Source organism: Electrona antarctica (genome assembly GCF_951216825.1).
Source record: "Electrona antarctica genome assembly, chromosome: 19".
In the NCBI taxonomy this organism is placed as follows: Eukaryota; Metazoa; Chordata; class Actinopteri; order Myctophiformes; family Myctophidae; genus Electrona; species Electrona antarctica.
The window spans coordinates 36,871,129-36,943,217 of record NC_136800.1 but is presented as its reverse complement, the minus strand read 5'-3'; the positions used below and the strand labels follow the sequence as shown (position 1 = coordinate 36,943,217).

General features: G+C 43.0%; 1 protein-coding gene across 3 annotated transcripts; it reads right to left on the bottom strand.

Moving 5' to 3' along the window:
- Window positions 1-30,480: 30,480 nt before the first annotated feature.
- zmynd11 (zinc finger, MYND-type containing 11) lies at window positions 30,481-67,464 on the bottom strand. Of its 3 annotated transcripts, none has more exons than XM_079488682.1 (18): window positions 67,213-67,464; window positions 59,689-59,824; window positions 55,900-56,059; window positions 54,583-54,606; window positions 50,178-50,192; window positions 48,468-48,629; window positions 46,146-46,202; window positions 45,760-45,837; window positions 43,469-43,561; window positions 42,829-42,916; window positions 42,233-42,288; window positions 41,530-41,607; window positions 41,110-41,228; window positions 40,303-40,690; window positions 38,127-38,210; window positions 37,419-37,700; window positions 36,084-36,269; window positions 30,481-33,474 (listed from the first exon to the last, which is right to left on the bottom strand). In XM_079488682.1, exons 2-18 carry the CDS (start codon window positions 59,817-59,819, stop codon window positions 33,352-33,354), a joined length of 2,124 nt encoding a protein of 707 aa, XP_079344808.1. In that variant the 5' UTR covers window positions 59,820-59,824; window positions 67,213-67,464; the 3' UTR covers window positions 30,481-33,351. The 3 variants fall into 3 exon arrangements, with proteins under 3 accessions (XP_079344808.1, XP_079344809.1, XP_079344807.1); XM_079488683.1 differs by having other exon boundaries at window positions 67,300-67,464; XM_079488681.1 differs by lacking the exon at window positions 67,213-67,464 and adding an exon at window positions 62,118-62,181.
- Between the last annotated feature and the right edge of the window lie 4,625 nt (window positions 67,465-72,089).

Below are 72,089 nucleotides of genomic sequence, written 5' to 3'. Positions count from 1 at the left end.
GGAGGCACCGCAGTTACTGCTGGGCGTTGAACCCAGCTTTCTGCTGCAGTGGTGGGAGTACTTTACCTCTTACCGCACCCAGACGCCCCATAGACAGACAGACATGCTAAGCACTCAGGCGCAAGACGCAACCTAGAGCCTGGCCCTGCAAGACGCCAAGGCCAGTGACCATCAGTGTTCAAGGGCACCTCAAGCTAGCCCGCCAGACGAGAGGACAAATGTCAACAACCACCCCTTAACCTTAACTGACTTATCAATATCACAACATTTTTTTGTTTAGTTCGATCAAGTCAACAGTGCAACATCAATCACCACACTAAACATTACATCCACTATTTCTCACAGTTGATCGAAAAGGCATAGGCCGAAGGTCATTTTTTTCACTAACATGCTCATTGTTCGTTAAAAACAAACACTCAACATTATTCAGTATTTACCTTCAAAGATTCATTCTTCAAGCACAGTATTTGTAGCGACCCTCGATTTATGAAAGAATACGAAATTGGATGGTCTCAACGGGTGTCGTTTATTTTTCTTCAGGCATAGATGAAGGTCATTTGAACACAGGGAAAATTATAAAATAGAATAAATAAATAAATAAATAAATACTTTTAGAATCATAAACATTTCATAGTTTCACTCACTCAACAATAAATCAGTGCATTAGATTAATCACTACAGTATACAATCAAATGTGTTAATTTAAGGTCAATTACTTGTATTCTCTGTGGAGAATACAAGCGGTTCAGTCCACTGAAGCTACAAACATCTTGATAGTTCAAGATGACCAAATCAACAGTCTACAAGCATAAGCATGAACATTGCAAACAAACTTCTCATACCACATCGCACTGCTGCGTTCAAACACGCTGTCTCCCCCCCCCCCTCCGTCACTCTAGCTGTGTGTAGGTGAGTGAAGCTAACATGCTTCAGCTGCACTCTAACAGGACGTTTCACAATAAGGTACTGCAAACATACAGGAAGTGTCAAAATAAAATTCAGAAAGTAACAAAATAAGGCAAACAAAATAATCAAAGAAAATAACAAACTTTAAACTAAAGAAAATATTTAAGTTAAAAGAACCAAGTGTCACCGACACTCACAGTATTATTTACCTACATATAACATTACAAACAATCAGAGCAGCGTGAAGACTAATAAACATCAAATCAAATGCATTTATTTGAAATCTATTTGGAGAATACAGTAATTCCGTTGAGATGCATCATCTTGTTTTTGAGGGGGTCGTCAAATCAATTGAATCTTGAGTGTTCCCTCCAGCATCTACTCCAGTCCCGGCACCTCCTGCCCCTCCTGTCCTTCAGGTGGTGACAGCCCGTTTCCAGATACCCCCTGCTCCTCCACTTCTAAGTGGGTTTCCTCCATCTCTGAATGGGTGTTTCAACACCCCAGGTCTGTCTGAGTTACAGTCTTAGATGCATCTTGCTTCTAGGAGTGCCTCTGTCGATGTTCCCATCGGAATCGGTCTTCCTCTTCAGAGAAGGGGAAGGCTCCCCGTCACTAAAGACGAAACGCCTCCGTACCTCCTCTCCGGGGAAGCTACAGAACACAGACAGCTGCATCTGTCCGTCTGTCCTGTAGACAGTCACCCTCCACTGGCGTGGGACCACCCGTCCCCCCAGCTCCCATGTGGCGGAGACACCGGAGATGACTCTGGCCAGCTGCTGGCCGTTTACCTCCACAAGGTCATACTGGTTGGCGTTGCGGGCATTCCCGCACCTGAAGGGTGGTGTTAGGGTGTCAGGGTGGGGCATAGTCACCAGAGACCCGGAGAATTCCTGGAAGAGAACATTGTTTTGGGTGGTCACCACCGCCGGTGGCGGCGTAGGAGGCCGCACTGGCACCCACGTCTTAGTACGGGGGACGTAGCGAACACAGACACACTGCGGGATCCTCGGTATGAACGCTGGCCTCCACTGCTTAGTACGGCGATCATAGCGTGCGTACACCGGCCTCCACTCCTTTGTACGGTGGTCATAGTAACATGCACAGGGTCTCTCCTCAACAACGGGTGTGACGTCCTTTGGAGGTCTGAGGAGCTCCTTGCCGACCAGTACGAGTGAGGAAAGGTCACTCATCTTATCGATCCGGCGGTACAGCTCGGGAACGCACGCTGTGATGGTGGCCATGTCGTCATCAGTCAGGGGGCGGTTCCTCAGGTTGTCCATGTGAACGTTGATCTGCCTTCTGGAACGTGCACGTCCAGAAGTAGACGGCTCCTTGATCAACTTGATGTGATACTGCTCCATTCAGAGAGAGAGTTGTGCAAGGCAAGCTCTGATACACCTGTGAAAGAGAGATATACATTTATACAGTTAGTTTATTTATCAGCACAGCATTTGTACATACAGAATAATGGTTCCCATATTATACAGTTGACCGAAAAGGTATATACATCAGTTTATACAGCAGTCAGTTGTGGTACTAACTGTATGTAGCCCAAGTAAAATGTAAATACTAGGGCATCTCCATTTTTGAGGGGAGCCTACTAGCTTCTAAACTGTTAGACATTTAACTCACGCTACAAACAAACACACAGAGTTTTAAACTGCATAGGCTAACATAGCATTGAAATGACCGTTCTCCGGCTTACCAGTTGAAGAGGAAAAGTTAGTTGAAAAGCAACAAATATCAGCACTGCTGCAAGTTAAATGCTTGTTCCTCTCGTGGTTGTCGATGTATCCTCTCTGTTGGAAGTCTCAATGCGGTCTGAAGGTAAAACGGTGCGAGCGACTTTTATATCTTCAGCTCCTACGCGAGCTGTGGCCCGCCCCTCGTCGTTGATTATTCGGCTGTGGGCTGTCCCTGGTCGTTGATTGGTCGGTTTCAATGTCAAGTAATTTTTCAAAACTTCAAAGTTCAAATGCTAGTATTTGAACTTTGTCTACTGTCTTAACGTAAAAAAATTGGTTTTGTGTGTTTATTTTTGCGTTTTGCAATTGTTATTTTTTTTTAATTAAAGTGACACATACGTTACGTTTATTAACGTAATTAACTCCTGAAAGACAAGCCAATTAGGAACCGTTCTGTAACTTCTTTATCTACCTCCTATGACGATTTCCTGTTTTTGGCTATATAGAAAAGTATATTTGTACTCTCTAATTGTTATGATGAATTGAACATGGTGGGCCCTATTGTAAACAAGTGTAATACTTTATGGTGTCGTCCACATAACAGTTTTGTATTGAGTTGTGCTTGAAATGTACTGTAATTCTCCAATCTGTTAATACATTCATCAATCAATCAATCAATATGTCATGTGGGCTACATTTACATAATTAACCGAATGCCCCATTAATTAAATGTAGCCATGTGGGTGTGCTACATCTGTCATGTGGGCTACATTTACATAATGAATGGGGGGGATTCGGTTAATGATGTAAATAGTAATTAGTTAGTTTACTATCAATAGAGTACTGAGTATAGAGTACTGAGTACTCTATTGATAGTAAACTAACTAATCTATTCAATACACATAAACACCCCTGTTGTGTGAAGTTAAGGCCTTCGGTCTTGAACTTGACAGGGAACCTGAGGGGGGTTCAGGGGAGACCCTGCAACATGTGTTTACTAATGCTATAGCATCAAAATCAGTAGGCTACTTTAACTACTTAACCCTACTCACATCATCTATTTTAAAATAACTGATCAACGAGTTCACAGGATGGGTAAAATGCAGTGGACGAATTTCACCAATATATGGTAAATGGTGTATTTATATAGCGCCTTTATCCAAGGCGCTTTACATAGATTGTGCATTATTCACACATTCACACACACATTCATACACTGATGGCGGAGGAAAGCATGCAAGGAACCAACCTGCTCATCGGGAGCAATTCTCCAATCTGTTAATAAATTCATCAATCAATCAATCAATCTGTCATGTGGGCTACATTTACATAATTAACCGAATGCCCCATTAATTAAATGTAGCCCACATGACAGTACTGAGTACTGTCATCTGAGTACTGTCATGTGGGTGTGCTACATCTGTCATGTGGGCTACATTTACATAATGAATGGGGGGATTCGGTTAATGATGTAAATAGTAATTAGTTAGTTTACTATCAATAGAGTACTGAGTATAGACTACTGAGTACTCTATTGATAGTAAACTAACTAATCTATTCAATACACAGAAACACCCCTGTTGTGTGAAGTTAAGGCCTTCGGTCTTGAACTTGACAGGGAACCTGAGGGGGGTTCAGGGGAGACCCTGCAACATGTGTTTACTAATGCTATAGCATCAAAATCAGTAGGCTACTTTAACTACTTAACCCTACTCACATCATCTATTTTAAAATAACTGATCAACGAGTTCACAGGATGGGTAAAATGCAGTGGACGAATTTCACCAATATATGGTAAATGGTGTATTTATATAGCGCCTTTATCCAAGGCGCTTTACATAGATTGTGCATTATTCACACATTCACACACACATTCATACACTGATGGCGGAGGAAAGCATGCAAGGAACCAACCTGCTCATCGGGAGCAATTCTCCAATCTGTTAATAAATTCATCAATCAATCAATCAATCTGTCATGTGGGCTACATTTACATAATTAACCGAATGCCCTATTAATTAAATGTAGCCCACATGACAGTACTGAGTACTGTCATCTGAGTACTGTCATGTGGGTGTGCTACATCTGTCATGTGGGCTACATTTACATAATGAATGGGGGGATTCGGTTAATGATGTAAATAGTAATTAGTTAGTTTACTATCAATAGAGTACTGAGTATAGACTACTGAGTACTCTATTGATAGTAAACGAACTAATCTATTCAATACACATAAACACCCCTGTTGTGTGAAGTTAAGGCCTTCGGTCTTGAACTTGACAGGGAACCTGAGGGGGGTTCAGGGGAGACCCTGCAACATGTGTTTACTAATGCTATAGCATCAAAATCATTAGGCTACTTTAACTACTTAACCCTACTCACATCATCTATTTTAAAATAACTGATCAACGAGTTCACAGGATGGGTAAAATGCAGTGGACGAATTTCACCAATATATGGTAAATGGTGTATTTATATAGCGCCTTTATCCAAGGCGCTTTACATAGATTGTGCATTATTCACACATTCACACACACATTCATACACTGATGGCGGAGGAAAGCATGCAAGGAACCAACCTGCTCATCGGGAGCAATTAGGGGTTCAGAGTCTTGCTCAAGGACACTTCGGCACTAAAGTGCATTATTGGCTATTGCACACTGGACGCGTTTTCTGATTTTTAGCTGCGTTTTTCCATCGGTTTTACGAAAAACGCGTCCAGTGTGCAATAGCCAATAATGCACTTTTGCACAAAATAACACCTGGACCTCTTTGGTGGGGACGTAAGAACTACAATTAAAGTAAGAAAGCCTTCTAGCATGGAATTCTCCTTTAACTCTGGGGGGATCCCGGGATCGAACTGGGAACCTTCTTCTGGTTCCCAACCCCTAATATACCCCACAGTATACACGCACGTGCACACACACACACACACACACACACACACACACACACACACACACACAGTACCTCCTCCCTAGTGAAGGTCATTGTCATGGATGTCTCCGAACACGGTGGGCTGGATGAAGTACGGTACCCAGGCTCTGTCTAAGGGGTATATTAGGGGTTGGGAACCAGAAGAAGGTTCCCAGTTCGATCCCGGGATCCCCCCAGAGTTAGAAGGCTTTCTTACTTTAATTGTAGTTCTTACGTCCCCACCAAAGAGGTCCAGGTGTTATTTTGTGCAAAAGTGCATTATTGGCTATTGCACACTGGACGCGTTTTTCGGAAAACCGATGGAAAAACGCCGCTAAAAATCAGAAAACGCGTCCAGTGTGCAATAGCCAATAATGCACTTTAGTGCCGAAGTGTCCTTGAGCAAGACTCTGAACCCCTAATTGCTCCCGATGAGCAGGTTGGTTCCTTGCATGCTTTCCTCTGCCATCAGTGTATGAATGTGTGTGTGAATGTGTGAATAATGCACAATCTATGTAAAGCGCCTTGGATAAAGGCGCTATATAAATACACCATTTACCATATATTGGTGAAATTCGTCCACTGCAATTTTACCCATCCTGTGAACTCGTTGATCTGTTATTTTAAAATAGATGATGTGAGTAGGGTTAAGTAGTTAAAGTAGCCTAATGATTTTGATGCTATAGCATTAGTAAACACATGTTGCAGGGTCTCCCCTGAACCCCCCTCAGGTTCCCTGTCAAGTTCAAGACCGAAGGCCTTAACTTCACACAACAGGGGTGTTTATGTGTATTGAATAGATTAGTTAGTTTACTATCAATAGAGTACTCAGTAGTCTATACTCAGTACTCTATTGATAGTAAACTAACTAATTACTATTTACATCATTAACCGAATCCCCCCATTCATTATGTAAATGTAGCCCACATGACAGATGTAGCACACCCACATGACAGTACTCAGATGACAGTACTCAGTACTGTCATGTGGGCTACATTTAATTAATGGGGCATTCGGTTAATTATGTAAATGTAGCCCACATGACAGATTGATTGATTGATTGATGAATTTATTAACAGATTGGAGAATTGCTCCCGATGAGCAGGTTGGTTCCTTGCATGCTTTCCTCCGCCATCAGTGTATGAATGTGTGTGTGAATGTGTGAATAATGCACAATCTATGTAAAGCGCCTTGGATAAAGGCGCTATATAAATACACCATTTACCATATATTGGTGAAATTCGTCCACTGCATTTTACCCATCCTGTGAACTCGTTGATCAGTTATTTTAAAATAGATGATGTGAGTAGGGTTAAGTAGTTAAAGTAGCCTACTGATTTTGATGCTATAGCATTAGTAAACACATGTTGCAGGGTCTCCCCTGAACCCCCCTCAGGTTCCCTGTCAAGTTCAAGACCGAAGGCCTTAACTTCACACAACAGGGGTGTTTCTGTGTATTGAATAGATTAGTTAGTTTACTATCAATAGAGTACTCAGTACTCTATACTCAGTACTCTATTGATAGTAAACTAACTAATTACTATTTACATCATTAACCGAATCCCCCCATTCATTATGTAAATGTAGCCCACATGACAGATGTAGCACACCCACATGACAGTACTCAAATGACAGTACTCAGTACTGTCATGTGGGCTACATTTAATGAATGGGGCATTCGGTTAATTATGTAAATGTAGCCCACATGACATATTGATTGATTGATGATTGTATTAACAGATTGGAGAATTACAGTACATTTCAAGCACAACTCAATACAAAACTGTTATGTGGACGACACCATAAAGTATTACACTTGTTTACAATAGGGCCCACCATGTTCAATTCATCACAACAATTAGAGAGTACAAATATACTTTTCTATATAGCCAAAAACAGGAAATCGTCATAGGAGGTAGATAAAGAAGTTACAGAACGGTTCCTAATTGGCTTGTCTTTCAGGAGTTAATTACGTTAATAAACGTAACGTATGTGTCACTTTAATTAAAAAAAAATAACAATTGCAAAACGCAAAAATAAACACACAAAACCAATTTTTTTACGTTAAGACAGTAGACAAAGTTCAAATACTAGCATTTGAACTTTGAAGTTTTGAAAAATTACTTGACATTGAAACCGACCAATCAACGACCAGGGACAGCCCACAGCCGAATAATCAACGACGAGGGGCGGGCCACAGCTCGCGTAGGAGCTGAAGATATAAAAGTCGCTCGCACCGTTTTACCTTCAGACCGCATTGAGACTTCCAACAGAGAGGATACATCGACAACCACGAGAGGAACCAGCGTTTAACTTGCAGCAGTGCTGATATTTGTTGCTTTTCAACTAACTTTTCCTCTTCAACTGGTAAGCCGGAGAACGGTCATTTCAATGCTATGTTAGCCTATGCAGTTTAAAACTCTGTGTGTTTGTTTGTAGCGTGAGTTAAATGTCTAACAGTTTAGAAGCTAGTAGGCTCCCCTCAAAAATGGAGATGCCCTAGTATTTACATTTTACTTGGGCTACATACAGTTAGTACCACAACTGACTGCTGTATAAACTGATGTCTATACCTTTTCGGTCAACTGTATAATATGGGAACCATTATTCTGTATGTACAAATGCTGTGCTGATAAATAAACTAACTGTATAAATGTATATCTCTCTTTCACAGGTGTATCAGAGCTTGCCTTGCACAACTCTCTCTCTGAATGGAGCAGTATCACATCAAGTTGATCAAGGAGCCGTCTACTTCTGGACGTGCACGTTCCAGAAGGCAGATCAACGTTCACATGGACAACCTGAGGAACCGCCCCCTGACTGATGACGACATGGCCACCATCACAGCGTGCGTTCCCGAGCTGTACCGCCGGATCGATAAGATGAGTGACCTTTCCTCACTCGTACTGGTCGGCAAGGAGCTCCTCAGACCTCCAAAGGACGTCACACCCGTTGTTGAGGAGAGACCCTGTGCATGTTACTATGACCACCGTACAAAGGAGTGGAGGCCGGTGTACGCACGCTATGATCGCCGTACTAAGCAGTGGAGGCCAGCGTTCATACCTAGGATCCCGCAGTGTGTCTGTGTTCGCTACGTCTCCCATACTAAGACGTGGGGGCCAGTGCGGCCTCCTACGCCGCCACCGGCGGTGGTGACCACCCAAAACAATGTTCTCTTCCAGGAATTCTCCGGGTCTCTGGTGACTATGCCCCACCCTGACACCCTAACACCACCCTTCAGGTGCGGGAATGCCCGCAACGGCAACCAGTATGACCTTGTGGAGGTAAACGGCCAGCAGCTGGCCAGAGTCATCTCCGGTGTCTCCGCCACATGGGAGCTGGGGGGACGGGTGGTCCCGCGCCAGTGGAGGGTGACTGTCTACAGGACAGACGGACAGATGCAGCTGTCTGTGTTCTGTAGCTTCCCCGGAGAGGAGGTACGGAGGCGTTTCGTCTTTAGTGACGGGGAGCCTTCCCCTTCTCTGAAGAGGAAGACCGATTCCGATGGGAACATCGACAGAGGCACTCCTAGAAGCAAGATGCATCTAAGACTGTAACTCAGACAGACCTGGGGTGTTGAAACACCCATTCAGAGATGGAGGAAACCCACTTAGAAGTGGAGGAGCAGGGGGTATCTGGAAACGGGCTGTCACCACCTGAAGGACAGGAGGGGCAGGAGGTGCCGGGACTGGAGTAGATGCTGGAGGGAACACTCAAGATTCAATTGATTTGACGACCCCCTCAAAAACAAGATGATGCATCTCAACGGAATTATTCTCCAAATAGATTTCAAATAAATGCATTTGATTTGATGTTTATTAGTCTTCACGCTGCTCTGATTGTTTGTAATGTTATATGTAGGTAAATAATACTGTGAGTGTCGGTGACACTTGGTTCTTTTAACTTCAATCTTTTCTTTAGTTTAAAGTTTGTTATTTTCTTTGATTATTTTGTTTGCCTTATTTTGTTACTTTCTGAATTTTATTTTGACACTTCCTGTATGTTTGCAGTACCTTATTGTGAAACGTCCTGGTAGAGTGCAGCTGAAGCATGTTAGCTTCACTCACCTACACACAGCTAGAGTGACGGAGGGGGGGAGACAGCGTGTTTGAACGCAGCAGTGCGATGTGGTATGAGAAGTTTGTTTGCAATGTTCATGCTTATGCTTGTAGACTGTTGTTTTGGTCATCTTGAACTATCAAGATGTTTGTAGCTTCAGTGGACTGAACCGCTTGTATTCTCCACAGAGAATACAAGTAATTGACCTTAAATTAACAATTTGTATTGATTGTATACTGTAGTGATTAATCTAATGCACTGATTTATTGTTGAGTGAGTGAAACTATGAAATGTTTATGATTCTAAAAGTATTTATTTATTTATTTATTCTATTTTATAGTTTTCCCTGTGTTCAAATGACCTTTATCTATGCCTGAAGAAAAATAAACGACACCCGTTGAGATCATCCAATTTCGTATTCTTTCATAAATCGAGGGTCGCTACAAATACTGTGCTTGGAGGTATAAGAATGAATCTTTGAAGGTAAATACTGAATAATGTTGAGTGTTTGTTTTTAACGAACAATGGGCATGTTATGTTTCAGCCGGAAGTGGATCTGGGAGGTATTCCATGTTCCTCCGCATGCGCTAGGCCTCCCAGAGAAACTTGACACTGTCTCACTACTCTATAGAGCGTCGCAGTCCCGCCCCCTACCATGGACCAGGAAATGAATCCCAATGCATTTTTCTCATAGACATTTCAGAAAGTATTTATTTAAAGACGTTTACGCCGCGGACAAAGCCAACTCGAGTCGTGACAAATCATGACAACAAACACAATTTTTTGGGCCGAACAAATAATTAGAAAGAAGAAAAAAACGGCAGGTTACAACACTTTTTTTTGTTGTTTTTCTTCTTTGTAATTATTTGTTTGGTCCAAAATATTGTTTGTGTTGTCATGAGTTGTCACGACTCGAGTTGGCTTTGTCCGCGGCGTAACCGTCTTTAAATAAATACTTTAAGAAATGTCTATGGGAAAAATGCATTGGGATTCATTTCCTGGTCCATGGTAGGGGGCGGGACTGCGACGCTCTATAGGGTTTAACTTTTATGTCTATCTTTTCTTCAGTATGTTCACAGGTTTCTACAGACTGAGTCTTGCGTGTTGCTGCTCGGTGTTGTTGTGTATTAATCATGCATAGTTGCTGTTGTTGGCTAATTGTGTAAGTATAGTCTCTGTTCCTTTAAGTGCTGGGCTGGGGGGGGTGTGTCCAAATCCAGTGTTACTCTCCACTCAGTATGTTTTGAGGTCTGTTTGGTGATGTTGACAGTTGAACAGTAAAGACAAACTTACCCTACTACTGGCCTGGTTATTTGGTCCTCTCAGATATTATAGGTGTCATCTTCACCAGTCAGTTGTCCTCTCGTCTGGCGGGCTAGCTTGAGGTGCCCTTGAACACTGATGGTCACTGGCCTTGGCGTCTTGCGGGGCCAGGCTCTAGGTTGCGTCTTGCCACTGAGTGCTTAGCATGTCTGTCTGTCTATGGGGCGTCTGGGTGTGGTAAGAGGTAAAGTACTCCCACCACTGCAGCAGAAAGCTGGGTTCAACGCCCAGCAGTAACTGCTTGGCCTGGCGCTCCATCAAACACAATTGGCCGTGTTTACGGTCAAGTGACCGTCCCTTTTGCTGCACTGCAGAAACTACTTGCAAGTGTGTATGGGAGGATGCACACAGTAGTTTATACCTCCCCAGCTGTGGGGGTAGTGTTGCCAGCAACAGGGACTCAAGGACACTTGGGTGTCTAAATTGGGTTGTCACCTTGACGTTGGTGAGCTTGCGTATTTCATACCCAGAGAGCAGGTCTTGGCAGGTTCCACCATGCCGGACAGCTCAAAGGGTAAGGGATCAGAAATCATCACAAGGATCCAAAGCACTCCAGGCAGACGTCCAAGGAGATAAAGATAAAGAAAAGATAAAGAAAACTTTATTGTCCATTAAATTGACATGAAATGGAAATTCGTCTTTGGCACACCGGCAGTCAGTTACAACAATAAAACATTACAAAAAATACACAGGTGCATTATAATACTATATAAAATGCATTCACATTAACACAACAGTGATCATGAGCAGTGGCGATTAGACTATTTAAACATTTTCTTATTTAAAATGTCCACAGCAGTTGGCACAAACGAAGTTTTGTAACCCTTCTTTTTAGCTAATTTTGCCCTAAGCCTCCTGCCCGATGGCAACAAGTCAATGAGAAGATAAAGCCGCTGCCTTGCTTTTTTGTAGATGTTATCTGCATTGGTCTGAAAGGTGAGTTTATTGTCTATGGTCGTTCCCAGATATTTAAAGTCACTGACCTGCTCCACTTCCTCCCCACTCATAGTCAGAGGCGGATTTAACGTTGGGCTAGGGTGGGCTGAAGCCCGGCGGCCCCCGACTAGGGGGGCCCCAAAAAAAAGATATATATATATATATATATATATTCTTTTTTGAATTATAAAATTGTAAAGTGAAATCCAATTCAAGTGAAATGTGTGTATTGTTATTGTATTTAGTTGTATTATGGTTAAACCATTGAGAGCTTCTGCCTGCCTGCCTCTCTTTTTAGGGGCCTGGGTACCCCAAAATGAAAACAAAATAGCCCAAAAAAATGTCGGCCTCGCGGCTGCACCGCTCGGCCAAATCGCGGGACGCGTGGCCTTGCCGCGCGCCCCAAGGGGGGCCCTCAAATTTGCTCCAGCCCGGGGGCCCTCAGCAAGGTAAATTCGGCTCTGCTTATAGTAACAGGCCTAAAGATGGACCCTGAGCCCTCTGCTCTTGACCCCCCTCCCAAGCACAGCTCCTTGGTCTTAGTGACATTAAGGTCAAGGAAGCTGCTGTCAAACCAGGTGGCAATATGGTCGATGTGCTGGGAGTAAGAGGGACTGGAAACGTCCTGCAGGCAGGCAACCAGGGCCATGTCGTCAGCGTACTTTCTGAGAGAGGAGTCTTTGTTGTTGTATTTCAACTCATTTGTGTATAGGGAGAATAACAGAGGGGATAATCGCACCCCTGTGGCACGCCAGTGTTTAGGACAAGGCAGTCAGACAGAGTGTTATTAATACAGACTCGCTGGGGTCTCTCTCTCAGGAACGCCCTAATCCACAAAATGAGATTGCTACTGACGTTCAGGTCACACAGGCGTTTTAGGAGAAGATGGGGTTGGACCGTATTAAAAGCAGAGGAGAAGTCCATAAAAAGGACACGGACGTATGTTTTGGGTTTGTCTAAATGACTATGTATTTTGTCCAATAAAGTTAGAGTGGCATCCTCTACAGTCTACACCTCGACTGGCTCTATAAGCAAACTGATACCACTGTGGAGCATGCTATGAGGTGCGTAAGACCCCTACAACATGCACACTGAGCAGTGACCCCAGGTAAAACACACACACACACACACACACACACACACACACATTGGATATCAGCAGATATACAAGCTCATATCTGCCATTTGTGAACATTTTAGAAAAATCTTGAAGTGTTTCACATGGTGGTCTGCGGCCAAATGCATATCAATTTGAGAACTACTGATTTAGAAGGGATTTGTAGAATCGGCCTTGGGTCCTATTGGGGTAACACTAAATTAGTTAAATTAAAAATGTCAGTGTAGATTGGGATCTCATCAATAAAGGTTGAATAAAATGGGGGTCCGTGGCTGAATGTCAGAGGTCGAACTACTAGTATTGATTATGCACTGATGATTTGAGGCATGACGATGGTGAAATGTAAAGAGCCAGTATATGAACACAACCTGTTCTGTGCAGGTGGATGAGGAGCAATTTAAGAAGATCTTGGGCTACATCAGCAGTGGGAAGAAGGAGGGAGCCAGGCTGATGTGTGGAGGAGGCGTGTCCTTAGACAGAGCCTGGGTACCGTACTTCATCCAGCCCACCGTGTTCGGAGACATCCATGACAATGACCATCACTAGGGAGGAGGTACTGTGTGTGTGTGTGTGTGTGTGTGTGTGTGTGTGTGACACACACACCCACATAAATAGGCCTTATGCAGCCGACACTTCCACGTTCAGCTTGGGCCGCCGGAACGCTTCCGGTCGGGAGAAACTCATTCACTGTGAACTACGGTCGTGACTTTGTAGGAATAAAGTTCAGTACTTTATACAACACTATTTCATTTGATAATGTGATGCCATAGTTTTTCATAGTTTGTATTATTTGTGTTGCGACGTTGACATGATGACATGAGTTAGAAACGTCTTAAATCTCCTGTTAAAAACGAGAGCTCTTCATGTATTTCTCCGTTGTTGCCATGTCCGCTTGTTATAAGCGACTTGGGGATTGGCTTCTTTTCATAGACCTGGTTGCCTGGGGCGCGTGGCCTTGCCGCGCGCCCCAAGGGGGGCCCTCAAATTTGCTCCAGCCCGGGGGCCCTCAGCAAGGTAAATCCGGCTCTGCTTATAGTAACAGGCCTAAAGATGGACCCTGAGCCCTCTGCTCTTGACCCCCCTCCCAAGCACAGCTCCTTGGTCTTAGTGACATTAAGGTCAAGGAAGCTGCTGTCAAACCAGGTGGCAATATGGTCGATGTGCTGGGAGTAAGAGGGACTGGAAACGTCCTGCAGGCAGGCAACCAGGGCCATGTCGTCAGCGTACTTTCTGAGAGAGGAGTCTTTGTTGTTGTATTTCAACTCATTTGTGTATAGGGAGAATAACAGAGGGGATAATCGCACCCCTGTGGCACGCCAGTGTTTAGGACAAGGCAGTCAGACAGAGTGTTATTAATACAGACTCGCTGGGGTCTCTCTCTCAGGAACGCCCTAATCCACAAAATGAGATTGCTACTGACGTTCAGGTCACACAGGCGTTTTAGGAGAAGATGGGGTTGGACCGTATTAAAAGCAGAGGAGAAGTCCATAAAAAGGACACGGACGTATGTTTTGGGTTTGTCTAAATGACTATGTATTTTGTCCAATAAAGTTAGAGTGGCATCCTCTACAGTCTACACCTCGACTGGCTCTATAAGCAAACTGATACCACTGTGGAGCATGCTATGAGGTGCGTAAGACCCCTACAACATGCACACTGAGCAGTGACCCCAGGTAAAACACACACACACACACACACACACACACACACACACATTGGATATCAGCAGATATACAAGCTCATATCTGCCATTTGTGAACATTTTAGAAAAATCTTGAAGTGTTTCACATGGTGGTCTGCGGCCAAATGCATATCAATTTGAGAACTACTGATTTAGAAGGGATTTGTAGAATCGGCCTTGGGTCCTATTGGGGTAACACTAAATTAGTTAAATTAAAAATGTCAGTGTAGATTGGGATCTCATCAATAAAGGTTGAATAAAATGGGGGTCCGTGGCTGAATGTCAGAGGTCGAACTACTAGTATTGATTATGCACTGATGATTTGAGGCATGACGATGGTGAAATGTAAAGAGCCAGTATATGAACACAACCTGTTCTGTGCAGGTGGATGAGGAGCAATTTAAGAAGATCTTGGGCTACATCAGCAGTGGGAAGAAGGAGGGAGCCAGGCTGATGTGTGGAGGAGGCGTGTCCTTAGACAGAGCCTGGGTACCGTACTTCATCCAGCCCACCGTGTTCGGAGACATCCATGACAATGACCATCACTAGGGAGGAGGTACTGTGTGTGTGTGTGTGTGTGTGTGTGTGTGTGTGTGTGTGTGACACACACACCCACATAAATAGGCCTTATGCAGCCGACACTTCCACGTTCAGCTTGGGCCGCCGGAACGCTTCACTGTGAACTACGGTCGTGACTTTGTAGGAATAAAGTTCAGTACTTTATACAACACTATTTCATTTGATAATGTGATGCCATAGTTTTTCATAGTTTGTATTATTTGTGTTGCGACGTTGACATGATGACATGAGTTAGAAACGTCTTAAATCTCCTGTTAAAAACGAGAGCTCTTCATGTATTTCTCCGTTGTTGCCATGTCCGCTTGTTATAAGCGACTTGGGGCTTGGCTTCTTTTCATAGACCTGGTTGCTTATTTCTCTCACACAATCTGGCAACACCGGTTGTTTACACTGCTGTGTATAACAGCTGGAGACAGAGGTAGGTGTCGCCAAATTGTGTGAGAGAAATAAGCAATCAGGTCTATGAAAAGAAGCCAAGCCCCAATAGAGCACCGAAGTCCTGACGTCACTGCCCTCTACTACCAGTAGAGGGCAGTGAGCGCCATGGTTCATGTATGTTTTTATAAGCATTGTACTCTCCATAGGGGGATTTTAGATCGCCTCATATAAGAACTGTGTTTGAAAAATAAACCGATCACCCCGGCCTTTTCACTCATATGGATATGAAGCATCGACTGAAGGTGGAAATGTACAAATATACCCAAAGAGTAACAAAATAAGCGTTAGAAACGAGCCAAACAACCCAGAGACTACATTTCCGGGTAGGCTGCTTCTGCCCGCAGCCCGTCGCACAACAGAAACTGAACGTTAATTACGTTTATTTTTATTTTATTGATATATAATGTATCGTGGTTAGTACGAGTCGAGTCACCACCAGCTGAGCTTACGTCAACGAGGAATCTCAGGAACGCAATATGTTGACAGCTGGGCGTGACGTATATGCTCAGCGACATTGCATTCATATGTAGTTTCAAGGCTTTTGCGGTCACATTAATTCCATTTTCTCTAGAAACTGGCTGTATCAAATATGAATGGACATCATTAACGACGCACAGCCACTCCCCTGACAGAAACGCCGAGGTAGTCGGTTTATTTTTCAAACACAGTTCTTATATGAAGCGACCTAAAATCGCCGTTTGGGGATCTCAATGCAAATAAACAAATACATGAACCTGGAGATTGACGACCTCTACTGAAAGTGACGTCAGACTTCGGAGCTCTATTCGCTTATAACAAGCGGACATGGCAACAACGGAGAAATACATGAAGAGCTCTCGTTTTTAACAGGAGATTTAAGACGTTTCTAACTCATGTCATCATGTCAACGTCGCAACACAAATATTACAAACTATGAAAAACTATGGCATCACATTATCAAATGAAATAGTGTTGTATAAAGTACTGAACTTTATTCCTTCAAAATCACGACCGTACGTTCACAGTGAATGAGTTTCTCCCGACCGGAAGCGTTCCGGCGGCCCAAGCTGAACGCGGAAGTGTCGGCTGCATAAGGCCTATTGCTCCTCATCCACCTTCACAGAACAGGTTGTGTTCATATACTGGCTCTTTACATTTCACCGTCGTCATGCCTCAAATCATCAGTGCATAATCAATACTAGTAGTTCGACCTCTGACATTCAGCCACGGACCCCCATTTTATACAACCTTTATTGATGAGATCCCAATCTACACTGACATTTTTAATTTAACTAATTTAATGTTACCCCAATAGGACCCAAGGCCGATTCTACAAATCCCTTCTAAATCAGTAGTTCTCAAATTGATATGCATTTGGCCGCAGACCACCATGTGAAACACTTCAAGATTTTTCTAAAATGTTCACAAATGGCAGATATGAGCTTGTATATCTGCTGATATCCAATGTGTGTGTGTGTGTGTGTGTGTGTGTGTGTGTGTGTGTGTGTTTTACCTGGGGTCACTGCTCAGTGTGCATGTTGTAGGGGTCTTACGCACCTCATAGCATGCTCCACAGTGGTATCAGTTTGCTTATAGAGCCAGTCGAGGTGTAGACTGTAGAGGATGCCACTCTAACTTTATTGGACAAAATACATAGTCATTTAGACAAACCCAAAACATACGTCCGTGTCCTTTTTATGGACTTCTCCTCTGCTTTTAATACGGTCCAACCCCATCTTCTCCTAAAACGCCTGTGTGACCTGAACGTCAGTAGCAATCTCATTTTGTGGATTAGGGAGTTCCTGAGAGAGAGACCCCAGCGAGTCTGTATTAATAACACTCTGTCTGACTGCCTTGTCCTAAACACTGGCGTGCCACAGGGGTGCGTTTTATCCCCTCTGTTATTCTCCCTATACACAAATGAGTTGAAATACAACAACAAAGACTTCTCTCTCAGAAAGTACGCTGACGACATGGCCCTGGTTGCCTGCCTGCAGGACGTTTCCAGTCCCTCTTACTCCCAGCACATCGACCATATTGCCCCCTGGTTTGACAGCAGCTTCCTTGACCTTAATGTCACTAAGACCAAGGAGCTGTGCTTGGGAGGGGGGTCAAGAGCAGAGGGCTCAGGGTCCATCTTTAGGCCTGTTACTATGAGTGGGGAGGAAGTGGAGCAGGTCAGTGACTTTAAATATCTGGGAACGACCATAGACAATAAACTCACCTTTCAGACCAATGCAGATAACATCTACAAAAAGGCAAGGCAGCGGCTTTATCTTCTCAGGAAACTGAGAAGTTTTAATGCCAGTAAACACACCCTGACCATGGTCTATAGATCACTCACTGAGAGTGTTCTCACTTTTAACATCGTGTCCTGGTTTGGGAATCTCTCAGTTAGAGATAAAAACAAGCTCACCCAGGTAGTCAACCAGGCAAGTAAGATCATTGGAGACAAACAATTGCAACTTCAGGACATATACAAACCGCTCCATAACCAAAAAAGCAATTCAGATTTACAATGATTCTACCCATCCTTTTCACTCTGAATTTGACTTGTTGCCATCGGGCAGGAGGCTTAGGGCAAAATTAGCTAAAAAGAAGGGTTACAAAACTTCATTTGTGCCAACTGCTGTGGACATTTTAAATAAGAAAATGTTTAAATAGTCTAATCGCCACTGCTCATGATCACTGTTGTGTTAATGTGAATGCATTTTATATAGTATTTGAATGCACCCGTGTATTTTTTGTAATGTTGTATTGTTGTAACTGACTGCCGGTGTGCCAAAGACGAATTTCCATTTTATGTCAATTTAATGGACAATAAAGTTTTCTTTATCTTTATCTCCTTGGACGTCTGCCTGGAGTGCTTTGGATCCTTGTGATGATTTCTGTAACAGGTTTGTTTTATCTATGGATTGTCCTTAGTCTGATCCCTTACCCTTTGAGCTGTCCGGCATGGTGGAACCTGCCAAGACCTGCTCTCTGGGTAAGAAATACGCAAGCTCACCAACGTCAAGGTGACAACCCAATTTAGTCATGGCCAATTGCCCCAAGTGTCCTTGAGTCCCTGTTGCTGGGACCACTACCCCCACAGCTGGGGAGGTATAAACTACTGTGTGCATCCTCCCATACACACTTGCAAGTAGCTTCTGCAGTGCAGCAAAAGGGACGGTCACTTGATCCGTCGCCAGCTTAAGTTCCCACCCGTAAACACGGCCAATTGTGTTTGATGGAGCGCCAGGCCAAGCTGGAGGCACCGCAGTTACTGCTGGGTGTTGAACCCAGCTTTCTGCTGCAGTGGTGGGAGTACTTTACCTCTTACCACACCCAGACGCCCCATAGACAGACAGACATGCTAAGCACGATAACGGATGATTTCGCCGTTCCAATGGAGAGATAACGGTCGAATCCGCTGAAGCACTCAGGCGCAAGACGCAACCTAGAGCCTGGCCCCGCAAGACGCCAAGGCCAGTGACCATCAGTGTTCAAGGGCACCTCAAGCTAGCCCGCCAGACGTGAGGACAACTGACTGGTGAAGATGACACCTATAATATCTGAGAGGACCAAATAACCAGGCCAGTAGTAGGGTAAGTTTGTCTTTACTGTTCAACTGTCAACATCACCAAACGGACCTCAAAACATACTGAGTGGAGAGTAACACTGGATTTGGACACACACCCCCAGCCCAGCACTTAAAGGAACAGAGACTATACTTACACACATTAGCCAACAACAGCAACTATGCATGATTAATACACAACACGCAAGACTCAGTCTGTAGAAACCACCCCTTAACCTTAACTGACTTATCAATATCACAACATTTTTTAGTTTAGTTCGATCAAGTCAACAGTGCAACATCAATCACCACACTAAACATTACATCCACTATTTCTCACAGAAAAGGCATAGGCCGAAGCTCAAAGCTTATTAATGCCTATCCTTTGTACCGGTCATTTTTTTCACTAACATGCTCATTGTTCGTTAAAAACAAACACTCAACATTATTCAGTATTTACCTTCAAAGATTCATTCTTATACCTCCAAGCACAGTATTTGTAGCGACCCTCGATTTATGAAAGAATACGAAATTGGATGGTCTCAACGGGTGTCGTTTATTTTTCTTCAGGCATAGATGAAGGTCATTTGAACACAGGGAAAACTATAAAATAGAATAAATAAATAAATAAATAAATACTTTTAGAATCATAAACATTTCATAGTTTCACTCACTCAACAATAAATCAGTGCATTAGATTAATCACTACAGTATACAATCAAGACAAATTGTTAATTTAAGGTCAATTACAATGCAGTGACACAATAACTAAATTAATTTCAATGCAAGACAAATACCAAGGCAAATGTTCTCATACCACATCGCACTGCTGCGTTCAAACAGCTGTCTCCCCCCTCCGTCACTCTAGCTGTGTGTAGGTGAGTGAAGCTAACATGCTTCAGCTGCACTCTAACAGGACGTTTCACAATAAGGTACTGCAAACATACAGGAAGTGTCAAAATAAAATACAGAAAGTAACAAAATAAGGCAAACAAAAAGAAAAGATTGAAGTTAAAAGTCACCGACACTCATAGTATTATTTACCTACATATAACATTACAAACAATCAGAGCAGTGGTGTACCTCGTGAAGACTAATAAACATCAAATCAAATGCATTTATTTGAAATCTATTTGGAGAATAATTCCGTTGAGATGCATAATTTCGTTTTTGAGGGGGTCGTCAAATCAATTGAATCTTGAGTGTTCCCTCCAGCATCTACTCCAGTCCCGGCACCCCCTGCTCCTCCACTTCTAAGTGGGTTTCCTCCATCTCTGAATGGGTGTTTCAACACCCCAGGTCTGTCTGAGTTACAGTCTTAGATGCGTCTTGCTTCTAGGAGTGCCTCTGTCGATGTTCCTATCGGAATCGGTCTTCCTCTTCATTAAAGGGGAAGGCACCCCGTCACTAAAGACAAAACGCCTCCGTACCTCCTCTCCGGGGAAGCTACAGAACACAGACAGCTGCATCTGTCCGTCTGTCCTGTAGACAGTCACCCTCCACTGGCGCGGGACCACCCGTCCCCCCAGCTCCCATGTGGCGGAGACACCGGAGATGACTCTGGCCAGCTGCTGACCGTTTACCTCCACAAGGTCATACTGGTTGCCGTTGCGGGCATTCCCGCACCTGAAGGGTGGTGTTAAGGTGTCAGGGTGGGGCATAGTCACCAGAGACCCGGAGAATTCCTGGAAGAGAACATTGTTTTGGGTGGTCACCACCGCCGGTGGCGGCGTAGGAGGCCGCACTGGCACACACGTCTTAGTAAGGGGGACGTAGCGAACACAGACACACTGCGGGATGCTAGGTATGAACGCCGGCCTCCACTGCTTAGTACGGCGGTCATAGCGTGCGTGCACCGGCCTCCACTCCTTAGTACGGTGGTCATAGTAACATGCACAGGGTCTCTCCTCAACAACGGGTGTGACGTCCTTTGGAGGTCTGAGGAGCTCCTTGCCGACCAGTACGAGTGAGGAAAGGTCACTCATCTTATCGATCCGGCGGTACAGCTCGGGAACGCACGCTGTGACGGCGGCCATGTCGTCATCAGTCAGGGGGCGGTTCCTCAGGTTGTACATGTGAACGTTGATCTGCCTTCTGGAACGTTCACGTCCAGAAGTAGACGGCTCCTTGATCAACTTGATGTGATACTGCTCCATTCAGAGAGAGAGGGGGGTGCTCTGTGGAGAGAGGGGGGGGGGGGGTGCTCTGAGAGAGAGAGAGAGAGGAGAGTTGTGCAAGGCAAGCTCTGATACACCTGTGAAAGAGAGATATACATTTATACAGTTAGTTTATTTATCAGCACAGCATTTGTATACAGAATAATGGTTCCCATATTATACAGTTGACCGAAAAGGTATATACATCAGTTTATACAGCAGTCAGTTGTGGTACTAACTGTAGCCCAAGTAAAATGTAAATACTAGCTTACTAGCTTCTAAACTTTTAGACATTTAACTCACGCTACAAACAAACACACAGAGTTTTAAACTGCATACATAGGCTAACATAGCATTTAAATGACCGTTCTCCGGCTTACCAGTTGAAGAGGAAAAGTTAGTTGAAAAGCAACAAATATCAGCACTGCTGCAAGTTAAGCGCTGGTTCCTCTCGTGGTTGTCGATGTATCCTCTCTGTTGGAAGTCTCAATGCAGTCTGAAGGTAAAATGGTGCGAGCGACTTTTATATCTTCAGCTCCTACACGAGCTGTGGCCCGCCCCTCGTCGTTGATTATTCGGCTGTGGGCTGTCCCTGGTCGTTGATTGGTCGGTTTCAATGTCACGTAATTTTTCAAAAGTTCAAAGTTCAAATGCTAGTATTGCTTGTCTCTTAACGTAACAAATTGGTTTTGTGTGTTTATTTTTGTGTTTTGCAATTGTTATTTTGTTTTAATTAAAGTGACACATACGTTACGTTTATTAACGTAATTAACTCCTGAAATTATTATTTCCATCAGCTGTGTGTGTGTGTGTGTATGTGTGTGTGTGTGTGTGTGTGTGTGTGTGTGTGTGTGTGTGTGTGTGTGTGTGTGTGTGTGTGTGTGTGTGTGTGCGCGTGTGTGTGTGTGTGTGTGTTATGTGTACTGTACACGACAACCACGGACGTGGATTGACAGTTTACATCACGTCAGAGCACGTTCAAGACAAGCCAATTAGCAACCGTTCTGTAACTTCTTTATCTACCTCCTATGACGATTTCCTATTTTTGGCTATATAGAAAAGTATATTTGTACTCTCTAATTGTTATGATGAATTGAACATGGTGGGCCCTATTGTAAACAAGTGTAATACTTTATGGCGTCGTCCACATAACAGTTTTGTATTGAGTTGTGCTTGAAATGTACTGTAATTCTCCAATCTGTTAATAAATTCATCAATCAATCAATCTGTCATGTGGGCTACATTTACATAATTAACCGAATGCCCCATTAATTAAATGTAGCCCACATGACAGTACTGAGTACTGTCATCTGAGTACTGTCATGTGGGTGTGCTACATCTGTCATGTGGGCTACATTTACATAATGAATGGGGGGATTCGGTTAATGATGTCAATAGTAATTAGTTCGTTTACTATCAATAGAGTACTGAGTATAGAGTACTGAGTACTCTATTGATAGTAAACTAACTAATCTATTCAATACACAGAAACACCCCTGTCGTTGTGTGAAGTTAAGGCCTTCGGTCTTGAACTTGACAGGGAACCTGAGGGGGGTTCAGGGGAGGCCCTGCAACATGTGTTTACTAATGCTATAGCATCAAAATCAGTAGGCTACTTTAACTACTTAACCCTACTCACATCATCTATTTTAAAATAACAGATCAACGAGTTCACAGGATGGGTAAAATGCAGTGGACGAATTTCACCAATATATGGTAAATGGTGTATTTATATAGCGCCTTTATCCAAGGCGCTTTACATAGATACATTCACACACACGCGTTTTCTGATTTTTAGCTGCGTTTTTCCATCGGTTTTCCGAAAAACGCGTCCAGTGTGCAATAGCCAATAACGCACTTTTGCACAAAATAACACCTGGACCTCTTTGGTGGGGACGTAACAACTACAAATAAGGTAAGAAAGCCTTCTAGCATGGAATTCTCTTTTAACTCTGGGGGGAGCCCGGGATCGAACTGGGAACCTTCTTCTGGTTCCCAACCCCTAATATACCCCCCCACCACACACACACACACACACACACACACACACACACACACACACACACACACACACACACACACACACACACACACACACACACACACACACACACACACACACACACACACACACACACACACACACACACACACACACACACACACACACACACAGTACCTCCTCCCTAGTGAAGGTCATTGTCATGGATGTCTCCGAACACGGTGGGCTGGATGAAGTACGGTACCCAGGCTCTGTCTAAGGACACGCCTCCTCCACACATCAGCCTGGCTCCCTCCTTCTTCCCACTGCTGATGTAGCCCAAGATCTTCTTAAATTGCTCCTCATCCACCTGCACAGAACAGGTTGTGTTCATATACTGGCTCTTTACATTTCACCATCGTCATGCCTCAAATCATCAGTGCATAATCAATACTAGTAGTTCGACCTCTGACATTCAGCCACGGACCCCCATTTTATACAACCTTTATTGATGAGATCCCAATCTACACTGACATTTTTAATTGAACTAATTTAGTGTGACCCCAATAGGACCCAAGGCCGATTCTACAAATCCCTTCTAAATCAGTAGTTCTCAAATTGACCAGCAGACCACCATGTGAAAAACTTTTTCTAAAATGTTCATATCTGCTGATATCCAATGTGTGTGTGTGTGTGTGTGTGTGTGTGTGTGTGTGTGTGTGTGTGTGTGTGTGTGTGTGTGTGTGTGTGTGTGTGTTTTACCTGGGGTCACTGCTCAGTGTGCATGTTGTAGGGGTCTTACGCACCTCATAGCATGCTCCACAGTGGTATCAGTTTGCTTATAGAGCCAGTCGAGGTGTAGAGGATGCCACTCTAACTTTATTGGACAAAATACATAGTAATTTAGACAAACCCAAAACATACGTCCGTGTCCTTTTTATGGACTTCTCCTCTGCTTTTAATACGGTCCAACCCCATCTTCTCCTAAAACGCCTGTGTGACCTGAACGTCAGTAGCAATCTCATTTTGTGGATTAGGGAGTTCCTGAGAGAGAGACCCCAGCGAGTCTGTATTAATAACACTCTGTCTGACTGCCTTGTCCTAAACACTGGCGTGCCACAGGGGTGCGTTTTATCCCCTCTGTTATTCTCCCTATACACAAATGAGTTGAAATACAACAACAAAGACTTCTCTCTCAGAAAGTACGCTGACGACATGGCCCTGGTTGCCTGCCTGCAGGACGTTTCCAGTCCCTCTTACTCCCAGCACATCGACCATATTGCCCCCTGGTTTGACAGCAGCTTCCTTGACCTTAATGTCACTAAGACCAAGGAGCTGTGCTTGGGAGGGGGGTCAAGAGCAGAGGGCTCAGGGTCCATCTTTAGGCCTGTTACTATGAGTGGGGAGGAAGTGGAGCAGGTCAGTGACTTTAAATATCTGGGAACGACCATAGACAATAAACTCACCTTTCAGACCAATGCAGATAACATCTACAAAAAGCAAGGCAGCGGCATTATCTTCTCAGGAAACTGAGAAGTTTTAATGCCAGTAAACACACCCTGACCATGGTCTATAGATCACTCACTGAGAGTGTTCTCACTTTTAACATCGTGTCCTGGTTTGGGAATCTCTCAGTTAGAGATAAAAACAAGCTCACCCAGGTAGTCAACCAGGCAAGTAAGATCATTGGAGACAAACAATTGCAACTTCAGGACATATACAAACCGCTCCATAACCAAAAAAGCAATCCAGATTTACAATGATTCTACCCATCCTCTTCACTCTGAATTTGACTTGTTGCCATCGGGCAGGAGGCTTAGGGCACAATTAACTAAAAAGAAGGGTTACAAAACTTTGTTTGTGCCAACTGCTGTGGACATTTTAAATAAGAAAATGTTGAAATAGTCTAATCGCCACTGCTCATGATCACTGTTGTGTTAATGTGAATGCATTTTATATAGTATTTTAATGCACCTGTGTATGTTTTATTGTTGTAACTGACTGCTGGTGTGCCAAAGACGAATTTCCATTTTATGTCAATTTAATGGACAATAAAGTTTTCTTTATCTTTATCTCCTTGGACGTCTGCCTGGAGTGCTTTGGATCCTTGTGATGATTTCTGTAACAGGTTTGTTTTATCTATGGATTGTCCTTAGTCTGATCCCTTACCCTTTGAGCTGTCCGGCATGGTGGAACCTGCCAAGACCTGCTCTCTGGGTAAGAAATACGCAAGCAGATACTTATACAAATTAGCCAACAACAGAAACTATGCATGATTAATACACAACACCGAGCAGCAACACGCAAGACTCAGTCTGTAGAAACCTGTGAACATACTGAAGAAAAGATAGACATAAAAGTTAAACCCTATAGAGTAGTGAGACAGTGTCAAGTTTCTCTGGGAGGCCTAGCGCATGCGGAGGAACATGGAATACCTCCCAGATCCACTTCCGGCTGAAAAGGCACAAAAGCCGACCTGTAAGGAAGACAAAAATGTCAACAACCACCCGTTAACCTTAACTGACTTCAATATCACAACATTTTTTAGTTTAGTTCGATCAAGTCAACAGTGCAACATCAATCACCACACTAAACATTACATCCACTATTTCTCACAGTTGATCGAAAAGGCATAGGCCGAAGCTCAAAGCTTATTAATGCCTATCCTTTGTACCGGTCATTTTTTTCACTAACATGCTCATTGTTCGTTAAAAACAAACACTCAACATTATTCAGTATTTACCTTCAAAGATTCATTCTTATACCTCCAAGCACAGTATTTGTAGCGACCCTCGATTTATGAAAGAATACGAAATTGGATGGTCTCAACGGGTGTCGTTTATTTTTCTTCAGGCATAGATGAAGGTCATTTGAACACAGGGAAAACTATAAAATAGAATAAATAAATAAATAAATAAATAAATAAATAAATAAATACTTTTAGAATCATAAACATTTCACTCACTCAACAATAAATCAGTGCATTAGATTAATCACTACAGTATACAATCAAGACAAATTGTTAATTTAAGGTCAATTACAATGCAGTGACACAATAACTAAATTAATTTCAATGCAAGACAAATACCAAGGCAAATGTTCTCATACCGCGTCGCACTGCTGCGTTCAAACAGCTGTCTCCCTCCGTCACTCTAGCTGTGTGTAGGTGAGTGAAGCTAACATGCTTCAGCTGCACTCTAACAGGACGTTTCACAATAAGGTACTGCAAACATACAGGAAGTGTCAAAATAAAATACAGAAAGTAACAAAATAAGGCAAACAAAATAATCAAAGAAAATAACAAACTTTAAACTAAAGAAAAGATTGAAGTTAAAAGAACCAAGTGTCACCGACACTCATAGTATTATTTACCTACATATAACATTACAAACAATCAGAGCAGCGTGAAGACTAATAAACATCAAATCAAATGCAACTATTTGAAATCTATTTGGAGAATAATTCCGTTGAGATGCATCATTTTGTTTTTGAGGGGGTCGTCAAATCAATTGAATCTTGAGTGTTCCCTCCAGCATCTACTCCAGTCCCGGCACCCCCTGCTCCTCCACTTCTAAGTGGGTTTCCTCCATCTCTGAATGGGTGTTTCAACACCCCAGGTCTGTCTGAGTTACAGTCTTAGATGCGTCTTGCTTCTAGGAGTGCCTCTGTCGATTTTCCTATCGGAATCGGTCTTCCTCTTCAGCGTTTCGTCACTAAAGACGAAACGCCTCCGTACCTCCTCTCCGGGGAAGCTACAGAACACAGACAGCTGCATCTGTCCGTCTGTCCTATAGACAGTCACCCTCCACTGGCGCGGGACCACCCGTCCCCCCAGCTCCCATGTGGCGGAGACACCGGAGATGACTCTGGCCAGCTGCTGACCGTTTACCTCCACAAGGTCATACTGGTTGCCGTTGCGGGCATTCCCGCACCTGAAGGGTGGTGTTAGGGTGTCAGGGTGGGGCATAGTCACCAGAGACCCGGAGAATTCCTGGAAGAGAACATTGTTTTGGGTGGTCACCACCGCCGGTGGCGGCGTAGGAGGCCGCACTGGCACACACGTCTTAGTAAGGGGGACGTAGCGAACACAGACACACTGCGGGATGCTAGGTATGAACGCCGGCCTCCACTGCTTAGTACGGCGATCATAGCGTGCGTGCACCGGCCTCCACTCCTTAGTACAGTGGTCATAGAAACATGCACAGGGTCTCTCCTCAACAACGGGTGTGACGTCCTTTGGAGGTCTGAGGAGCTCCTTGCCGACCAGTACGAGTGAGGAAAGGTCACTCATCTTATCGATCCGGCGGTACAGCTCGGGAACGCACGCTGTGACGGCGGCCATGTCGTCATCAGTCAGGGGGCGGTTCCTCAGGTTGTACATGTGAACGTTGATCTGCCTTCTGGAACGTGCACGTCCAGAAGTAGACGGCTCCTTGATCAACTTGATGTGATACTGCTCCATTCAGAGAGAGAGGGGGGTGCTCTGTGGTGAGAGAGGGGGGGGGGGGGGGGGGTGCTCTGAGAGAGAGAGAGAGAGAGGAGAGTTGTGCAAGGCAAGCTCTGATACACCTGTGAAAGAGAGATATACATTTTATACAGTTAGTTTATTTATCAGCACAGCATTTGTACATACAGAATAATGGTTCCCATATTATACAGTTGACCGAAAATGTATACACATCAGTTTATACAGCAGTCAGTTGTGGTACTAACTGTATGTAGCCCAAGTAAAATGTAAATACTAGCTTACTAGCTTCTAAACTTTTAGACATTTAACTCACGCTACAAACAAACACACAGAGTTTTAAACTGCATAGGCTAACATAGCATTGAAATGACCGTTCTCCGGCTTACCAGTTGAAGAGGAAAAGTTAGTTGAAAAGCAACAAATATCAGCACTGCTGCAAGTTAAACGCTGGTTCCTCTTGTAGTTGTCAATGTATCCTCTCTGTTGGAAGTCTCAATGCAGTCTGAAGGTAAAACGGTGCGAGCGACTTTTATATCTTCAGCTCCTACACGAGCTGTGGCCCGCCCCTCGTGCCTTGTGTCTGACACCAGACTTGTGTCACAAGTCACACACAGCTTTGATGGATGTGTTCTGCTCCCCTCCCCCTCTTTTAATTCTTTATTTACCCAGGGAAGTAGCTGAGCACAGGTGCTCATTTTCAGCAACGCCCTACACATAGAAACACACAGACAGACACACACACACACACACACATTAAAACCTGGGAGCTGACCAGTACAACCACAGTCTTATACTGTTTGCCACTAAGCAGCTCCAGAGGGAGCAGTTGGGGGTTCAGTGCCTTGCTCAAGGGCACTTCAGCGGTGTTGGGTGAGTGATGACAATCACTTCCCCACCCAGATTTTTCCTGCCCGTCCGTTGAATCGAACCGGCAACCTTTCGGCAACAAGGGCACTCCTCTAACCCTTAGGCCACCGCATTAAACAAAATGTTTGGTCAAACCATATGGAAATGCATTGGAGTGGCCATTAAACACAGACACAAGACAAGACAGGTGTCTTGAATGTGTGAACGCAGCCCAGTAAGGGCATATGTCGACCCCACCTGCTCACCTCCGCCCCACCCCCTCCTGGTGCTGTGGCCATCTTGGATCCTAAACACAATATAAACAAATGGCAGAAGGGTGGGACTGAGCACACGGGTGACTGTTTCATGTAATCAATTCCCAACAGATCTCCAAACCTGTTGTTTTGGGGAGCGCTGGTTTCAGTCCATTCAACCTCCTCTTGTGAGTTGGCTAGTGAGATGCACCCTAGGAGACATTTATACTTCAAAGCCCAATAGTGTTGCGCACAGAGAACAGCTGATATACAAGCTCACATTGCATCGCAGATGCGACTGTTGTGAGCGTAGAGGTCTGCGTGCGCGACACCATCGCGGGACGAAGCATAAATTATACTTGATGGGCTGCAGGTGCGCGTGCAGCCGTGCACAAATAGGCTCTGCTGCCGTGATCATGTGCGCACTGCGCACCTCCCGTTTTTATGACAGCGACTGGAGGTGTGGTTTTGAGGACAACTGTTTTGAATTGCTATTATTGTTCAAACACAACAGAAACCAAGGACTATATATTTCAAGGGCGTGAGATCACAATAAAAATCCTAATCATTCTTCCTCCACACTGGGAGAAAAACAGCACCTGAAAGTTTGATGGGGCATTTTTTACACGTGAGTGCAGTTAGAACTTTTCCATTGCATCTTATGAGAGGTGGTGTTCTTCTGCTGCCTTTATGCGCGCGCATGCCGTTTCTTATCAGTGTGACGTCGTCTGATAAGGCGTCTATTGTAAACATAAGTGTAATACTTTATGGTGTCGTCCACATAACAGTTTTGTATTGAGTTGTGCTTGAAATGTACTGTAATTCTCCAATCTGTTGACAGCTACATCTGACAGCTACATCTGTCATGTGGGCTACATTTACATAATTAATGGGGGGATTCGGTTAATGATGTAAATAGTAATTAGTTAGTTTACTATCAATAGAGTACTGAGTATAGAGTATTGAGTACTCTATTGATAGTAAACTAACTAATCTATTCAATACACAGAAACACCCCTGTTGTTGTGTGAAGTTAAGGCCTTCGGTCTTGAACTTGACAGGGAACCTGAGGGGGGTTCAGGCCAGGGAGACCAAATTTAGAGAGCAAATTTGCCCTAAACTTCACATATTTTGTGAAGTTTGTGTTAAAGATGACAGGCTTTTATTACAATAAGGCAAAAGCTAGAACATGGTTCGATGGTTGTACTTCACATGAAAGACCAAACTCTGAGCGTCATCATGACCGCTGAACATATTATGTTCTGATTACAATTTCAGGTATGACGCAGAGTGGCCTTGTTTACATGCACTGAGAAGTCTGGATATCCTAAAATGTAAAAAATAAAGAATAAAATGTATGCTTTGGAATATAAGGCCTAATATTGAAGTGTACATTTTGGTCTGATAATGTACCGCGTATGCTTAAATCATGTATAGTTTACATTATTTCAGAAATTACATTTTGGAGAAACAAAATAGCTAATTTCACATTGGGCTGCACAGACTTCTCAGGTGCCCACTCTTCCAGGATCCCAGAAAACATTCCATGTTCAAAGATACAAGGAAAAAAGAAAAGAGCAAATGATTTCATGACTAAGATGAATGTATGTCCCATTTAATGTTGGCAGTAGAACTATTTGAAATGTCAGACATATGAAATTCATTCATTTAAACTGTATAATTTGATTGACATGTGTAATATTTTATTTACAAGTAATACAAACATATGATTTTCACCTAAAAACCAGAAAGTTGTGACACTTAATAAAATGAAATGTAATTTCATTCAAGGAAAAAAGAAAAGAAAAGAAAGAAAAACACTAGGAGAGAAAACAACATGAAATGCAAAAACAAACAGAAGATGGCAACACACAATGGCTATATTCCAGCATATTAATCAGTGGGAAAGTATCACATATAAACACAATTATCCTGTGTCATATCTTAGTGTATTATTTCCAAGCAGGGTAACAACCAAAGTACACTGTAACCGTCACATGCTTGCATATTGATCATACTTGTCTATTAGGAACAATTTAATTTATAATATATTACTGAGCACTGTCAGGTTAATCCACAGGTTAACATACTGAATAAGGCCATTTTAAAACTGAAACGTTACCCAAATAGCTCGTTGCACTCAAGGCAAATTAATTGTAGCATGCTTTTCATAAAGACACAATTGTCACGGTGCAATCAATTTATAATTACGATTGACAAACAAATCAACAAGCATTATGGAATAAGAGAACCAAACAAATATGACTGTTAATTCAAACGAGCAGTAGTTAACTTTACAACAAAATGTGTTACTTAGGTTTAAAAGTGATACACTTAAATGAACTAACTGATGGCAGTTGCCAATACATGCGTAGCAAGATAGTCCAGAGGTGGGTAATGAAGAAATGATTGAGCGGCGTAAAGGATCATATAATAAACTAATGAACCATTTTCCTCTGTTCAGTCAACTCTTCATAACTGAGGAAAACCGTCACAGGGATTCAACACGTCACACATCAAGCTTAATTCATACTTTGTTGCATGACAAGGTGGCACGTTGTTTAGTTAGCTTGAAAATCAGCTACTTTTAACAGCACCGTCATTCGGTATAAAGTAGGCTTGATTTAGAAACATCGACCATACCATTTCTGATGAGGATAAAACAATTTAATTGTCCCCTTTCCAACAAAGAGATAAGCACTGTAATTACACACTGAACGTTTGAGACGAAGGGCAGCAGAAACAAACCACTCTTAGCTTTGATGGTTCACATTTTGCATATATTTTATATTGGTCCATCTGTCTCCCCGTTGTCCATTCGACAAGCTAAGCTAGTTTCTTAGTCTCATCCTCTTTTTTTAAATCATCTCAAGAATTGAATACAAAATAAAACAATTTGAATAATATCGACATGCACGTGGCATTACTCAGAATAGGATATTGTTGGAAAGGATGAAGACAGGCACTGACAACCTACTACATCATGACGCAGTGAAGAGTGTGATATCTAGTCACTTCAAACGGTAATCAGAGTGAACATCACCACAATAAAGACACTGACGAACCCCAGGGGGGAAAATCAGCTTGTTTTAAATGACCTAAAACACAGAGGGTTGGGGAGGGGCAAGCATTCAACATAGTTCTTTTTAGATTAAAAAAAATATTTTGCCATTATTAAAAGTGTTTGGGTCGTGGGAAAAACGTGGGAGTGAAGAAAAGAAAAAAAGTTACAGAGGAAACCTATCCCAACATCCAGCTCAGTGTATGTATGTGTGTATATATATATATATATATATATATATATATATATATATATACACACACACACACACACACACACACACACACACACACACACACACACACACACACACACACACACACACACACACACACACACACACACACACACACACACACACACACTCAACAAAAAAAGGACAGAAAAATCCCCTCGTTTTCCTTTTAAAAATCTTTGATTCTTAAAAATTACAGTCTATTCAAAAGTCAACCCCAAAGCTGTGCATAACAACATAAAATGGAAGATTGTTATTTTATTTTTTTTTGTCGGCATCTTAACGGCCGACTTCATAACCCTGTTCCCAATGATATGCGAGTGACTCCAGGATGACAGAGGGATGGAAGGACCATCCACCCAAATAGTCATGAGACCAATAAACAAAACAAAAACATATTTCACGCTAAATGTCTGTGAGCTACATTTATACACAATTTATAACCTTAAACAGGTTTGTTTGGGATTTATTTTTTGTTCCTGTATTTTTATTTTTGTATATTTTTCAATGTTTTTATTTTTCCATATATTTTCATTATGAAAGCAGAGCAATTATTTCAACACTGCGATAGTACGTCACGATTTTTTTCCCCTCTTTTTTTTCCGCTTTTTCATTTTCTAAGATCCACGCCATGTAATTTCCTCATTGCTGCATTTACAGTAAGAAAAGTGATTAGAAAATTCTGGTAATAAAATCTCAGTTAATGCTGATTTGTTACTACACACTTAAATAAACAAATTCTCCAAAGTAACGGTTGCAAAAGTAGCACGTCAGTAAAGGAAAAAAAAAAAAAAAAAAAGTCAAAATCTAAACAATCTAGAAACAAAATGACCCCTGCCCCTCCAAAAAGAAAAAAGAAAAACAGGAAATCATATACTATGTATAGTGAGAGCCATGCTCTTCAAACAACCTGTTCTTTATTCAACATATACGGGTATATTAAATAACAATGAGATACAAAATGAGAAAAAAAGAAATCGAAAAGAGAGCGAGAACATTTTCTTTTTTTTCCCCCTTTGCATTTTACATACAGTCCATAAAAAGTCCAGGAAGGCAAGAAAGGGACGTGGGAGGGGTTTGATGGGTGGGTGGTAGTCGTGGAAGTTGAGTGACAAGGGAAGGTAGCCAATTGCGTGCTGGCTGGGAGGAGGAGGTGGGGGGGGGTTTGTTCATCTCTTCCTGCGACAGGTGCGTTTGTGGTCGGCGTGCCAGTGCTCCTGCTGACATTTGATGGAGCAGTACGAGGTGTTCCAGCAACAGTGATACATGGCCTCCTCCTCACAGTTATAACACTAGGAGACAAAGGCACACAAGGCACGTCATGACTACAACATTCCATATCGTTGCTGGTGGGAGGTTCCCCCCCTCCCACCAGCAACAATATGGCATTTTGTAGTCATGACTTTTCAGGAAATGGAAAAATGTCTTCCAATGGATCCAATGTAGTCAGTCACAAGCTCTTGTTAATACTTTTAACACCCTGAAGGCCCAGGGTTATTTCATTCATTAAATCATAGCACCCATCGATTTATAGCAGCGGGAGCACATTTAGCAACGGACCGGATGCTATCCCGGATGTGGCTGAAGTAGCTTGATGTAGCCAAAACACTCTCGATGCGATGGACAACAACGGGAGGTATGATCCATTCTAACGCGACTAGCGACGGGACCGCGATGGGCCATCTAACACAATCTTTTCTTAGAATTGGACGGAATGATTTAGATCAAGAGTTATTCCCTATTATATATTAAATATATTATTCAATACAATTAGCCCTTCGCTAAGTCCCTCCCCAACCCATCCTTGTCCAATAGGCACGTTAGCAGCGAGGAGACAGGGCAAGCTGTCCTTCTCCCCCATAGAGATGCATGTCAAATGACGGGATTTCTCCATATGATCATTTCAGTAGCAAAGGCTTCAAAAAATCTAGTCAACCAGGCCTGCAGTAGGCTATGCACTAGACAAATTACATTATTTCAATAAACTACAAATACGAGGAAATGACAGAGGGAGAAATAAACTTTTAACGACTACCCGACAGGAGTTTTCATGTTGCAAGACTACAGTGATTAGTGTTATTGCCATCACTTGGGTGGGTCAGGCGTGTAACAAGTTAACACAGCCATGAAAAACAACATTGACAGCTGTGAGGTGGCGAAAGCTTGACCTGCATAGCAAGCAACAGTTGCTAAACTATTTAAATTGGCATTGGATCGCTTTTTGGGGTGGGATTTAGCAAAGGGCAAATTGGTCACACACTTTGAATATAGCCGACCTAGAAGCTCTCAACGCTCCGAGTCCATGTTCCTTGGTGAGGGAAACGCAGGGACAAATTAGCCATTGGGCCAGTGGGGCCGTTGGGGAAATTGGACCGCGCAGTACTAGGTTTGACGCCCTGAAAAGGGCTCCTGGGGCCCTTCATTGGCCAAAGATTTAGTTAAATTTAGGTAAAAAACGTGATAAAAACACGGAAAAATATGTTGTGCTCACAAAAATGTTGTGCTCACACGCACTATGGGGGCCCTGCAAATATTAGCGGCCCAGGGGCCTCGTGGGGGTTAATCCGTCCCTGGGGAAACGGTTGAGAAAATGTCATCATAATTGTCATGTGCTGTTGCTGATGTTCACCGCTCTGTCTTCAGTCTGCCCTGCAGTCTGCTGTTAGCAACATTGTTAGCAATGTAAGCCATCTACCGCAACTTGCAGACTGTACATCCCCCCTCGCGATATGACATTCAATACTGCCAACCACTCCAGGATATTATCCTAAACATTTTAGCGTTGTCTCGTAGTACCCGTAGGATAGCTTTCGATGTATTGCTCTGTGCTCAGAGCCGGTCTAAGCCTGTCTACTGCAGAGGTTCCCAATCGGTCCGCGGGACATGTAGGACCAGTACGCGAGAAGGGAATTCCAAGTTTTCCCGGCCGTGAATCTATAGCCAGTCCATGCGTCATCAGGATTTTCCAAAAGCGGTGAATAGTTTGACTCGGTCGCATGAACAGTTGAAGACACCAAGGATTTGTCAGTGATGTCACTGACTGTGGTTTATAAAACAGCTTCAAGTCTGTGCTACTTCCGTGTTGCATAACAGCGACATCACTGTCGAATCCTTGGTATCTTTAGTTAGGTAGCCTTCGTTTCAACGTGTGTTCATGATCAGCGAGTAGCAGCGTAACAAGCTGTATTTTGCGACATTTGCGCTAATGAAAGACTAAACGGGATTATTATTTTATGTCAACATTCAAGTATAATTATCAGAAGATGTAACTACCCAGGTAAAGTAATCAGTCACTCAGAGTTTAACTAAAGTTTCCCACCTGTCCAAAGTCATTTCTGATACAGACATAACTATGTTTTTATCATCCTCTCCTTGATTATCATCCTATCCTTGATGATATAATGCCATTTAGCTCAAGGATATAATTATGTTGTGATATAATATAGAAGCGGGTACTTGAGTCATTGACTGCCAGTCACTCAACTGTCTTCCGTGTTTTGGTACCACCCCGCACCATGCCGGTTCACGAACATTTTATGAACGGTCAGCTGGTATTAGAAAGGTTGGGAAACCCTGGTCTACTGTATCCGGAAATGCATACATACAAACAAGGACCGTTTCGGTAACCTCACTACACCGAGATGGGTAGAGAAAAGCCATGCAAATTCACGCACCAGAAAATAAATTAAATCAAACGCCCAAACCTTTAAATTAACATCCGAATGTCAATGTAACGAATAAACCTTCAAACATCTGGGGCCAGAAATATTAGAAGACACACCATTATCCCATTACTAAAATGTATTAGGTACATTTACATTGTTTCACCAGCATAACTTATAATTATAACTACTACTCAGGTGTTGTGGGGTGTGTGTGTGTGTTCTGTGTTGCCACTCACCCACTGTTTCTTCTTGGTCTGAGAGATGAGCTGTTTGTGTTGAGCAACGATCTTCTTCACCTCCTCCACCAGCTCCTCTTTACACTTTTCCTTCACCTGTTTACATTTTCTCTCCATCTCAGCCTGGGCTCCTGTCACTGCCTTGCTCACCGCCTGCCTCTTCTCCTCCTCCATCTCTGAACGCAGCTGCGGCAGACAGACACACACACACACGTTCGTATTACTCTACTTGTGTTGTGAGGACATCAACATTTTAGGACGGCATTGAAAATACAGCTGGCGTTGGCTATTGAAAAATAGCAGATACACAAGCTTGTTACTTGTTACTCTGTGCCACGCTGCAAGCTTGTAGATCTGCTATTTTTGAATAATTATATATTTTTTAACACAAATCTTCTCTTCTGGGGGTCCCTGGTACTAAACGTTTACATTTGGGGGTCCTTGGCATGAAAACTACTGATTTAGATGGCATTTGTTGAATCAGCCTCAAGTCTTAATGGGTTAGGGTCTCTCTAGTGACCAGGGGTGCCCAAAAGGTAGATCGCGATCTACCAGTAGATCACAAAGGCTGTGCAGGTAGATCACATGACATGCCCCTAAAGAGTATTTCATTTAAATATATTGAAGGAAAAAAACGATAAAAAAAAAAAACATTTATCCCCCATATTTCCCATTCCAAGTGCATTTGTCTTATACTGTACAGAATGTTACACGAACTCTACTATTCCGAAGCCCCCTCTGGTACATATTTAAACTATTTTCAGACTATTTTCAGCAATGGTATAATAATTGATTTGGTGGGTAGATCTTGCCGAGCTGGTCATTTTGAAAGTAGCTCTCAAGTCAAAAAGTGTGGGCACCCCTGCTCTAGTCCTTTATTTCCAGATTGGGATACCTATTTCATCCAATCAGGAGAGAGAACTCATACAGGATAAACAAGTAGAATTGGAAGTGATTACAAAGAAATCCCTTATGATTATGATCACAATATAGAGTTTAACCTTTCACACCATTTAGTGTTTGTACAGAATAATATCACTCGTACTACCTTAAACAATACTGAATCTGACCAGGACCAGTAGTGCATGGCTTTGATTTTACAGAACAGTTTGCTCATGTGCCCATCACTTTGACATCCCAGATCTGCTACACTATTGTTTGGTTAATGTGCTTGGTTAATGTTCCCCTGCGTACTACAGAATATGGATGCTGGGGTTCAAGTGGTTAAAATGCTTTCACATTTTCTTTTTCAACTTCACGCATCTAGCTTTAAGGTTTTCAACTTATACATTCCCTGCACCAGCTCTCAGTGGGGTGTTCAGGTCACACACACACCTTCTCCAGGGCCTCTCGGACTACCCGCTCCGTCTCTCTCTTGTTGTCTTGCTTCATCATGTCCTTGACGTCGTTGAAGATCTTGGTGTACTTCTCGTGACACATGTTCTGACAGGCTCCGTCGCTGCTGGTCTGGGTGCTACGGTGCAGGGTGCGAGGCGACCCCCCGCTGGCCTTCTTGGTCTGCGTTGAAACCGACAGCTTCTCAGGCTGCTGGGGGGGGCACGATGAGACGGGGATCTCCTGGCTGGAGCTCACTGCTTCCATCTCAGGCTCTGGATCCTTGGTGGGATGGAAACACAACAGAAATGTAGTGGAAATGTAGTGTGCGTGTTTGTATATATCCATAACTTCGATTTGGAGTAAATCATTTTCACATTAAGTAGTAACGTATTCCTTCATTCATTTCAGCTAAACCTCTAAAGCCCAAACCACACCAAAGGGTCGAGACGGGACAAGACAGTTTTAGCTTTCGTCCCAGCAGTGTGATACTGTACTGATACTGTTGCACGTCGACCCAAGTGATTCAACTGGTTCAATTCAATGGCCCAAACCACACCACTGGGTTGCCATGCATCTACTCGCAACGGTTTGGTTGCCAAGGAGTTGCATGGCGACCCATTGGTGTGTTTTGGGCTTTACAAGTAGTTTACGGTACATGGGTTTGAGCTGCTGTAACACACATGGTCATATATGAGTTGTAGTTACCATTGTGACACTCGGTTCCTCTTTGGGTTCAACTGGTTGATTGCGGCGGCTCTTCTTAGCCTTGGGTTCCTGACTGCCTTTGAGCTGGACAACACAACACAGGATGACATGATTAACAGCTACAGTGGATGGGTTTGAAACTTTGAACTGGACAACACAACACAGGATGACATGATTAAAAGTGGATAGGTTCGTCTGATCCATGATAGTCAAAGTCTACAAGTGATGAATATGACGGACAGCTGTCAAAGTATTCAAAGAGATAGTTCAGGTTCAGGGCGATTTTTCCTACTACCTGCATGCTGTTTTGAGGTAAGTTTGGTTAACCCCATTCCTGGATGTTTATACCATCAAATAGTTCTGTAGCTGAGCTCATCTCAAAATTATAGTTGGGTCATATCTGATACTTCCGCAGAGAGCAAAGGTCCGTTTCTCAGTGGATGTATCATCTATGAAGGTTAAAAAACAAATTGGGGCCCCATGTACCTCACAAAAATGCGGACACAATTCATGAGAGCCCCAAATCCATATGGCCACCATCAACAAATTACCTCAAATTCATTCTGCTTTAAGTAGCATGTGACATGTCAAACTAGGGGGTTTACAGGATTCTGAATCCATTCCAAGCATTAGTTTTGCACAAAAAACACTCCTTGGGCTAAAAACGGCCATAGCTGTCATCACAAATGTGATGAGGTCAGCACATTTGAGCACAATTGGGCACATTTGGGCAAGTGGCTATGGCCGTTTTTAGCCCAAGGAGTGTTTTTTGTGCAAAACTAATGCTTGGAATGGATTCAGAACCGTGAAAAGAATGTTATTTTAGGTAATTTTGCCTTATTGTGCCTTAATCCATTTTGTGCGGGAACCCCTTTTGGTGTTTTAAACATTATGTTATAATTTAGCTATTGAAAAATAGCAGATCTACAAGCTCATAGCACGCCACTCGGTGGCGCGCTACGAGCTTGTAAGTCTGCTATTTTTAAAAATCTTTGAATATATATTCTTTCAGAGTGAACATTTTTAACTCAAATCTTTGCTTCTGAGGGGTTCCTGGAACAACATATTTTCAGATGGGGGTCAGCGGCCAAATACAGATAATTTTCTGCGTCCTTGACATGAAATATTGAGCACCACTGATAAAGAAACACAGGTATTTCAGAAAACTGTCAGCATTTAGAAGACATTTTTTTAATTTCGACGTCAGGCCTAAATGGGTTGACAGGTTGTTGATGGTGGCCATATGGATTTGGGGCTCTCATAAATTTTGCCCGCATTTCTGCGAGGTACATGGAGGCTCAATTTGTTTTTTAACCTCCATAGATGATAAATCCACTGAGAAACGGACCTTTGCTCTCCGCGGTCACGGAAGTATCAGATACGACCCCACTATTAGGGAAACATTTTAGTGTTGAAAATAGTAACAAATAAGTAAAAAGAAGCTTAACAAAGCACTTGACAGAGTTAACATTGTAGATTTATTTTAGGTCTGTCATGCGGTGGCCAGTCCACCAGGTGTCACTGTCTAACTCCAAGACACCAATTCACTTGTCAGATTTTATGTTTCAGTGATAGATGTGTGCACACAGGTTTCATATAGAGGAGGTACAGTGGAGGTGTTGTGGGCTGAATGCAATGACACCACCTGCCATACCTCCCTCTAGGGATTAAGACCTCCATCTTGTAACCCATATCTATCCTATCCTGTGAAATACTAAAGAGACCGTAGCAACTTCCCTACAGTCAATCTCATAAAGAACAGAGGAAGGTTAGTGTATGTCATATTTCCCTTCAAAACCTCCATCTTTTAACCCCTATCTATCGTATCTGGTCAAATCCTAACAAAGTGACTCTAGCAACATGTCTACTGTCCGTCTCATTAAAGAACAAAGGGTAGTGTTATGGCACATTTCCCTTCAAAGCTGAGCTCACAAGGCTACTTGCATGCTTAACCAGCTGGTTTTCTTTTGCATAGCTACCTTTTTCTGTGGAAAATCTGAAAAGAGGGCAGATGCACACCTCAAAGGTTCTGTGGAAAATCTGGAAATGAGCTTTGCCGGTCTGAAAGACCGGCATGAGTTATGGGTTTTTTTATACCCGTGAAACAATCCCACATTTCCACTTCCTTCCTGTGTCCACTTACGTATACGACATGAAAGAGAAAGTCTACACTTACATGTCGTGCTTGTTCGTTGCTTGTGGATGAGATACTGGACTCTGCCTCTTCCGTCCTCTCCGGCCGCTCCACCGCCTTCCTGCTACTACCACCACCACCACCACCACCACCTCCACCACCACCTCCATCTCCTCCCCTGCTCGTCTCCTGCTCCTCTTCTTCCACTACTTCCTCCTCCTCAGCATCCTCCTCCTCAACATCCTCCTCCTCTTCCTCTCCCAGCTCCCCTTCGTCGTCCACCTTGGAGATGAAGCGGCGTTCGTCCCTGTGGAAGCGCTGGTACATCTCCAGCTCGTCGCAGGCCTTCTTCCAGCCGGCGCTGCGCTTCACCTGCAGCTGCTGGATGCTCATCTTGATGTCCTGGATGTTGTCTGCGGGAATCCACGCTCTGAAAGAGAGAGGGGGATACAGACGAATGGGATAAATAAGAAGTGGTTCGGGCATCTCGTTAGGATGCCTCTCGAGCGTCTCCCTAGGGAGGTCCTCGAGGCACGTCCCACTGGGAGGAGACCCCGGGGCAGACCAAGGCGCACTTGGAGGAATCACATCGACTCACTGGCCTTGGAACGCCTCGGGATCCCCCAGGAGGAAGTTACTAATGTTGCTCTGGAGAGGGATTCTGGAGCTCTCTGGTGGAGCTGTTGCCCGCGCGACCCGATTAAGGATAAGCAGTTGAAGATGGATGGATGGATGGGATAAAGAGCAAGGGAGGAAGATTAGAGAAAACATCCTCCCAGGTATTATACGTCCTTCCAGTATCACCTCCCTCCCTGTACAATGCTGCCCCTTACCAGTACCAGTTCTCACCTCTGGTGTTGGTGTCCAAAGAACCGTACATCCACCTGGTTGTCTTCTCTCTGGAGGACCTTAGCCGGCCAGTAGCCGAAACCCTTCATCTTAGCCCATACGATCTCATGATACGGAGTCTGTAAACACCAGGGATGAAAAAAGATAAATTTAAAAAAAGGTAAAAAGGTATAGGTAGCCTCATCAGAAGACAAAATCTCATTTGTATTCAGATCAATAAGACAGATGGATTGTACATAAATTACGTTTTTTACTTTTTATTTACAGCATAATAACAAGCATGGATATGTTGAAGCCCATCGCACAGTGGTGTGGCTATCTGGCTTCATGATTTATGTAATAAATTATTATAAGCATGTTTTGGGGTATGCATGTCATGTGAAGGAATGATAGCGGCAGATCTGAGGTCTGGTTACTTACACATGGGTAGCAGAACCAGTTTTCAGGCCTAGCGTTGGACAGGTAGAAACAGTTTTTACACAACATCAACTCGTTTAACTGCAAGAGAAAAAAAAGGAGAGATAATAGATTACTATTTTAAATGGAAATACATTTCATTTGATTGACATTCAAGTGAAACTAAGGAAAGACTGCAAAACGAATAGTTATTTTCTACAGAATATAATCTACACACATCCTCACTCATGGTGCACTACAGCAGGGGTTCTCAACCCGTGGGCCGCGACCCCTCGGGGGGGGGGGGGTCGCCAAATTATTTTGGGGGATCCCCAAATTATAAAAACAAAAAATAACAACTGAATGGCTGGGAAATGGAAATGAAGAGTTCACATAGTACACATAGTACATGCATAAACCTTCCTTAATGATTATATCTGGTTTCAGTATTCATTTATGATATATTTTCTCTATTATTAAGGTTATTTTTGCAGTCAGTTTGTATTGGGGTGGGTAGGGGGGTGGGTCGTGATACATGGCCGGGGGGGTCCCCAGCCAAAAACGTTGAGAACCCCTGCACTACAGTGCTGTTCTCAGATCAGTAACAGAGTATAGTTGTACCTCATGACACACTACAGTGTTGTTCTCAGATCAGTAACAGAGTATAGTTGTACCTCATGACACACTACAGTGTTGTTCTCAGATCAGTAACAGAGTATAGTCGTACCTCATGACACATGTCGCTGTACAGGATCCGTGCAAACTCTGCTTGGTCGCTGTGCACTGCAAGAAACCACCAACAATACAACACTCAGAACCAAGCACACTGGTCTCCAAATGCCAATGAATAGTAGGTAAAACCATAATCATTATCAAACAATTTGTCACCACGACATTACAGTAATCAATTGCTAAAATTGCCAATCAACTTTATCTGTTGTCTTCTGTGCTCTGTGACCAAATAAGAAGTAGTGAATCAATTATCTCTCATTGTATGATGTACACTGTACAGTATTGGAATCATGGACAGGTAGCTATAAAGCCCAAAGTTCAACATCACTTTAACCACTTGAACTCCAGCGTCGATATTCTGGGGGGAACATTAGTCAAAAATAGTAGATCTACAAGTTCACAATGTGTCGTGGCACGCTGTGAACTTCAAAGAGATTTGGTGTAGTTGGAAAAAAGCGGTCCAAGTACAGAGCCAACTCATGTCCAGTTTAATACGTCTAGAGAGTTTAAGTGGTTATGGACTAAAATTTAAGATAGAACTCAAATTAAAAGAGAAAACATTGTCATGTGCACTATTTCCCTCTCAATCACCTCCAAACAAGATGGACGTATTGTGAACAATCAGCTGGGCATCTGCTTTAAACTCATCAGAACTCTTGTACTTCCCCTCTATCAGGTTCTGAGAGAGAGAGAGAGAGAGAGAGAGAGAGAGAGAGAGAGAGAGAGAGAGAGAGAGAGAGATGGACAGAGTGAGAGAGAGAGAGAGAGATGGACAGAGAGAGAGAGAGAGAGAGAGAGAGAGAGAGAGAGAGAGAGAGAGAGAGAGAGATGGACAGAGTGAGAGAGGGCCGATGAGAGGCGGAGAGACAGAGAGATGATTGGAGAGAAGTAAAAATAAGCACAAAGAGCTCTATTCACATGGAAGGAAGTATGTGTGCGTGCGTGCGCATGCGTGCACACGTGGTCATAACATGCAAGGGGTCCAGGAAAGGGCAATGTGGCACACACAAGCTGAGGACTAGGTTTTCTAGGCAGTTTGGCACACACACACACACACACACACACACACACACACACACACACACACACACACACACACACACACACACACACACACACACACACACACACACACACACACACACACACACACACACACACACACACACACACACACACACACACACACACACACACACACACACACACACACACACAAATAGAGGTTTACCTCTTGAATGATATTGACATCTGCTGCCGTATGAACCAGGCGTCTGTACATGGGATGTTTGGTATCTTTACCTTTCTTATTCAGATCCACCGCCTGGAGAGATAGAAAAAGAGAGAGAGGGGGGGTGAGGCTAAACAATAATGTTTTAACCTAGTAATTAGGCATATTGTACCAAGTCTTGTGTAGTAAGACAATCTGAAATGTCTGCCTACCAATACATCTGGTGACACCTACATTCAAGGTAGTAGCTAGAACTGTGTGGAAACCACTGAGATTAAAGGAAAAAGTAGCTGCATTGCAGCAACAATGCAAAGACTTTATGGCGGTCTCTTAAATTTGATGAAACCAGGGGCATTCCCCTGAATTCAGATGTCATCGGGGGCAGTCCCCTAAATTTAAATGTCACCGGATGTATTGGTGGTTGCTGGTTAGAGATCTCTTATCGCCTGCACACGCAAAACAAATGCTGACCAGGAAAAGGTAAAAGAGAAGGATCAATGACAGGATGAAGATGAAGGGAGAGAGGAAGGGCGGTAAGGAGGGAGGGAGACAGAATGGATGAATATTTAGATTTAATAACATTCGTATTGTGTACGAGGAGCTGACAGAGATATTAGAGCGAGAGGGAGGAGATGGGAAGAGATGAATGACGTTGAGACGATAGAGATGAAAAACTTAAACAGAGTAAAGCCTAATTTATTCTTTGTTGCACAACGGTGTCATGATGCATTGTGTATGTAAATCACTTATTTCTGGGACATTTTTCACCGCTAAATCAGTTATCTTCTGTGATGTGTTACATTTCCCACTTTTATGGAAGGCTAGATGTATGAAGAGAGAGGAAGGAATCAAGAGAGTTTGCGTTTTATGGCATAGAAGAGCAGTGGGACAGAAAGAACGGAGAGAAAGAACGAAAGCAGATAGAGGAGGGATGGATGGAAGAGATGGTATATGAGAGAAGGGAGACATAAGGAGAGAGGGGGGTTAAGGGAGGGAGGAGAAAGAGTGATAAGAGGAGGTATAAAAAGATTTAGTGGCACTTTTATAGTACAAGGGGATTATGGGTAAAAGGAGAGAGAGAGGGAGGGTTGGAATGAAGAGGGGATGATGGGGAGAAGAAGGAGGGAGAAGATTTAAAGCCACTTTTATAGAGTGGAGAGAACGAGCGAAGGACAGAGGGAGGATAGAGGCAGAGAGAGATGGTCAGAAAAATGAAAGGCAAAAGATGGGAGGAAGAGGCCAGGAAAAGAGGGACAGGGACATGAGAGGGAAAATAAGTACGTTGATGGAAAAGGGGATGAGGAGGAGATAAAACAACAGTGGAGATGGGGAGGGGGTCCATGGAGAGATGGTGGTAGGAGAAAGTGTAAAAGAGAGGGAGAATGGTGGAGGAGGGGAAGGGGAACAGAATGAAAGGGTGATGAAAGAGACGAAGGAAGTGTGAGAAAAGGTAACAAAGAAAGAGAACAGATGGAGGGAGGTAAAGTGGGATGACGAGAGAGGGCTGAAGAGAGGGAACCAAGGGGGTGATGAAATGAAAGAGGGCTGAAGAGAGGGAACAAGGGGGTGATGAAATGAAAGAGGGATGAAAAGGGGGAGAATGACAATATATACTGCAGAGATGAAGATTTACTGTATCCATAAACAGCAGAAAGATGGTTGGAGGAACATAGGAAGGTTGACAGTAAAGGAGAAATAAATAAATACATAAAATAAATGGATGGCCTGCTGTAGACCATTACTAGACCTTTGATTTAAACCAGCATAAAAAAAACACGGATGCCCCCACACACCCCTGTCATGCTGACTTGTGACTTCTACAACATATTGGTTTGCCTACCAGTCGGATATGTACGACCTTGGCACACACAACCAAGACAGCAATTGACAAAATCATTATTGACCGAGTAACTTAATATTGATAATGTGCTTCGTACCTTGTACTCTATTTGTGCCCCTTGTTGTTGTTTCTTTTATGTACGGGGACTACGAATGGATAAGCATTCTTGCTAAATCTGGTGTATTTACACGGCATCATGTATGCATTGTTCATTAAACTGCATTCACAAGAGTTTGATATTTTAGCAATCTCTCAGCTTGGGTAACAATGTAAGCTACTATAGTCTTTTATACTGTGTGTGTGTGTGTGTGTGTGTGTGTGTGTGTGTGTGTGTGTGTGTGTGTGTGTGTGTGTGTGTGTGTGTGTGTGTGTGTGTGTGTGTGTGTGTGTGTGTGTGTGTGTGTGTGTGTGTGTGTGTGTGTGTGTGTGTGTGTGTGGTTTCTTTTCTCACCCTCTCTTTCATCCGCTCAACAATAAAACGCAGGTATTTACGCATGTCCTGTCTGTTCAGGTTTTTCTTTTTACTTCCCTGCAGAGAGAGAGAGAGAGAGAGAGAGAGAGAGAGAGAGAGAGAGAGAGAGAGAGAGAGAGAGAGAGAGAGAGAGAGAGAGAGAGAGAGAGATAGGAGGGAGGGGCAGAGATAGAGAAGAGTAGTCAAGAGGGGTGAAAGAGAGAGGGCAGGAGGGGAAAGAGAAATGTTAACAGTTAAAGAAAAATAAACATTTGAAATGGACATAATCTTTTCAAACAGTCGAGTCACATTTAAACCATAACACACACACTCCTGTGAGGTCAGCGGGCTTTCAGCTGAATGCAGTGAACTGAAGAGGAACTGACCTCTCCCTGTGGAAGAGTCTCACTGCCTGGCTGTCTCTCTCTCTCTGTTTTCAGCTGCTGTTTACATCCAATTCACAAGAAAACAAAACGTTTTAATCACACTTTTGAAGCATTCTAAGAGAAAGTCATTAAACAAAAACGTGAATTAACGTGGATTTTGATACTCGCTTGGCTTGTCTGGAGATAACGAATAAGCCACATGGACACAGAATGCAACTTTTATGTTAGAAAACACATCCGATGGGTATTCCTGCCCACTACCATGGCACGGTGCCGGCAGCTTTTCCGTGCACTCCGACGAGCACAACTGGCCATGTCCATGTGTAGGAAGCCAGCAGAAGAAGTAATTCTTTCTTTCCAAACGTTTCAGGTCGAGACCCAAAACAGAGATTATACGTTTGCCCAGGACCCAAACTAGTGAAAATAGCAGATCTACAAGCACACAACGTGTATCTGTGCGCCACGTTGCGAGCTTGTAGATCAGCTATTTTCACTACTTCTCGACCCATACAAATTGGTCTGTGACCCACAAATGGTCGGAATAGCGCTTGTTGCCTTGTTCCTCGTGAGACATGGCCAAAGCATTTCCAGGGGTACCCAGCAAAAACCGTTGAGAGAACCCTTGTCATAGGTAATAGGTGAACTCTAAAGAAAACGGGATCAATAATTATATGCAAACCGCTGGAGATCTACAGTATATAGCAAAAAAGGTTTCCCAATTGTCAACAAATACCAAGGCTGTCAATTAAGCTTAAACAAGAGACAGATCTAGAATGCAATTATAATCATAATTGCATTCTAGATCTGTCTGTTCATGGTATTAGTTTGATGTGAAATCCTCTACCATGTGCAAAAGATGTAAAGTAATGTAACGTATCCATGTTTTTTTTATGTTTTTTTTTGTGGCTATCACCTTTATTTTGTATATTTTTTATAGGCTGACAGGAAATGGGGAGAGAGATGGGGGGGAAGACATGCAGTAAAGGCCGTCGGGATCGGGAGTCGAACCCGCGGCACACTGCCAGACTGGATTGCCAGCCAAGGTGCCTGGACCACTGAGCCATGGCCCAGGCCAACGTATCCATGTTTGCATAAGATTAGCACCCCCACCCCATCTCTCACTCACTCACACACACACACACACACACACACACACACACACACACACACACACACACACACACACACACACACACACACACACACACACACACACACACACACACACACACACACACACACACACACACACACACACACACACACACACACACACACACACACACACACACACACACACACACACACACACACACACACACACACACACACACACACACACACACACACACACAATGTTATCAGCTCTACAGAAGAAATGAGGAGATGACCGGTCAGCAGCAGAAAAGAGGTACTGGAATACGTAAAAGGTTGTCTGTAAAAGCTTTGGGAGACAGACGGACACAGACATTGGACATGGAACGAGCTGCTGATCCAGGGCCAGTAACACAACATACTGGTAGATTGGTCGGTCTGCATTATTTGACTTTGTTTAATGACATCAGTATTGGTACCCTTGTCTGCCCCCGACCACATATATACATGTATTTTAACGTAAATAGTGGCCAGTAGTTGTATATTTCACCAACTCTTTTTGGGAACGTAAGACACAAATTAATTTGAACTCTGAAAAGCACTTTTATAGTGATGAAGTAGTAAGTAGCCTTGCCGAGCCATGAGGCCCATAGGGCAGGAGCCTATCTCCTGTTTCTGTAGCGTGAGGCAGCTTGATGTACAAGTACACCCCCTGGACATGACGCTAGTATGTCACAGGGACTTACCCCCAATCCAACCCTTGATGCTGAGTGTCAAGCAGGGAGGCACTGGGTCCCATTTTTAGAGTCTTTGGTATGACCCCGGCCGGGGATTGAACCCCGACCTCCCAGTCTCAGGGCGGACACTCTAACCACAAGGCCACTGAGCCACTGAGCTGGTTATAGTGATGAAACTGGGATTCAAAGTTAGTTTTCCCTTTACCAGGCAGATATACAGTGATATAGCCGGGGGAAATTGGTTTTAAAATTTGCAATGCTTAAAAAATGTTTCAAATGCTTAGGATTTTCTGTAAAGTCAAAACTGACTTTTGAAAACAGGCAGGGAACAGACCAAACTAGATAAAGTGCCCCTCGGGGCACAGGTCATCACCAAGGCAGGTCAGGTTGTGGCCTTCTGGTGGCGAGTTATCCTTTCAAGTACCTTGGTGTGTCCGCACACTCATATACGGTACACCCACACACACACACACACACCCACACCACCTACCCTGCAGACCGCACAGTGCCAGTGGACGCCACCATCTCGTGGTTTGTACTCTTCTGAAAGACACTTGAGGTGATAGACGCGGAAGCAGTTTTCGCACGACAGCACGTCGCCCGGCAGGTGGCACTCGAAACAGTACCAGTCGTGACTCTCTGTCTCCCATTCCTGGACAGAACACACACATGGAACACAGGTTTGGGTCACCCCCTCCCCCACCAACCATACCACCCCAAGCACACCCACCCTTCAGGTCCACTATAAACCCGTCGAGACCAGCCAGGGAGGGAGGTTAATCTTGTTCAGCCACCAAAACGACATTTTGCAACCACCTGAAGGTGATGGCAAAAAGGTGTGAGGATTGTTAATATTTGAGAGATTAAAGGGAGCTCTTCAAATGCTGCCCAGTAGCAATATACAATAATATAGTGTCACTGAACTCTAATAGTAGGTGTGGACAACTGTGTGCCAATGGCAAATTGGCTGATCCCAAACGTTTGTGTTCCACAAGGGCAAATTTGTTTTGCAAATAGACTGATGCAAAGATTACATGCACGTATCAGCCTTTTCTTGGCTGGTGTTATCTTCCCACCTTGGAGCTAGGTCTCTGCTATCTCACTGTACCCCATATAAAAAACTAACTAAACAAAATAAACATTACAGAATACAGACGAAGAGGTTTATTCCAAATGAAGCATTATCCATCACCTTTTTAAAAATACACAGTTTCTCTTAAAGTGTTTTCTGGCATCCAAATAAAGCCGTTCTGTTAACTGTAACTGTTAAATAGTACGATCCAGATTAAGAACTTCAGAAACAGGAATGTTTTGTGAGGATATTTATAATTATGATTTTTTTTTTAACAAAATATATTTAGGAAGCAAATAAAAAAAGGATGTCTAAAGTTTTGGAATTAACCTCTTCAATATCAGTCTATTAGAAATAAAATGACTACTATATTAGGTTGAATATACACTTCTCTCCAGCATACAGCACTCTTACTTGCCAAACCTGTTGCTACCATAAACAACCTGACACCCGTGACCCTAACACTGTAGATGGTAAATGCATGGGCATCAGAGTGCTCCAACTGTCACAGTTTTACCGTAACCAGAATGTCATGGATTTGATCTCATAACAGTCCATCATGACAATATGGCCATGAACTCTGAACACCTCCTGCTTGCTGAATGTAGATCGGTCTGGCTTCTTGGGTAATTAATTATTACTATATATTGCAATGAACGAAGGGATGCCAACATTCTTGAGACAAATGAAGACACCTGTGCTCTGTAAAGGTGCAACACAATACCATCTATCAATCCAATACACAATGACCTGGAATGTTTTCTCAGGCCTACAAAGACTTTTACTTCCTGGAAGTTGATTTAGTCAATAACCATACCAAACATACTAACTCCAGCCAGTAAACACAGTCAGGTCAGCCCTGCTTAGCAACAATCTTATCACCAGTAACTAACTACTTATTTGCCTAACAGCAGTTCTACAATAAAACGACTAGAGGTGTCTAAGGACACTGCCCTTCCTCTGTAGTTACACCCTTCATCTTAAAAATAAACACCAGTTCATCTTAAATCCACACCAGGTCCAGGTACCCCAAATACTTATTATACTATAGTCATGTTGAACGGCAAAAATGTTTTTAAAATTATACAGGCCTCAACAACAAACAGAGAATAGCTTTAAATATGTTACCGGTATGAAGTCCGTCTGTGGAAGAACATAAACAACAATACATTAGGGAAAGCAAACACAGGCTGCCCCACTTCCTGCTCCCACCCTGACTAATTGACCCCATAGTATCCACTATGTACATATATATTTTAAAGGGGAGAGAAGTCCACCCCTTTGCATTTTTTTTTTATTTAGATTTCGGAGTAATTGCTGAGAGGGAGATGGTGTAGTTGAGGGAGGTATGAAGAAAGTATAGAAGAAAGAAGAAGAAAGTATATTCTTAAGAAATAGCAGAGGTCAGATTTTGATCTTAGCTCAGCCGTTGGTACAAATGGGTCCAGAGATGGAAGTCTAAACCTGGGGTTCCCAAAGTTGGCGTCGGGACCCCACATGGGGTCGCAAAATTATTTTGGGTCAAATATATTTTAAACACCTGAAGAGAACTCAACAGAATGAGTGAAATACAATGTAAAAATGATTGATTACAAATACATTTTAACCATAATTGTTACAAACCCCTAGCCCTAGGCTTAATACATTACAGACAAAATGTGCAGACAAAAGTGCACCAAAAAAAATCACCTGCAGGGTTAGGTTGGGGTCGTGAGTCAATGGCAGCATTATTTTGGGGTCGGATGCTGAAACGTTTGGGAACCCATGGTCTAAACCACCATCAATTAGCATTTGACTACATAATTAAAACAGACATAAGATGATGTACAGATAGTAGTTGTGGCAACATTTCCTAGAATATAGTCCACTTCGAAAAAGTGTAGCGTGGTTCCTGATGAAATGTGAGCAATTAGGAGGATGTTACGTTGCATTGCTTAACATCAAGTACCAGTTCCAAATCTGTAAGTGCACCTAAGTGACACTAAATCTTTACAATGGCTTAAGGGCATTCTGGCAGCTCTGCTAGCTGGCATGGAAACCAGAAAGTCACTGGGCACAAAGAGTAGAAAAGTGACTCTATATTATAACTAAGAAAAGAAAATCTTATATGGAATCTCAATGGAAGCGGCTCATGATTTTTTCATGTGGAGCACAGAACTAGCAGTAGGAATGAACCACTTGACATCAATGCAACTATGGTATAAATATGCAAAGTGTCAAGAGTACAACTGCACCCCCTCACAGTCTGCTGGAGTGGCTCAGACAGACTTTACTACCATCTAGTTCTGGAAATCTTTGTTGGCTCAATTTTGCACATCGGCGCATAAATGATAGGTATATAAATCTACAAGAACAGCACATACATATCTATTTTTTTCTATGTTTCCGTAAAATCATCAAATTCAACAAGTCTACACACTGATGACTCCTTTCACAATCACGTTCCTGAAATCTGGACTCGGCATATAAATCCATTTTATTATTAGCTTAGCTGGCACATTTAAGATCAATAGAAGCCTCAAGAAGTTTATTTTAAAAATCCATCTTTATGCTTAAGCTCATGATAATACAACGTACAGTGCATCACCTCAAAATCTCTGTAAATCTCATTTAGTCATGACATGTAAACAGTTCTTTGTCAAACATCCAGTCACTTGATTTAATCACGCAACAACCCTCTTCAATCTAGTACTGTAAATCGCTATGTAAACAAAACCTGAACATAACATTAAGGCAGATACAGGCAGGTACAACACAAAAAATGTAATTATAGTCTTTAGAACACGGTGCACCTATCATGTCAGATCCTGCCTCTTTCTGTCTACAGACTCATTGTATCATTATTGGACTTGAACCGACAGGAGCAGTACTAGTGTCTTCAGTCGGTCATAGTGGGGCTACGAAGTAGACAAGCCCAAACAGCACCATAAATAGTCACGAGGACAAAAGACAGCTTCATAATAGATCTCCTCCGCACCACCAAGGACCCTGATGTGAAGCCAAGCCTCCGCACCACCAAGGACCCTGATGTGAAGCCAAGCCTGACAGAAACACTGGAGTACAATACAGTGTCTACATACACACAAACACCGACACATACCGATACAGAGGACATAGACACACCATACACACATCCATATTGTACACACCTTCACGAGAGAGAGAGAGAGACAGACAGACAGACAGACAGACAGACAGACAGACAGACAGACAGACAGACAGACAGACAGACAGACAGACAGACAGACAGACACAGACACAGACACAGACACAGACACAGACACAGACACAGACACAGACACACACAGACACAGACACAGACACAGACACACACACACACACACACACAGATGTATAGACACACTTGACAACCCACATGTACCCTATGTGTTCTGTCAGGCATTAAGAGGTATCTCCGCTGCTGAGTTTTTTTGAAGATCGGAGCCTGGGGGCAGTATTATGCGTGTCTTAAGTACCAGGTCTTATGACTTAACTTAAGACCTGGAGGCGTGGTCAATGCTGTTTGGCCACTCAGAATAGCCAAATGGCATTGATCACGCCTCCAGGTCTTAAGTTAAGTAATAAGACCTGGTACTTAAGACACGCATAATACTGCCCTGGGAGTCTAAAGATGTGTTCACACAAGCCATGCAATGTTTTTGATCAAAGCAATTCAATATTAAGTCAATGTAAAGACTCATCATCAAGCAATATTTCGCTTCTACACCCAAAACTAAACAAATCATCAGTTGAAAAACTCTGGGAAGCGAACAGAGCAACATCCGATGTAGGATACAGTTGGAGAAGTAGTTTGTTATTGCTGTGTGTGGATTTCCTGAGATACTATATGATGCAACACTTGTGAATGGACTAGTGTATGTCTCAGGTAAGTACCGGTACATGTTGTGCTCCCTTGCTTTCCAAGATTATAAAGCACACTGGTGACATAAACATTGCCAATGCTGCCATGACCAAAGTCACAAAAATGTCAGCTGAACTAAGCGACATAGCTCCCGCAATTCAAATGATGCGGGAGGGTTTTGGTTTTAACTTGAGCCAGGATGCCTGAAGTGGGCCAAAGGCAGAGTGTATAAGATGCCAATTATGCCCGGTTGGTGGTCACTAGAATCACTGAGGCTTAAATAACTGAAAGTCAATGAACACAAGAGGGGAAAAGGTGCACAAGTCCAGGGGGAGGATCCTAGTAAGGATCAATGGCAAAGATGACCATTGTTCGTTATAATAGCATAGTACTGCTACCAGTGGGGCTCTAAGATCTTGGTTAATCAGTTGGTCCATCTGTCCAAACTAAGGCCCTCATTTATCAACGCGTTGTACACCGTGTTGATAAATGAGGGCTTAAGAGATATTTGGCCATGCGATGAAAACATATCAAACTGTTGGGGCACCACAAATGCAAAAGGTTGAACCCTATTTCGTAGAAACGCAACTTTCCCCATGTGGCTTCCTTAGACCGGTATCTGCAATCACAGTTTATAATTTCTCAAAATTGTCAAGTTAAGATTGCTTTTCAAAAGATTTGAGATCATCCTGATCAAAACGAGAAACAAAAGAAGGGATCCACTACAATGCAAGTAACAGGCATGGACATGGCAAGAGTACAATCACAGAAATCACAGCACTTTCCAACCCCCCCCCAACATTCTCCCTCCTCTCTCCCCTCCAACACCCACAGACACATCATTTTCACTTTGTCAAAATATAACTACAAACAAAGCATGCTGGACAGAAGAAACACACCGCAGTACATCTCCCCTCTAAGTTCTAACCCATCCTCCCTGCCCGACACACACTAGAGGAGGAAACTACCATCATCAGAAAACAAAACTACGGGAACTACCCACTCGTCGATGTGATGCTTGCTACCAACCTGCAGCTATGCTAGCATTGCTTGTCGTCTTGCATGAGGACGCGAGTCAAATAAAAGGACACTGACACGACAATGGTTCACTCTGAAACTTATAGTTTTGATTGCGATACAATCACACCGTATGCATAAAGCCACGGTACTGAAGAGAGCTTTCGACCATGCCACTTCATCCCCGACTCCGTTTCAATTTGCCACGTTTGTCAAGCAACGGCACATCTGTAGATAAGTAGCGAGCACACCTTTCATGAAGATCACCGATCCATTCCGCAAGAAATGTCTGGCCACCTGAACACAGTGCTACAAAAGGACTCTCGTGAACTTGACTGCGTTTGGAATTCCCTTATTGCGGGAATGGAAAGCCACTGAAATGTTTTCATGTTGGAAAGTACACAATAATATAATTTACCTTAATTGCACTTTGCATACATGTGTAGTTCATGTAGCCTACACAACCAGAAGTTGAAGTTATTATTGTAATGCATAACAAATGTCAATCAAATCCCTGATTGCACTGTGTTTGATGGTACCCATTTCTCACAGAATGATGTTAGTTGTGAGGGGGAAAAATAGAGAGAGAGAGAGAGAGATCAAAGAGAAACAAACCAACTCCCAAATGTGGAGAAACAACAATGCAGCCCTTACCTTTTCTCCCTCTGCTTTCGGGTCCTGTGATTGCAAGTGATTCAGAAAGTAGTGTTTAAATGTTGTGCTTCTAAAAAGGAGCTGTGCTTGTGTTTGTCTCCTAAGAGCCTGTCACCTCCAATACATAAACTTTCATATATTTGTGACTACTAATTGTGTGCGACAATATGAAATCGGCCCCTCACAAGTACAATCCGCAAACTGTTAACAGACAAAGGTAATATTTGGCCTGCCACTGCTACAGTGGCACATGGTGATTTATAAGGTCCAGACATTATTATGTATCATTTATATGTAATTATATGGAGCCGTTAAATAACATCACTTCAGACGATTCTAATATCCCTGCAAAGTGTATATCATTGCACTAACATTAACAAGAGTTATATTCAATATTCATTGCATAGATCTGTGGGTAGAGAAATAAACTGCCATGGTTAGGGATTTGCATCCCACAGGGACCATGGTATGGTTCCATTTACTGAATTAGACAAAAACATTCATAAGTTAATGAGACAAGCAATTGGAAATTGTGTGCAATCAATCATTATGGCATAATGTACTTTCACCCACAAGGTGTATTTTACATACACCCGTCTTATATTACAGTATGGAATTTCATAACATGCAAATTGACATGGTCCTTCCAATTAACAAGGGAATGGAAAGGAAATGAAGTATAATAGAATAATATATAGATCATGCTGATGCAAAGGCAGCAGAGATTTGAAGGTGTAATAACTTGATATAACTTGATTACAATGGTATATGATTAAACAGGACTACAAACTAACCTATGGTTTGAACAAAGAAGGTGCTGGAGCAAGTCTGACGATTGGAGCCTTTTTTAATAAGAGGGTGCAAAGGCAAAAACAACAACGTTCCGATGTCAAACTACACCTTCATCATGACTTGACGATGTATGTACCGTCTGTGAAAAGCGTAGGCAGAAGCTTTAGCCCGATACCTTTTTTTGGGTCATAATAACTATGTAATAATGTATTATTGTTGTTGGTTTGTTTTAGTACTGCTATGTTTTATGCACATGTTTTATGCACATGGAGTGTATTGTTTACATGGTTGAACTGATTTGTGAAGTGAACTGTATGTGTCCGGTGCTCCTGAGACGAACCGATCAGTCTGATTTCGGCTTGAGGAAGGGTGAAATATTCCTAACCTATGCTTTGTCGCACAACAGCGCCACTCAACAGAAATACATTCAAGCAAACGATGTTTGCATTTTATTTTCTGTGAACGACACCATCGTGCGGCAAAGCATAAATTAGACTTAACAGTGGGAGCTATAGCTAGGCTTACCATCTCCTCCCCGGGCAACCAGTAGCCCTCCTGCTCGATGCCAGCCTTGGAGCCTTTGCAGCCGACAGTCAGGGTCTCCACCACCAGGCCGTCCTTCACAGCCAGAGTGAGTTGCCTGGACGTCTCCTTGGGATGCATGCCGAACATACGGCTCAGGTACCTGTTGGGGTGGGTGGGGGCAGGAAAGTTAGGAAACCAACCGAGTTGGTGATTTCATTTCAAATCTTCTCTTATATCACAAATAGATGTATACAACAGACATTTCCATTCATAGCAAAGCTGTGCTTCTCTGTAAAAAAAATAATAATAAGAAAGAAAGAAACAGAAGAGGAATTCATCAATCCATCCATCATGCCTCAGCAACACTATGTAGAATTGTTTAGATTACCCATTTTGACCTGAGATCAGATTCTAAAAATGTCTTCTACATCCTGACAGTTTTCTGAAAAAGCTATGTTTCTATGTCAGTGGTTCTTCGATTTTTTTTAAATAGCAGATCTACAAGCTCGTAGCGCGCCACTCGGTGGCGCGCTATGAGCTTGTAGATCTGCTATTTTTCAATAGCTAAAGCATAACATAATGCTAACACCAAAAGGGGTTCCCGCCCAAAATGGGATAAGGTTGTAAAGCTGGCAGCCCACGGGCCAGGTCCATTCTATACCACGGGCTGATTTTTGGGTACATTTTCTGTATCGTGTTGCAAGTGCAGCTTGTTGTTGTGTACATAGGAAAACAATAGGACACAATAAGACTCCCACTCTGTGTGACTTAGTCAACCCTCAATCTGTTCAGGGCATCAAAGAGGTGCTTAATGGCACAACAAACTTGTTATGGAATAATAGAACATTCGTGCCTTTCACATTAAATTAGGCCTGTGGGATATGTGTGAGAAAGCCAGCTTATTTCCCCTCTGCGGTCTGTGTGTGCATGTCACTCATGGGAATGATTACAACTTGGACAGTCTGTGTGTGCATGTCACTCATGGGAATGATTACAACTTGGACAGTCTGTGTGTGCATGTCACTCATGGGAATGATTACAACTTGGACAGGTACTAAGTGGGGGAAAACAGCTAGAAAAGTGGGAAACCTTTCCCAGGCTTTACTCAGCTCAATGTTCACAAGCACGTGACAAATTACGTGAGGCTGAGGGGTCCGTCAGTTAATCACTACTTGATTGTATCCGTCGTATTGTTGTGTATTACTGTTGTATATGCTTTGCAACTGTACATTACTCTGTGCATTTACCATGTCACTGATGCTTGTACTAAGGGAGTTACATTATATAACCTAAATTCAAAATGGGGGTTAGTCGGTTATCCGGTAATGGTAGAAAGGCCACCTGGGATTAAATAGTAAGGTTGCAGGTTCAACCTTCATTTCGGCCAGTCTGTGTGTTGAAATGTCCCTGAGCAAGACACTTAACCCTGGATGCTGAATGATCCAGACTGCTTCTAATAGTTCCCCACCAACAACAAATTATTACGATCTTCCTCCTCTTTGTTAAGGTCTCAATTATCATTTTCCCCACAGTGCAGAAAACCCTGAACAGTGATATTGAGGCAGCATGGAGCTCAGGGGTGTGGTGTGTGTGTACATGTGTGTGTACTTAAGTCAATGAAGTTGAGCGAGTGTGTCTTTACGTGTACTCGGTGACGGAGTGTGTGTGTGTGTGTGTGTGTGTGTGTGTGTGTGTGTGTGTGTGTGTGTGTGTGTGTGTGTGTGTGTGTGTGTGTGACGCATTCCGCTGCTTCCGTCACCATGACAACAGCACGGGTGCCTGGCAAGCAGCCAGATCCCGAGGTACTCTGCATATGAGACGCGCTAAGTGTTTCATTTAAGCCGCCCATTCAATAGCACAAATCAAAAGGAAATGACTGCTCAGCCACAAGGAGAACCACCGTCGAGGATTCTCTAAGTCTAACCCATCTGCACACACTAAACCCATCAGAGCTCTTAACTGGCTTAATAAGGGGACTCCAACTGTGCGCTAGCCTCAAATGCCAGGACCAGGATATGCTGAATTAACATTAATATTCCACTACTGAAGTTATTGTCATTTGCGCGACCCCGTCAGAACATTCTGTGATGCTGATCTGAGTCCTGGTCCGCTTGTTGCGATGCTTCATTTAAACAATAGTATAAACAAATATTCCTCATCCTCGATAATTTAACAAGTGAAATGATAATGGGTGAACCTGCTGTGTTCCATATAAAGGCCTCACTTCTATAGAGGGGAAGGGGAGCTGCAATATGGGCTGGCTGGATTCCCAGCCAGAATGACAATGAATGTCAATCCACCTATTGATCATGGCCCTGTATGTTACTCCCTGGGCCTGAGTGCAGACAAGGTTCAGGATCACTAGAAGAGCATTTTATTTGAAGTGCTCGTCTGAGCTAATATTACTGCAGTTGAAATGCTTCTGATGGTGTTGCAACTCGCAAGACGAAGTATTTGTATGTTTTTCTAAACAACAACAGACATTCCCAGAACCATGGTGTTTTGATTAGGCCATTGGAAAAAAATGAATCATTGACAGTAAATTTGTCAACACAGTTTAGCATCCAAGCCTAGCTAAAGGCCTAACATAAATTATGCACAGAATGGAATTTTAACAAGTCAATAACATCTAAACTCAGCAACAAAAGTTCAAAAATGTAATTTTGGTCCATTATTTCTCCACTTTAATAATACCAATTGGTATTGTATTTTATATAATTTTAATCGTTGATTAGTCACCTTTACAAAGAGCTATAGATTGTAAGGATCGGGTGTTCGTGGAATGAGCAACACAGCTAAACGTGTGGGTAGCGCCTCCAAAGAATTTGCCAAAAGGCAAATGGTTGGTATTCAACCCTTGCTTCGAGTTGCTTAGTGGATTGGATGATTGCACTCTCGCACAGTAATAAGGAAAAAACATCACATATTGGCAATTTTTACACTTTATTCATTTTACACCCAGTGTTAAGGAACTCAGTAGCGGGTGGAAGATTCAAAAGCAGCTGCAACAGCTTGGCATGGTATGGGGTAGTATCTCTCTCACAGGCAAGACAGAACTTGAGGTTGTCATCATTGAAGGCAATCTCAAATGCAGTGAGATATCGGGATGAGATTCTGTAGCCAGTGGTGATCCCATATCTTCAGAATCTGGTACCTAACGCCAGCTCCAGGATGACAACGCTCGCCCCTACAGAGCCAGGATCATCACAGAGTAGCCTACCTCCAGAATTTGGGAGTGGAGTGGATGGGATGGTCAGTTTGGACGTGCTGTACGTGCTAGAGTGACCAACAGAACCACGTTGGATGACTTATAATGAAACGTGGTTGAGGAATGGGATGCCATCTCACAGCAAAATGTGGCTAGGTTTGGTGACCAACATGGTGCCAAGCTGTTGCAGCTGCTTTTGGATCTTCCACCCGCTATACTGAGTTCCCTAACACTGAGTGTAAAATTAATAAAGTGTCAAAATGGCTGTTTTTTTTTCTTTCTTATTACTGTGTGAGAGTGCAATCATCTAATCCACTAAGCAACTCAAAGCAAGGATGAATACCAACCACTTGCCATGTTGGCACATTTGTTGGAGGTGCTACCCACACGTTTAGCTGTGTTGCTCATTCCAACACCCGATCCTTACAATCTATACCTCGTTGTAAAGGTGACTAATCAACGATTAAAATGGGTTAAAATACAATACCAATTGGTATTATTGAAGTGGATAAATAAATAATGAACCAAAGTTAAGTTTCCGAACTTTAGTTGCTGAGTTTATATAGACTGTGGTCACTTACTTTGAGATCCTGTCCATGTTAGCAATTTGTTTCTGGTTGCGGATGACCTCGATGGCTGCCCAGACATACTGCACCACCTTGGGGTCGGCCTGCCTCTTCCTCACCACGCGGGACATGATTTCCTTATTCATATTACCTAGTGGGCGAGCAGAAATACACAACCACTCAGACATGTTAATTTAAAAAGGAAAAGAGAGAAATGAATGAGGGCAGAAAATGAAAACATTGGCTTGAGCAAGTCTTGAAACAAGGCATATATATGCGTGTTCATAGCTACTTGCTTTAACTTGAAAAAATAAATATTCAAAATTACTGAAATGGATATAGCAAAATTTGTAAAATCAATCATCTGCTCTGGATGATTTCATAAGTACTCAAATTGTGCTGAATTGCTTTGTCTACTAAATTGAAGCCATTTTTGTGCAGTGTCAGCGAAAAAGTAAAAAAGAGGAAAAAAAGACAATAATGAGGGATAGGGAAAAATAAAGGAGTCTGTTGGGTTTCACAAACTGTTCATTTGGCTCAGGTTTGCTTCATGAAAAGGAGACAATCATCAAAGCAATATAGACACCGATACGAAGGCATCTTCCTAGCTATAGGATCTTCTGCATCTGACACCATCTTCCAAGTCAACTATGTAGTATGTACACATACTCATCCAATTATATCCATTGTTCCATTAACCCATTTTGACCTGAGATCAGATTCTAAAAATGTCTTCTACATCCTGACAGTTTTCTGAAAAAGCTATGTTTCTATGTCAGTTGTTCTTCGATTTTTCAAAAATAGCAGACCTACAAGCTCATAGCGCGCCACTCGGTGGCGCGCTACGAGCTTGTAGATCTGCTATTTTTCAATAGCTAAAGTATAACATAATGCTAACACCAAAAGGGGTTCTCGCCCAGAATTTCTGGATAGCGGGTGCTATCCAGAAAGTTAAAAGACAGTGGGCACTTGGGCATACAGCATATATTCGCCCATAATACAAGTTATGCTGCATCTAATATATTCTCCCATGGTTTCACCATAAGCCCCGGGCCACTTATAGGCCTATTCCAATGGTGTGGTCCAAAACACACAGCTATAACAGCTTATACGGTATTGTCTTTCCATAATGGTCAATCCCATTCAAACGAGATGTTATAGTCCGGCAGTCGAGGTGGACGGGTGGGAAATTTGGTATGTAGTCTTTTTTATTGGCCTAAAATATTGTCTATATTGATATTCATGAATCCACTTGCTGACCGGCTGTTACTATTGGGGTTTCTTGTGACCCTACCATTAATCCTATGGCAGGCAAAAATGTCAAACTTTCCTTTTGCTTTAAATAGCATGTACCAAGATGTATGCACCAGATGCGGTGAAGATAGAGGCACATTGTTCCACTGTCTATGGTCCTGTCCAAAATTGATGGAGTTTTGGGGGAAGGTCGGGCAGGAAATACAGAAGATTTTGTCAATAAATATTGTACCAGAACCAAAGTTCTTCCTGCTCGGTCTATATCCGGAGGGACACAAGATAAAGCGTAATGAACAAATGTTTATAGATGTATGTCTTTTACAAGCTAAGAGAGTGATAGCATTGACCTGGAAGAGGCCAGACAAACCAAGTATTACACAGTGGTTCAGGGAATTGTCTTTATGTTTACCTTTGGAAAAGATTGCATACATTCTTAAGGACAAACAAGAAATGTTTCAGGAGGAGGTTTTATAAGATACATAAAGAACAGTATTTTGTCACATTTAATGGATGGAGCGGAAGAGGAGTAGTGCTGTTGTTGTTTTCTTTTGTTTTGTTTTGGTTATTGTTGTTTTGCTTTCTTTATATCAGTAATTGTCTTGTACTGTTCATTGTTGTTGGTTTTTTGTATATTTGTATTGTCATTTGTGTGTAAAAAAGGAAAATAAATACATTGTTGAAAAAGAAAATAGCATGTACCATGTCAAACTAGGGGGTTTTCATGATTCTGAATGATTCCATTCCAAGCATTAGTTTTGCACAAAATACACTCCTTGGGCTAACAGCAGCCATAGCCACTTGCCAAAGATTTGCTGACCTAATCACATTTGTGCTGACCTCATCACATTTGTCATGACGTCTATGGCCGTTTTTAGCCCAAGGAGTGTTTTTTGTGCAAAACTAATGCTTGGAATGGATTCAGAATCACGAAAACCCCCTAGTTTTACATGTCACATGCTACTTATAGCATAAGGAAAGTTTGACATTTTTGCCTGCCATAGGATGTTAATGAGAAAAAGAATTGCCCAATACTTACAGCCGGTCAGCAAGTGGATTTATGAATGTATGTATATAGACAATATTTTAGGCCAATAGAAAATACTATATACCAAATGTCCCACTTTAAACAAAAGAAGCCCGCCGACTATTATTCAAAGTTTCCATGCTTGTGTTAAGAAGTCCTTCAGTACCTTGAAGCCATAGTATTCCAACTAAACTATCCCAGTACAGCATCCATTGTTTGTTTCCATAATGTAAACATCTGATATTTCCCTCCATGCTGGCCTCGAAAAGTCCTTCAGCTGCTTCAAGTCAAATTGTCTGAGCTACCCTTACTCCATTGCTTCAAGGGCTGCAAGTGCAAATATCGATTATGTTCTTATCAATTATTGTATTGATTAGTACTATTTCAAATAATTGAAGCATGCTTTATATATTTTTTTACATTTTTAATAGATCAACGAATGGACTTAAGCGTATTTATAATTCGGCGCTCAATTATTTTGTGCAAAAAGATCTACGAGCTTGTGACCCGTTGTGAGCTTGTTTTATCTCCTATTTGCACGATTTAAAAAAATATACCTAAAAGTTTTGCATGTAATGAGGCGGCAAAATAGGGATATCAATTATTTATTAAATCAGCTAATCTCATTGCATCTCCACGGACCTCGTGGACCACACACACCATGTACTGTACATAGTGAAAAGGACCCATCTGGTGAGGCTGAAGACATTCAGCATCCGTCCGGATCGGATCCGCACCATACCAACGACGAGCTGGTATCACGGTATGGGAACCATAGACATATAAACGTAGACGCCCTTTCCGGCTCTGAAGCGTATGTGCTCAAGGGAGGGCAAAACTTTCCCGAGATTCCTTGCGAAGCCCCGCGGAAGCATGAGCGTGCGTCACAGAGCCCATGTTCGGGTCTGTAAGTCCCGGAAAAGATGCGCTGTGATTGGCCAGTAATCACTTGAGTGGCAGCGTGACATAACGTGCCTTCCACACATACGGCATACTTCCTCTCCTAGTGTAAATCCTTCAACACACATTGCTCCAACGAACTGCAGCGGCCAATGAGGCATCTATTTTTTAAATATCTATGATGGGAACTGCCAACTGCACCGCCTACTGCTGGAGAGGCTGGTGCAGAGGTAGCAGAACATCAGACATGAGCTTCCCTCCCTCCAGGACATTATACACCTTCCCTCCCTCCAGGACATTATACACCAAGTGGTGCGTAGCCACAGCGAAACGGATCATCAAAGACACTCACCACCTCAGCCAAAATCTGTTCATGCTGCTAACGCCAGGCAGGCGATACAGCAGCATTAAATGCCAAATGAAAAGACTAAGGGAAGCTTTCCACAGCCAGGCCACCAGGCTGCGTGTGTGTGTGTGTGTGTGTGTGTGTGTGTGTGTGTGTGTGTGTGTGTGTGTGTGTGTGTGTGTGTGTGTGTGTGTGTGTGTGTGTGTGTGTGTGTGTGTGTGTGTGTGTGTGTGTGTGTGTGTGTGTGTGTGTGTGTGTGTTTTATTGGAATTTGATGTCTTTCATTTGCCGGGACTGAAGAGCTGTCTTTGCATTAGTTTGAGATTTAATTTTCTTAGAAGAACTTCAACCACTCATTTATATCTGAAGGTTGGTTGTGCCAATAAAGTTAAGTTGAAGTGGAGATGTTCCTTTATTGTTTTATTGATTTAAAGAGAGCAGACATAATGATAATGATTAAATATTAAGCTTAAGCCAAATGTTCCTTTTCAAATACTTTTTCTACAGTGCTGTCATCGGGACAATGTCATTTGCCCTTTTGACATAAAAACAAAAGGTTTCTAATGAAGACTGGAGCTATATCAGATTGAATTAGAAATTAAACAAAATTTAAAGACCTTCAAAAGGAATATGACGTTTGCCTGAGCCTCCATGCAGTGGGTGCCTGGGTTTAGCATCCTTTGAAACCTCTTCAAAAATTAAAATCCAATTTCATGCGTTCTCCTCCTAAGCCTTTGTGAAACGCAAGGTGTCATTTTCACAAGTCGTGGACAAAAACAAACCATCATAATAGTAAGGACGATGCTTGGCTTCAGAGCTTTCTGTGAACGCAGGGGCTCGAATAAATTAAGGGTGAGAAAGTAGCCATTTTTTTTGAGTGGTACAACCACTCCTATAGACAGCTATGTGTGTCCCTGGGTCTGTCCCTGGCTGGCTGGCTGTGTCCGAGCACGAAAGCTGGCTGGCTGTGTCCGAGCACGAAAATAGCTTTTGGTTGGTTTTCACAACCAAGTGTCTGTCACACACACACACACACACACACACACACACACACACACACACACACACACACACACACACACACACACACACACACACACACACACACACACACACACACACACACACACACACACACACACACACACACACACACACACACACACACACACACACACACACACACACACACACACACACACACACACACACACTATATATGATGCTTTGGGGTGGTACAGTACAGTAGGACCCCCACACGGTAACTGTCATTTCTCAACCATTTCGGACGCAGGGCACGTTCCTGGGGGTCTGGATGTTCCAGGGACCCCCCCCCCACCATGGGCAAGACCTACGCTGTAGAGGCTATAATTTGTTTGGGCGGAAGTTGCGGGATTTTAGCGGAAATGACGTTGATGCTTTACAAATCAGTTTAAATTCTCCGTGAATGAAACAAGTGTTGTGATTGGTCGGGAAAATATCGTATCCGGGGGAAATACATCTGACGGGTGTTCCGGAGGATACATCCGCCGATAGCTTCTCTGCCTTACGTTGTGACCAGGCTTTTCTTTTCGCAGATAAGTAAGCCTGGGACCGAGGCTAGGACCCCCCCCAGGGACCCCCACACGGTAACTGTCATTTCTCGACCGTTTTGGACGCGGGGCGGCTCGCCGGAACCGGGCCGGCACCCTGGCTGCATTCCTGTGGGTCTGGAACTTCCGGGGACCCCCCGGGGACCCCCACACGGAGTTGCACCACTCACTTCACACGGGTGTGATTTTTTTTACTTTTGTCAGGCATATGTGAATTACCAAAGTGGCAGTGAAGATGTAGGCCTACTGCATGCTTAATCAACACATGTTGATTGTTGGGAGTGGGACTTGGGTGAATCTGCATTGCCTATACACAACTCAAACGAAACATGTCAGTCACAGTATGCATGTAGGCTAGTAATACAGCAGTTCGTGTTTTGTTTGACTGCTCATGAGCTGAAGCTTTGTGTTCTTGGAAAGCAAATTAGTTTATTGCACAACAGGGAATATTCCAAAATAACTTCCCTCCTGCATGCGGCACTATAACCTATGTGTGCTTTGTTTATACTTTATACCCATTGTTTAACCTTGTTTTTTTTTTATACCAATTCTACCAACTGAAATAGTTGGACTATTTTAAGATCTAGAAAATGTATGCCGACTTTGTGCATTGTGTTTTGATTGTATACTCATTGTATGTTGTCTTTTGTAGTTTAAAATTATCATGTGAACACAAAAGCAAATAGGCCTACTCGACTCCATTAAAAGATGTCATTGCCTACCAATGACAATAATTGCAATTGACAAATATTCTCAGTATTGGAACAAAGGTTTGGCTCTAGCACATCATCACTATCTCTTGCCACTACAGCTAAAAGCAACACCCTTGCCTAGGCTATGAAGAACCCTTTCCTAAGTGAACCACAGCAGACAATAATTCATGTTGAAAAGTGAATGAACAGTAAATCAGGCAGCCTACAGCATTCAGACAGGCCTAGTCTCACCTCTTCTAGAGAGTGAAACAGGAGGAGAGAAGAGAGCAGATAGGTGACAGTGAACAATGAGATTGCCTACGCTATGACAGCCACAAGGTGCAAATTAGGACCACCTGTGCCACGGTCAGACAGTGGAGTGGATGGTAATATCTCCTGCATCTGCTAATATAAGGTTGTCATGCTCAGGGCAAAGACAAAACACAGCTGCAGACCCGCACCTCTTATCTCCCTGGGAACCGCACGTGTACATGATGCTGTTGCTGTGACAAATGGATCCGGGACCTCACAAACATCCTCAAAACAAAGTAACAAACTATTTGGTGTGCGGTGCTGGGGCTAATTAACCACCTACGTTGGCTCTGTACTCGGATGGTGTTTTCCCCTCTTCACTACACCTAATCTCTTTGCCAAAAATAACCGATCTTACAAGCACGTAGCATGTGGCATTGTGAGCTTGTAGATCAGCCATTTGTGGTTAACGTTCCTCTAGTCTAGAATATGATGCTGCGGTTCAAGGTCTTAACAAATCAATAATATTGTGCACACTTAAATGTCTGATACCAACTTCTTCCATCACAAAATAAAGCATAGTTCGCACTTGTTTAAATGCCCCCACAAAGTGACACGTGTTTTGGGGATAGTTTATGTGGATGTCACAGCCATAACGACTTTGTCAGCCAGCATTGGCCAGTTGATAACCAAATCACACTGACTGGATTAGACAAAACGGCATGTCTATGTGAGCTGTAAATATCTATATGTGCTGCAAATTAAGATACATGTAAATTGAACACCACTCATGAGATTTCCCAACAAAGAAGAGACCGAACAAGGCCACGGGGCAAAGCAGTTAGCTTATCCTAGCCAGGCTGGCTAACTGGCGACGTAACAGAAGTATAGTATTCTTAATAAAGGACCACAGTGAACTACAACACATTAAGTGTGCTTTAAATCATCACAACCTAATCCAATTGCTAAATGTAAATAATTCCAAAAAAGAACAAAAACAGATGCGAGCTGATCAAGGTGGCTATATGGCTTAATAGTCCCACGTACGTTCAATGTGAGTCGTGCGACAAAAATGACTTATTTTCAACTATAAAAATGTGACGTTTTTTTAGACATCAGTTTCGTCAAGCGAGGGAGTCGTAATAACAGTGTAATTATTTAGCCTTTAGCTTCCGTAGCTAATGTTAGACGACCGAGTGGTGACAACCAACCGACAGCAGTTAATATTATAATGCGCGTTTAGTTGTCATCGTGTCGTGTACATTAAATGACCAGCATTATGCTTTAGTGCTTTAGAAAGCACCGTGGCACATTTATTGGCGACACGTTCGCCAGCTAACTCGCTAGCTAATCGTTTGTTTTGGAGGGCGCCATGTTCGCAATCCTCCATCATGGGAGAGGAAAAGCCAGCAGCCGTAATGTTGTCATTGAGACAATGCGTTTATGTGTTCGCTCATTAAATAAAACCCCAGAACTTACCTCTCTTCTACAGTGTTGCTAAAAAAACACACGCGATGCTGTAGAACATGTAAATATCCGCGCAGGACTGAGTGCGAGGCGCCTTACATTTGTATTTCCGGGGTTAGTTTTTGGACAGTGTGGATAAATGTGGTTGTTGGTGTCTGTCCAGCTGGCTCAGGCTCTCAGAGCTCTCTAGTCTGGTTGGGAGGTAAACACAAGCCGAGCCAGAAGCACACGTAGCACAGCTCAGCCTGGAACTCTAGTGGCGGAATGTTGTTAGTTGTTCCCCCCACGGCTTAGTTCGAAGCAGAGGTCTATGCCTATTGCCTATGGCTCTGGTTTGAAGTACAGTCGCTCACGTTTCTGCTTGTTTGAGCCAGCAGCCAAGGAAGGGAATACAAATGTAAAATATTAGGCCATGTTATGTACCATTTATGTAGTAAGCCTATTATAATTAAGTGTGGTTCCCAAACTTTTACATATCAGCAAAACTACAAAAACAACACTTTTTGGAATCAAAAGTCAATCAAATTAGGTTATGAACATGGTTATTTATATAACATGGAATTTTCTGCACACAAATATTGTCTGACTCTTAGTAATATATTACTTGCAATATTTGTTTGTCTATTACTAATGTGTTATCCCACAAAAATCACAACCATGTGAAGTGAGTGGTGCAACTTGTGTGGGGGTCCCTGGAAGTTCCAGACCCACAGGAACGCGACCCGGGTGCCGGCCCGGTTCCGGCAAGCCGTCTCGCGTCCGAAACGGTCGAGAAATGACAGAGGTACCGTGTGGGGGTCCCCGGAGGGTCCCTGGGGGGGAACATCCAGACCCCCAGGAACGTGCCGAGACACATTTCTCGGAATGGTTGAGAAATGACAGTTACCGTGTGGGGGTCCCTCTACTGTACTGTACTGTCACACCCCAAATCGTGTGTGTGTGTGTGTGTGTGTGTGTGTGTGTGTGTGTGTGTGTGTGTGTGTGTGTGTGTGTGTGTGTGTGTGTGTGTGTGTGTGTGTGTGTGTGTGTGTGTGTGTGTGTGTGTGTGTGTGTGGGGGGGGGGCTGCGCAACAGTGACACTTGGTTGTGAAAACCAACCAAAAGCTATTTTCGTGTTCGGACAGACCCAGCCAGCCAGGGACAGACCCAGGGACACACATAGCTTTCTATAGGAGTGGTTGCACCACTCAAAAACAACAAAAATCACCACACAGATTGACAGGGTGAACCGGTGACACATGCCTTGGTAGTAGCTAGGCCTACAGTACATGTAAGCTTCTAGCTATGCACACAGGTCTGCACTAGGGAGCAATGAATTAAGTCCTTTAAATCTATAAACACCTACACGGCACAATCTTGCATCTTAAATTAACTCTATAAAATGTGTGTAAAGTGTCTAATTCAATTTAGACACTGAGGGTTGGGAAGTGTATATCCCCAATGGAAACAACCAAGCCATAGGCTTTCTTGGGTTTAACATCTAGCAGACCTTGAATTGAACTGTACTTTCCTGTTATCTTTTTTGCAAACTGTTAAATAAAGTATTAAATAGCTTGCCTTGTGTTTCTAACTTGCTAGTAATCTCTGGTTGTTGCCAACTGTCTGCCCATAAAAAATGTTTTCCAGATAATGTTGATCAACAAAAACAGGAGCCCTTGTACGTTTCTTCGACTATGCATGCACCTCTTGGTACCACAGCACCCCAGAGGCCCTTAAAACAAGGCTCCAGACTTCCCAAAACAAACTGGTCAGGCTATACTACTTGGCCTCACTCCCCGAACCCACCTCTGCCCATTTGCCCATTTTGATGCTGGAATGGCTTAGGGTTGACAACAGAGTACAGCATCTTTACAAGATTCGCTAAACCACCAAGATACCCATGTAGGCATGTACCTGTCTAAATACTCCCTTAATGTCAACGAAGTCCACACTCACAACACCAGAGTTAGTTCACCAAACCACGCCAACCCAGATTCAGCTCCTATGCCACTAAAATGTGGAACGCCCTACCAACAGCCATTAAGACATGTGAATCCCATGACTCCTTCAAAACCGCTCTCAAAGAGCACCTACGGACAGCTGCAATTCGAAAGGCCCCTGTAAATTAAGTCTGAGCTCCCCCCGACCCCTTTCTCCCCATACTGTACATGTTTTCCCCTTTTTTACTGATTTATTTTTATGTGATGATTTCCTGTTTTCTTTTTTTATAGAAGTGTATATTTGTATGTCTCTAAATGTTCTGATGAATTGAAAATGGTGGACCCTGTTGTAAATAAGTGTAATAATGCTTGGTAGTTGGTTCATGGTTAGTTGGAATACACATTCTGCTGAAACCAAAGCAGTACGATATACAGTAGTCATCTTCATTCAGCGAATATAGAATACCCCACCCTCCAATCCATTATACCAGGGTTCATATGCCATCCCTCGTAACAAACCCAAAAAAACAAACAAGCACAGCCACACACATATATTTTCCTTCCAGTCGATGCATGTACGCAGCTGTCGAACCACTCCACTCCAATTACTTTCTTTTGAAATCACCAACCAAGTATAGAATAGTTACTCTATAGTTTCTACAAATACATGTATTTGAAATATGCAATATGCATGTACCTTTCCCCTATAGCTGATGATTGTTAAAGGTATTGAGCATGTAGGCAGCTGTAGAGCAAAGAAGAATATTGAGTCCAGTGGTAGAAAAAAACATTTAGCCAACCTGCAACAAGATGAAGACTGTCTGTCTGTCTGTCTGTCTGTGACGTGAGCACACACACAGTCACGCACACAATATGGGGTTGTGTGCATGTATGAAAGGTCACAAGGCAATGGAAGAAGGGATAAAGGATGCTGCTTAGTGCTTCATGTTTGTACACAGACAACTCTGGATCACAATTACAAGTGCTGTGCACCTTCCCTGTAGTTTTGCTTGCTGTGATGGATGCCGACTTCAGATTTCTGGCTGTTTTTTGGCAGAAACAGCAACAGAGGCATCATTGCCAACTCTAATAATCAGCCCCTTTTCCACCAAAAGAACTTTGGTTCTAGAACCAGTTCCATTCTTTATTTTTATGATGGTTTATATCACATCTTCATCTTCCAACCTGAATAATGACATGCCCACTTTTCAGGCCAAAAATAAGTATTTTTTGGTTACAGTTCCGAACCAACTTTTAGGGATCTGAACCAATTAATTTGGTTCAAAATCAGGCGGGAAAAAGAACGGAACCGGTTCAACCCCGGTGGAAAAGGGGCCGATCTTGGCAAAGCTCTCCAGGCAGGTGACCTTGATGTCCCTCACTCATCGTTGACTACCTTCGCAAAAGAGTTGGGACCTGTGCCTTATGTGGTTGTAACTTGTGGCTGATGAGGTCTTCTCTATGAAGCCCTATATACTTAGAACTTTCTGCATTCTGCTGAGGGGAATCTGAATCCAGGTGATGGGGAGTCAGTTGAAGACAATGGTGGCGAGAACATCATAACTCCAACCAGGATCCTGCGGGGGAACAGTTCATCAGCAGACCCCCGCATTAACAAACACAATATGATGACAAACTGACAGTATGTGTAATACCATGTGTATGTGTAAGTGACGTAGCTCTGCTGAATGCTCACTATGGGTAACCCTCAGAAACAAGTACGAGTTGCCAGATCAGCTACAATGCCACACTGGAAACATAGCCTGTTTGACACTAGGGGGCATGAACACACCAGACACCATGGCTGCATGTCATAGAAGGGACATCTGCTGTCAATTGCATATTATTTACCAGTGCTACAAAGCATGGAGCAAGCATTGATCTGACCTCCACCTCCATCATGATCAAATCACTCACTTTTATACAATAATGTGTCGCTATATGAAAATTACATACAGTAATTGCAACTGATTCACTTGTCGACCAACACATACAAATAAAACAGTTTGCCCATTTAAGTGTGAACTACAATATTTGCGCAGTAGAGTGCAGACCTCCATCAAGTTGACAGTTTGTTTGTCTATCAATCAGAATGATTCATTCATCATGATTCATTACACATGAGCGTACAGACACTTCAGTGTCAGTAGTCTCTTCACAACTAAACGGTGTGACCAGTTAATCAGTTATTCCTGGACCTGGTCCCATGATAAACCATGTTCGGATGTCATGTTAATCTGTTCCGAAGTTGGGTGCATTTGTGTGACAGGCCAGGTCCACTGCCATGCCCTACTTTAACCAATCAGCGTAAACGGGAACAGTTCTTGACCCAAGCCCGACCTTTCCATCAAGTTTTATACAAATACATGAAAGGCAGTTAACTAAGTGCAGTTAGTTAGTTAAAGGTATATTCAGTGATTTCACTTCATTCAAATATCACTTATTTTTTCTTTTCTTTTTTATAAACCTCCCTACTATAGAGTGTGCTGACCATATAAGGAGTTCCTCCCTGTCCCCAGTGAGCCCCTGGGGTCAAAAAACCCTAGTTTCAGTTTTGGTGGCGGGTGGCAAAGCCTTCATCCAATCAGGATGAGAGGGGCCTTCCTCCAATCATGATCGAGTGGGGGCGGGCCTTGGTGCACATGCTGTTGGCCTGTTGCACTTCCCCCCACTGTAGTGCGTGCATGTGCACATTTTGTTACCGGGGCGGACTGGGTGGTTTTCCAAATCACCCAAATCACTGAATGCTCCTTTAAGGCAGTTAACTAAGTGCTTAACTAAGTTCTTTGTATTAGTATAAAGTAATCAACTTGCAATAAATATATTATTATATTATGTGCCTGAAGGACACCTGTCCAGTGTCCACAAGCACAATCGATTGTCTACAGGCCCGGTTCTTCCTACAGGCCGACGAAGCAACGGCTTCGAGCGCCATGGGAAAGGGGCGCCAAAAAAAAACTTTTATTTTTT

Coding starts and splice junctions, on each gene's coding strand:
- zmynd11 (XM_079488681.1), bottom strand. CDS start 62,160: ATGCTGTACTGGGATAGTTTAGTTGGAATACTATGGCTTCAAG. Junction 46,203..48,467: donor GGCACTGTGCGGTCTGCAGG/GTAGGTGGTGTG, acceptor GGATGTAAACAG/CAGCTGAAAACAGAGAGAGA. Junction 41,608..42,232: donor ACAGCGACATGTGTCATGAG/GTACGACTATAC, acceptor TTTCTCTTGCAG/TTAAACGAGTTGATGTTGTG.